The sequence below is a fragment of the Rhododendron vialii genome, chromosome 7a (assembly GCF_030253575.1).
Source record: "Rhododendron vialii isolate Sample 1 chromosome 7a, ASM3025357v1".
Classification (NCBI taxonomy): domain Eukaryota; kingdom Viridiplantae; phylum Streptophyta; class Magnoliopsida; order Ericales; family Ericaceae; genus Rhododendron; species Rhododendron vialii.
In genome coordinates, this window is record NC_080563.1 from 2,716,135 (window position 1) to 2,787,798 (window position 71,664).

The following is a 71,664-nucleotide window of genomic DNA, read 5'->3' on the forward strand; positions in this document are numbered from 1 at the left end:
TGGCACTACCACCATCACCTGTCGTCGATTGGTCACTAGAAACAGCAGAAGCTCTTGATAACCCTGATGTTTTCAGTATTGTCGATTGGGAATCGCTGTTGATATTGCCCCGACACATCGCGTTCAAGGGGGACAACAACCTATACCTCAGCGCCCGCTGGATCGAGGGACACCACACCAGTATCTACAGTTCGCGTCCAATGACTATGGAGATCCCACGGTCGGGAACGAGGTGTTCGTCACTAATGACGGAAGCATCCGCATCAAGAACAATCACTTTGGCAAATTCTGGAGGCGCAGTCCTAATTGGATATGGGCCGACTCAGATGACTCCACCAACAACAACTCAGACACGTTGTTCTCTCCAGTAAAAGTTGGCAACAACATCGTCGCTCTCCGCAATTTGGGTAATTTCTGCAAGAGGCTCACCGCCGAGGGCAAGATCAGTTGTCTCAATGCAGGAGTAACCACCATTTCCACGGAGGCACGCCTGGTGGTTGAAGAGCTTGTTATCTCAAGGGAAATTTATAATGTCAAATTTTGCCTCTCGGATGCGAGAATCTACAACCAAAACATCATCACATTTTCAAGTTCAAGTGCCGAAAACAATAAGCTAGTATCCGACACTAAAACACTGGGCTTCTCGCATAAAGACTCCAAGAGCAGTACTTGGAAGGGCAGCGTTTCGTTGAAGTTAGGCGTGACAACAAGTATCCAGACGGGCATTCCATTCGTAGCACAAGGAACGGTTGAAGTTTCAACTGAGTTTACCGGAGAATACCAATGGGGCGAAACTGTGACAACAGACAACGAAGTAAAGATTGAGTACACGACCACCGTGCCGCCAATGAGCAAGGTCACGATGAGTCTCTTAGCGACACAGGGTTCATGCGACGTTCCGTTCTCTTATACTCAACGCGACACGCTTGTGAACGGCAACACAGTTATCTACAACTGGGATGATGGCGTTTACACTGGCGTCAACAACTTCAACTTCTTCTACCAAACCAAACTGGAAGGGCTGTGATATGAGAAATGCTGTATCGAATAAATTTTTTAGTGTGGTAGCATGCTATTATCGTTGTTGTTGTTGTTGAGTCAATAAGTTTGATCAAGGGGTCTTGTATGTGTGTTGCATTATCTCTGTAATGTGGTACCGAATAGAGTGTCTGTCGCATGTTGTTGTTGTTGTTGTTGTTGAGTCAATACGTTTGTTGTTGAGTACTTTGTAATTTCTGTTTCTGGGCATAATAAAGAGTGTTTGAGTTTGTGTGTGTATACCTCTCCCACTTTTAAAGTGTGTTTGGAAAATAAACAGTGCTATTGATCTTCTCCCATGGTAATGGACTAACCTCAAGTAAACATCTTGTCTCTCCTCGATCTCTCTGTGTTTCACTGTTTCTATATCTTCATTCACGTATAAATTTGGAAATCCCTAACTTATCTTCTAAACTTTTCAACAGGCCTGGTTGAGGAATGGCGTAAACATTTCTTTGGGTATTTCTCCAAGTAATGAACAAGGGAAAGCACCACAAGCTACACCGCCGCCTTCACTTGCTGTTGACACATCTGAGTCCAAAGTTAAACAATCAAAGAAGAAGAACGAGAACAAGAAGCCGGATCGGTCCCCAAAAGAGCCTACCGCGCCTGTCTGAGCAGTCCTCTCTAGCTCTGTTGACTTTCAAGATACTTGCTATGATCAGTATGCTTAGATTTCGTAACAAATCCAGAAACTGGAACTGATAAACCTGCCCCTGCAATGCCTTTAGTTGCTTTTGAACTTTGTTTTAGCCGAGACATTATGATGCTTGGTGGTTGGTTTTTTTTTTTTGGGTGAAATTGGTGCTTTAAGTTTGAACTAGCTATATTGATAATCTGTCTGTCATTTTTTGGTTTTCTATTTTTTTTTGGGTGAAATTGGTGCTTTAAGTTTGAACTAGCTATATTGATAATCTGTCTGTCATTTCTGGTTTTCTACTCTGTTTTGTTTCAAATGTGGACTTTAATTCGTGACTCATCTGCCTGAATGGTGGACGGTGTCTATTAGATGACAGGGATAGTAGTTCGCACTAACGGTGAGTGTGGGAAGCTCGTGTCTGCCCGTGTTGTCTGCACAACACGAGCAGACTCGATTGATGCTTCAGTGCAGGATTTGTTTTGTATTACAACGTCATCTTCCATCAAATAAGTTGGGATTCGATGAGAATTTATGTTTTCGCGTTGCTAGCGTTTCCTAAAAAGTAGCTCTCATTTGCCGGTGAACACAAGTAGATCAGTTTTTTTTTAAAGAACAGAAGTTTTTTAGAGCCAGACAAGTAGTTTCTTTTGCTAGTAGTGTAAATAACGTGGCTAGCAGCAACATAGTGGAGTTCATGAATTTGGATAATTGTCACCCTCTTCTTCTTTTTTTCTTTTTTCTTTTTTCTTTTTTTTTTTTTTTGGGGGGGGGGGGGGGGGGGGTGGGGGGAAAGGGTGATGTTTTTCACCCTTTTTTTTTTTCAAAATAGGTTTTTTTTTTTTTTTTTAATCCAAAAACTATGCCTCAAATGCTTTCATTGAAACAGAAAACAGCCCAAAGCTGAACAAAAACCGAGTCTAGAGCCCTAAGTTGGGTAAAAACCTCAACAGACGGGGTATCAATGGGGACCGGATAGAAATCTTTGACATACAGTAGACCAAACCTTTAGCGGGCAAAGAACGGTCCACGCAGGGACCAACAAACAACACCAAACCAGTACACAACCTGTTAATACATTTAAAATTGAAAAAACAGCTAAAAGCCCGAGGGCCAACGGAGCACCGCCGTACACCAACTGCAAATCTCGATGACGGATTCCAGAGGTTTCCGAGGGCGGCAAAAGGCCCAGATTTGAAGAAGTGTGAGGAGGAGCGAGGAGGCTTACGAATAACAGGTCGGTGACTGGCAGGAGGTGAGAGGCGATCCAAGGCGGCGGCGGCGGAGAGGGTGACTGGTGGAGGAAGAGCGGACAGGCGGCGCGACGGGGATCGGTGACTGGGCTGGGTGAGGCGGCGTGGCAGTGAACGTTGACGGGGCTGAGCGAGGCGGATCTGGGGAAGGTGATGAAGGCGTCGGAGGGTGAGGTGAAGCATCTGATGCAGGCGACAAAGGCAGCGGCAGAACTGGGTTAGGTGGAAGAGTCCGTGGGTTCGGTGGTGGAAGAACAGATCACAAAACAAGAGGGAAAAGAGAGGAAAACCTAAAAAATAGGAAGAGAAAACCTCACTGAGAAGGGGGAGACTCACAGATCTCAGCTCCTCCCCTCTCTTGCCACCCCTGAAACCCTAAGCAAGAGAGGTTCTAGAGAGAGAAGAGAACGAGAGGAAAAAAGGGGCACTTGTGTTTTTATTAAGTTAATTTACAAGAATTCATCTTCTATTTCCAATTTCTAATTCACTTGTTCAAATGCATTAATTGCATAGAGGATGAAGAAGTGCAATTCAAGAAAATGTGACTTAAACGAGTGCCGAACTTAACTCCCATTAAGGTAATCTTTAAAAAGAGATCTTATTGGATGATTCAACTTTAGTTCACATCTTTTAAATACTCTAATTTGATATTTTTGCTCCGCCGCAGTTCTTAGGATCTCCAAGGACCCATCAAGGCTGTAATGCTAGTAATTAAGAGGCAATTGTTGACCGATACCTAGGAATAGGATTTCTTTTTCCCGTCATATATAGCAACCATGGTTTGAAAGTCCGAACATAGCTCCATTTACTTGAACCTGAAACCTCACCATTCTGCTGGGCCAAAAGCCTGTTGGCGTTTAGGCTACGCTTAGGCCCCTCTCCTTGCTGCTGGGCTGAAAGCCCGTTTGCAAATACGATGTACTGAGGAATTGCTTAGAGTGACAATTACAATCCAACAATAGTCCACTCAAAACCACCATCGCGGATCATTTCAGGCACAAAAACAAAGAATACCATCCATTTAATTACAGAAAAGTAGAAGAATATCGGCAGAAGAAAAAGATAACCCTTTATGCATATCCAATAAATGAACTCGGCAGATCACTGCCGAAAACAAGGAAACTTGCATTTCAAAGAAAACCTCAATTACTTTACGCTGGATATATAAGATATTTTTTTACATAAATTATTGCTGCTAAAGCAGCCGGGGGCAAAAACACGTAAAACAACATACAACATTGGAACACCTGCTACCAACTCTGTGCATTCTAAAGTCTAAAGAAGAAAACTAAAGTCCCCTGAATAAACTTGACGGTACAGAAGCACTTGGTAGTCAAAAACCAACGCTAACTCTTTGGACGCTATGAAACTGTTATTTTCCAGTAAGAAGTGAGAACCATTACAGAAGAAGAAAAATGCAAGTATTGAATAAAACTATCATACATCTCAAAACGTGAGGTCAAACCGTATGTGAGATCAACACGATCGTAGCAAAACGGGACCCACTGACGAGCTCAGCATTTCGCTAAGGGCTATTTGAACATCATTCGACCCGTGCTCACAGCATATCAAGCTTGAGAGTAGGGGAAAGAAGTGAGCCAAGTTTTTCACAAATGAAGAATCTCCTAAACTGCAAATAGCTTGCAGAGTCGTAACAATAAGAGGGGCCCGTGCAGCCAATTCTCTCCGCTTACCAGAACCTAAAGGAATCAACCACTGGGGGCCCCCACCAACAGATGACTGGGACACCTGTCCAGAACGCGCAATTTCTATATAGAATTGGAGGACTTCTTGACAAAGGTCAACCAGGAGAGATTCCACTTCTTCCTCATCATAACTCTCAGGCCTATCCAGAATTAGGTTCTGTAAAAATGTGAGGCAAATTTGGTAAGACTCATTCTCAAGCCGTAACAGTGGGGGATCTTGCATTTGGGTGATGGATCCCAGCTCCTGTAGCTTTGAACGTAATGTAAGGTCGCTGTTTATCTTGTGAGCGTGGAACCCTGCAGCACGCACAGCGTCGTATAGGACTATGGTATTTTTGGCTGAAAGCTGAGGTCTGTACATGCTGTAGATCTCCATCACGGCCTGCCAAAGTTTAATGCAACAAGGAAAACAAAAATCTCATGACAGGTTTGTAATTGCTTAAAATGAAAGATTAAACAAGAAGAAAACAGCCGGGCAACCAATTATGTAGATAACTCATGGTAGAAATATACAACCATATTCTCCAACACGAGTAATTACTTTTATCTGCTGGCTTCATCTATGAATTATGAACACTCGGCAAATCAACAAATAGTGTAGCAATGCCAGCAATCTAGATACTAAAATTCATTAAGGGAATCGATTTTGGCACTCCCCAAATTGATAACCACACTCACAAGGGGAGTGCCAAAATCCATTTCATATAGGAATTGATTTTGGCACTCCCCCATTGGGAGTGCGGTCATCAATTTGGGGAGTGCCAAAATCACTCCCCTTGATTAAAGACAAACCAAAAGAGTCAACAGAAAAACCTGTTCGATCATGTGAATGTGTGCGCTCGTAAAAGTACAGAAACATCAATATATGCTTCAAGTACTCCATTTGGCAGCTAAGTTTTGCAGATTATTTCCAGGTAAAAGACAAGTCTACTATACCAGCTAACTGAGCTTACCTCACAAATACGGTACACGACTTAGAAGCATATTTCACAGAACAATCAGAACTGAAAGGGAAGAATTTTCTACCTGAATCAGTAAAAGTTGGACAGCAGCTCGGCACTTGGCATCAGAAATAGCAGCATGAAGACGGTGTCTCTGAAAGTTCTCTGAATCATCATCAGGGGTACGAGACCCATTAGTGTCTTCATTATTCTGTCGAGAGAAAGCTTCTTCATTGCTCCAAACCTTAGCATCTCCATCAACAATGAAGGATAAATCGGGAAGTGTAGCATTGACTGCATCTTTCAGAGATGAAACCACTTCTAACCACTTGTCATCAGAAAAAAAATCCCCAGCATTGCTCATCAAACGATGAAATGCTGCAATCCCAATACCAGCAAGGCTTTGGTGAGGACGTTTGATAAAACTTACCAATAGCATCAACACTTTCCTCAAAAGTGGATTGACAGTGCCATAGAAGTTAACAAAAAGATCTACAACTAGTTGGAGGGCCAACGTGCATGTCTCATAGAGCCACGCATCTTGGTCAAGCTCATCCAAATTACTATCTGTCCCCTGACTAAGCGAGTCTCCACCAGATGGATCAATAGTATGCCGCACATAGTCAAAGATAGGAAATAGGACCGAGTCAAACACTCTTTCCCACAGCGGTAAAGAGAAATGATGACCATGGTTGCGCAAAGTATCAAAGAGTACTTGTAAGGCACTCTTTCTGATTTCAGGCCTTGGGTCAAAGCTAAGTTCTGACAATCCTGCGCAAAGAAAAGAGAAATGTTTCAAACTTTCAACGATTTACCAAGTGAGCATAGTTGACTTTCAGATTAACTATATGGAAACTATCAAAAAAGCTCTGAAAAGTAGATGACTTTGTAGGACAATAAACAAAAGCCAAACAATTTCCTTACCAGCTAATAAAGGGAACCAAAAATACAGATGGTCTTCCTTGTCTGGCAAGTCTCCGTTATCATGTTTTCTATCTTTACCATTTTGAGGTGAAGATGGAGAAATCTTTCCAGAACCTTCCTGCTCCTTATTCCTTGATGAGGACCCTAGATCTCCTTCAGCAAGTTTTGCCGCACAGAATCTAAGGAAAGCAATAGCATTGAGACTAATGTCTTTGTTGAACCTACTATTCGTGAATGCAATCAAGCAATTCACACAATCTGTAAAAGTGGTGGTTTCAGTCTCCGTGATGTATGGGAAGTAGTCGCGCACAATCTTCTCAATTATTTCGAAGGACAGCAGCACAATGTTTTTGTGATCGTCATAAGCTGCTGTTGTGAAGACCTGTAAAATGTTCACATCATAATGAAAACATGGTTCTAATAAATTGAATCGACAACAGATACTCCAACAGTGAGAGGGGGTGTGTGTGTGTGTGTGTGTGTGTGTGAGAGAGAGAGAGAGAGAGAGAGAGAGAGAGAGAGAGAGAGATCTCAATACCATAAACATGCTCTTCCACCCTGATTTGACATTATTTACACGAGATAAAACCATCTGAGAAACGCATCTGATGATTAATTCTCTAATTTCCACAGCGCTACTTTTCCGCATAACAATTACAAAAGGCTTCATAAACTCATTCTGAAAATTGTAATTAGCCAACTCTTCCCGCTCCAGAAATTTCATTGATAACTGGCGCAACGAATCCATGGCGAAAATTGCAATTGAAAGGTTTTCAGAACAGCCAATGGTTACAAAGAAGTCAGAGAGTACATGCCAGATGCTCGACCACACAAGTCGGATGCGGTTCATGTTGTAGTGCCTATTCATAAGAAAAGAAATCAACTAGATTTGTCACAATCGTTTGACAGCACTAAATCATCAGAAGTTAAAACAAAAGGTCAGGAAAAAGTGAAACTAATTCATACGCAATCTCAACTATCTTCGTAAGGCTGAAAACACGTGGATCAGATGTAGATCGCAATTCTTCCATAGAGACCTTGCAAAGAGCCTTGACAAAGTCAACAATTGCCTCACTATTTAAATTTTGACTCCGTGCAAATATGCGATTCATCTCACCAACTTGTTCCAACATATTTAAGTTCGACACTAGATTGTTCATCTGATCAGATGTAATTCCTCCAGAAGCATTGCCGCCAATGCCAGCACTGTCATATGAACCCCTTTTCCCAGATCCAGCTGCCAGTTGAATCCTCCCAGGCCCCTTCTTCTTTAGAACAGGAAGGATATTTGACTTGGATTGTTTTGATTTTTCCAAATCATTCTGAGGAATAGCAAAGAAAGTTGCATCTAGAGGAGCACCTTCTCCCAAGAGATGCAAATGCTCAAAACGTGATACACACGTCAATATGTGTTCCCAAGCTTCCTGTAAGTAGTTCCCATCTTCATCTGCAATTGCAACTAGTGCCTGTATCACAAACCAAAAATGCCAATTCATGTGCCAGTTCCATGAGCAAGGAAAAAAACTCAGAGTCCAACAACTTGTCAGCTGTCAAAATAATGTAGGAAACTAAATGCTGAAATCTGAATAGTCATAATCATTTGTTTTAAACAGGAACTTTTTAAACCATAGACAGGAACTTTTTCAACCTCCAAGAATGTCATCCCTTGACACAATAACCATCGTCAAAGGCTCATGTGCATTAATTTCGAAACAAATTGTAGCCCTTTATGGAGTTAGTGATGAACAATTTCAGTTTTGCTTGATGATTTGAATCGAGTATGCATATAACACATGACTAATGCATTAAATTCAGAAGCACGCAAAGTAAACAATAGAACCCCTTAACTTATATATTCAACTCAATGAACAAATTCCGAATGCTTTCCATAGAAGAAGCCAAAAACAATTTTTGTTTCCTAGAAATAGAAACCAAATAATAGTGGATTCCAAAAAGAAACATACTGAAACACACTGAACATACCATAGCATTGAGATATTTCTACACCTGTTGGAAATACCCAACAAAGACATTTCATGTGTTTCCAAATTCTTTAGCCATTTACCTAGTGTTGCATAAACATTTCGCTTCTTAGCTTACCGAAGCAACATGGGAAAATGAAATTTGGTCCTTGGTTCCATTACAGTAAGTACACCAGAGGAAACCAACCTTGATGGCATCTATATTTTTCTGTTTGATGTCCGCAGGCGAGTGGAGGGAAGTAAACTTTGCGAGCGAGGTTACAAAAGCATCTCTATGAGTCTTCATGGACATCACTGCAGTAACATGGATTGCATATCGGAAGCCTTCCAAACATTGGGATATTATTACTTCATCGTCACTTTGGTCAAGAGGAACACTAAAAGCAGCCAACATAGGAGCCCAGCATGCCTCAATCATGAATCTAAGGATGACAACATCTGTCGCTGCATAATATACAGACCTGCAATTGAGCAACACAATTCAACATCAAGAACAAACATCGATACTCATTTACTCCAGAAGATCATTTGCCAGGCTTTAGCCAAACAGGGAGGGGGCTACTGCCAAGTACTGATCCTTATTTTATAGTCCATCCCAGTCTACACTAAATTGTTTTTCTCTCTCGTGCTCTCTTCCTTTCCGCTTTTCCTATTTCGACTTTTGCTAAGTTTAACTCATTTTTTTATACCTGTGTCCTACATTAACTTCTCACTAATGATCTTTTACAGATTTACTTCTTAGGCCTTAAAATATCTTGAACTTCAATAACCAAAATCATTCTAAGAAAACCATGCTGAAAGAATGACCAGACACCGCACCAGAAGAAATTCAAATCATTCACTTTGAGAAGCCAGAACCACAAAGAAAAGACAAATATAAAATACATGGACTCAAAAGATAAGAATATATTGCGGTGTAAGATTAGACAAGGCCTAAAAGGAGGACAGCAGCAAATTGGATTTTATATATCCAACCTTGGGTATTCACAATAAGTAGAATTCTGTTGTAAGCCACGTAATACAACTGTCTAATGGTACCAAGAGAGTAGCAGTCATAAACCTAGAGGGTAAAAATAAATGGTCTTACTCTGATTTGCGAGCTTTTTCTTTAAATTGTTCTTGCATGTGTCTCATGAGATCATCACTGGTCTCCATATCCTTGTCTTCCCACCGTTTACGGATCACAATATTCAATATATTATCTAATCCCAAAATTCTGTTCGAATTTGTAGACTGCTTTTGTTGAGGAGCAAAACCATCGTCTTTCATTTTAATCTCACTTCTTGATATTCGCTCGAACAATGATCTCAAGTACTCCTCAGGTAAATCTTTACCATCGTCTATGCCACGATTGTTTCTAATAAAACCATCAGCTGACATCTGCAAAATTTATGACAAATTCCCAATGAGGAGAAGGTCTTCAAGATTTTAAGACACCCAATAACTCCAAACGACCATTTATAACCTTACCTTGTTCTTGACCATCGGATTATGAGCATCAGTGTTGAGCAATATGACTGAATAAGCAAGGACATACGCTGTGTCAGCACTGGTGAATGCCTTTGGATTACATTTGCAGTACCGCTCAGCAAACTTTTCCATGATACGGTCAATCTTCTGTGCCTCACCCGGCAATCTAAAACCCAGTAGAAAGGCTCTAATTGCCTCATCGAACTCCATACCTTGAAAATCAAAGGAATCCACATATGCATGCATCACTTTGAGAGAGAGATCTTCCCTTTCCCCCAAATAATCACCAATCAAAGACTTGTTCAACCCAGATGCATTTTTTAGGAAAGCTGCTATCTCTTCTGGTGAGTTACCCACTTTATTTGCATTTATCAGAAAATCAATACCTCTTTTAGGTTTTCGATTAAAGAGAGAGATACCTTCCTGCCATAAATATCACATTAGATTCCATTAGAGTAGTGAGTGGAATTCTAAGAAGATAAGACTGTCTAGCTATAGAACTCCAATACATTTACTTACCTGAAGTTCAAGCTTGTATGCTCGGCGCTGCTCGATTGCTGAAACATCAGAAACTTCACTGGAGGCTTCAGAATGAGAATCTGATGTTTCAACAGGCTCATCTACACTCCCATTCACCATGGGAAGACTCCCAAGCTCGGAGCTGCTGTTCTCAGATCCTTCAATATTCTTTAGAGAATGAGAATCTGGAATGCGCAATTGTTTATTCATCCAGTCTCCCATAGATTTCAAAATAGACCCTAAACACTTCATTGCTTCAAGTTTCATGGTTGCTTCCTGAGGTGGCAACAGTGTAGTGGCAGTGCCAGGAGGGACCCCTTGAGCAGTTTTAAGAAGTCCATTGACCATTCTGTAAATGATAAGATAATAGAATAAGCCTGCTACCATACTAAAGAGTAAAGACGCTCAATGTCGTCAATGGAATTTGCACCAATTGTCAAACAAAAACTGAACAATTAAGGCAGCACGAAACATACCTCTCAAATATATTTGACGAATTGACATCACAGTCGTAGTTAAGGAATATGTCAACCAAAATCTGTGAATCAAAACAGAGCTTCTCAAGAAACCGAAGCACTATCATCTTCTGCTGGAAATTAGGTTGAGCAACATTTTCTAAAACTCTGAGAACGATCATAGGGAAAAATACTCCAATCTCCGCCTTCAATCCGGCTCTAAATCTTGATACCAGACTAATGAAAATAGAGCAAGAAAGCTGGAAAACAATCATAAGTGTTGAAGCACTGTTCTTCAGCAGCGACAGACACAAGTATTGCTTAATGGCACCTAAAAATCTGTTCCACGAGAAGAAAGTTCAGAAGACCAATCAGTCAGCGTAGAGAGAATTTACAAGTACAATGAGATCATTTAATGTATAAAGAAAGAGGTAAGAGAATATTATGCAAACAAACAAGTACAAAGCAAGAGTTCTCAATTTATTGTGTAAATAAACCAGAGAATGCCACTATGCTTACTTTTTGATCAGCAAGAGCAAAAATATTGAGAACAAGATAATAATGTAGTAAAATACTAATGATGAGATGTCCACTGAAAGAAAATAAAGATAAAGGGCAATATTTCTCACACTCTACAAATAGCTTTCCAATGTCTAGTAATAAAAAGTAAGAGAGAGGACATTTAATGTATAACAATAGAGTTAAAGAATACTATGTACTCAAACAAGTATATAGCAAGAGTTCACGAATTATTACGCATTAAAAAGGAGAATCCCATTTTTCATCGCAGAAACCTGAAATTATGAAACCTGCTTACGGATTAATATATAAATTCTAGCCCAGAGAGAGAGATATCTAGCATCACAACAACAATGCAGAATTGTCGCAAAGCACTAAGCATAAAACAAAAGGGTCACAACGAAAAGGGGCAGATGGAAACCGCTGTGGTTTATGATACAGAGAATTAAATAACCAAGGGCACCAATCCTACAAAATCTATCTCCACTACAAAATCCCTTCGCAAGACTTCATCAATCTATAGAATTGAACTGCAATTAACTCAAGGATAAGAAATTTGATCATAGAAATTTTTCTGAAATAAAAGCCAAAACAAGTGCATGATTATTGATGGTGGACCAAACCAAGCCCAAAACAATCCAGGATAATGTCGTTCCACAAAATCATTCTCACTTTCAGATTCAAAAGCCACAACTTCTCAAAAGACTAACATGATGCCTAAAAACGACACACAACCAAAGAAAGAACAAATTAAGCAGGAATGATTAGCTTGCAAAACAGGAAGATTTACATCAAGTTAGCTTAAAATGTAACTTGAAAATAAGATTAGCAAAAACCATAAGCACCTGGAGGTCCTGGACTATGGTTGTTTAACTTGAAAACTGCTGGCTGACCTGGTGAAGTTGAATTGATGTTGCCTGAAGTGCTAAGCTGGTTGACTATTAACCATGGACATCAGCCCAAACTCACCTTAACGTATATAGTATATATATTGCTTTTATATAGCTACAGTAACCTTAAGAAAGTGGGAATGTAGAACTACGAAAACCTATACAACTAATAAAATACTACTTTTTAACCTCTAGTTAGCCTTTTTCATGATAGTCATTACGCAACTTCACCATTGTTCATCAAGCCAACGACCCAGAAGTGATGAGTTGCCTCCTTGTCCATTTTGTACAAACAACCCAAACCAAACTGAGCTTTTTCTCCAAAAAACAGGCCATGCAATTATACATCACACATGCAAATGTCCCAGTTAAAGGTCTAAACTAGAATTTCGTAATGCTTATCTGCAAAACTCCAATATCGAGAAAGGGCAAAGGCAATTTCAGCATTAACACCAGCTTTGAAATTAAAGTTACAAAATCCGGCGAAGGCCCCCATCACCCAACTGCCTAACTCGACGAGTTATTATAATGGTTACTCCAAATTGCATACAGCAAGTAACTATTTCACTCCATATCAGTTCGCTCTTCTTCTCATTATACTTGAAAAACTTGTTCCAGACTTCCATTTCCTCTCTCTTCTCTTGCTTCCAGTACAACACTACAGGCACTATATTCTTCCAACCTTACACAGCATAATCTACATGCTACACTACTTCCTATCTAGTTATCAACAAAACTCTCTATACTACTCCAGCATGTGTTTTACCACCGAAATGTTAATTGCAACAAGTGTCAAATGTCTGCCATCTGCTTTCCACAACAAATCAACCACTGCTGGAAAAAATCAAATCTCAAACCCCACTTCTGTCCTATACCATCTCACCATTCTGATCTCAACTCAAAATAGCCATACCTCGATAACTCAAGACCCTAAAATGATATCCTAACAAGTTTCACTTTAAAGCTTAGATTTCCACTTCCATATTCAGCAAAATTGTATGGAAAGGTGCATAAACTGAAGTTTGAAACCTTAAAAGTACACTACACATCCAATACAATCCCACAATCTTAATAGATAGACCTAGTGAAGAAGAAATGTAACTCAACGAGTTATTATAATGGTTACTCCAAACTTCATACAGCAAGTAATTATTTGATTCCACATCAGTTAGCACTTCTTCTTCTTGTTATACTTTAAAAACTTGTTCCAGACTTCCATGTCCTTTCTCTTCTATTGCTTCCAGTACAACATACACTACTTCCTATCTAGTTATCAACAAAATTCTCTATACTACCTTCTTTCCAATACTATCTCACCGTTCTGATCTCAAATCAAAAGCCATGTCTCGATGACTCAAGAACCAAACATGATATCCAAACAAGTTTCTCTTTAAAGCTTAGATTTCCACATTCCATTTCCTAAATCAGCACAATTGTATGGAGAGGTGTACAAACTGAAGTTTGAAACCTTAAAAGTACACTACACATCCAATAGAATCCAACAATCTACAACTATCATTCAGTGAACACCCCTTTGGTGTGACCGTCAATTTGGAGTCTGGCTCACAACTTTTTCCCCAGACTACCCCTTTAACTAACTACCTGCAAAAAACTGCCAAGAACAAAAATATTGCAATCCAAAATTTCTTCTCCCCTCTTTTCTATTTTCACATCCCAGATTTCAACCCAGGCTTATCTCAGTCCAAGATTTTCCTCTTTCCATCTTTTGCATGACAAGATTTGCACACCGGTGTGCCCGGGCATCTAGTTCAGCATAATGTAGGGAGATGTGCATAAATTGAAGTTTGAACCATTAGTAAAAATCTCTGCATTTACTAAAATCCAAGATACCTAAACATAAAGCAAAAACCATGAGAAGTGTTATACCACCTTTCACTAGTCCTGAAAACAGCACCAGCATTCTCCAACAAGATCTTAAGCAACTCCAACGCCACAATCTTCCCCCTCATCAACTGCGGATCTGCCAAAGCCTCCTTAGGAGGTGTCTTCATCGACAACTTACACAGCGCTCTGAACACCAAAAACGCGTCCCTCCTCAACTTATTCCCAATCTGCACGTCCAAATCGTCATCCCTCTCCGTCTCCCCATCCGCCAACTCCCCCTTCCTACCCTCCAACGCCGTCTTATACATGCTAATCTCCCAATACTTGGCATCCAACATGTCCTTATCCGTCGAATCCAACAAATCCGCTGGATTCGTTGACTCCACGGTGACCCTACTCTCAAACGCCCCGTCATGCACATGCACCCCCGCCCCACCACGCGGCGTCCCCACCGGATTCAAAACCCCGTCAATGTCCTGCATAATCCTAGTTATAAACCCTTGAACGAACATCGTCATGTTACTGTTATCCTCCCCTTTCTCCATCGGCTCCATCAGCTCCGCCACCACGATAGGCTGCACCGGCACCGTAGACGAGTCCGCCTCCATCCGCCTGAACACAATCACCAGCATCTGTATCAGCGAGGCCTTCGCCGTGGTCTGGTTCACCACGTTCTTGCTCCCTAGATACACATCGTAACAAGTCCTAACGATTTGCAACAAACAATCGCCATGAATCCGTAAACTAACGGAGGTGACGGCTGATAGTAAAGTCTTGAGCACTAACAACTCGATGGCCTCGTCGGCGAGTTCGCTGCATTTGCAGACGGATTCGACGAGCTTGGAGAGGATGTCAGCCTCGTCGGAGGCGCCGCGGAGGTAGCCGTGGGAGATGAGTTTCTGGATGCAGTCGAGGGCGGGATCGGCGATTTTGAGGTTACCCGAGGAGCAGGCGTGGATGATGGGGGAGAGGATGAGCTCGGATTCGGCGAGGGAGGGTTCGGAGGGGCCGCCGTCGTGGAGGACGCCGGGGGAGGTGTCGGGATCTGATTGGGGGGAGGTGGGGGTGGGGGGTTTTTCCGGTGAGGAGGTGAGGCGTTCGAGGACGGATTTGGACTCGTGGACGAGCTTGGAGTGCTTGCGCCAGGAGCCGTTTTTGATGATTTTTTCTAGGGCGGGGATGAGGACTTGGTTGAGGCGGGAATCGGCTTCCGAAGAAGCCATTCCCAGGGCGGGAGTGGGGTGGGGTGGGGTGGTTCAGATCTGGAGAGGGAATAGTGGTGGTGTTGACGGGTGTTTTGGTCTTAGCCAGGTGGTTAGCTGGCGGCGGCGGTTGGTGGTTGTTTCGTGATCGCGGCGTAGTGTGAAGGTCGTTGAGAGGGGAGGGAGAGAGAGTGAAGAGTGGGGAGCGGAGAGAGAGAGAGAGATGGGGAGGAAATTGAAGCTCTGGATCTTCTTCTTTTTTTTCTTTTTTTTTTTCTTTGTACTCTGCCAATTGAAGCTCTAGATCGGGTATGGGGTTTGGGAACCTTTTGACTTGTCATGGTTTGACTCTTTTGTGGATAAATTCCTCTGACGTTCCTGTTGTTTTGGAATGATACATCTGAGTCCATCAATATCGGGTAATTATAGAGAGACCATATCCAACTTTATTTGTCTCTGTTTACGGGGAACTTTAGTTAATTTCTCATAAGGAAATACTTCAATACACACCGCCTTCAATAACGTATTATATACACCTAACAAAGGGTTCAGATCGCACCACATCAACAAAATATGACCTGAAGAACTGGTCATCCAACTGGTAACTTTTTTAGCCACTAACATTCATAACTAGACCACAAAAATTCATAAAAGCTATTCATAACTAAATTAAATAAGCCATGACAAACTCATAATAAGGCAAAATCCACAATATCTCATAAGAAAAAGATAACGTACCACAAATTCTCATAAGCAGTAAATCAAGACTGAGCCCTGAGTATAAGTCCACCGGGCCACCGCCTAGAACCTCTAATTTGTGGCCCAATAATAGGGCCCTAAAATTGAGAACGTCTATATATATTATACTACTAGTCCTGTCTTATTATATAGATATGTCACATATTTGCAATTAGGATAACTTGGTTTAGTGGTTTGATGCGCGTGCACCTAAACCTAGGTCTCATGTTCGAGTCCTTCTTGTTAAGGCTTCTTAAAAGTTTATGGGAGACCATGAGCATTGAGAGAAATTGGAGTTTGGGACCCAAAACGAACACATTTTTAAGCATTTAAATGTCTAAATAATACTCAATACAAAATATAATTCTTAACATATAAAAAATAATTAATATTAAAATTAAAATTTGAAAAAAAAAACCCCCGAAAACGCCCCCATACGTCCACAAGTAGCTCCATCATTGGATGTAAGTTCATTTCGGATAGAACTCCGTCGGTAAATTTTAAAAGTGTCTTGAATTTGTTTTCAACAGAATAAGTATTTTAGGTTGACGTAAGTTCATTTCATGATTTATTCTTTGGGGTTTTTTTTTAATAAAAAAAACAGCTATAACTTAACCTTTTTAACGAAGAAAACAAATAGTACAACCCTTTTGTCCTCCATCCATATATCTATGGCCTAAACACATTCTATGACATTAGAGAGGCTCAAGCCACTCTAGATCTTGAAAACTGAAATTTTTTCCATTCTGTAGGTATAGAGTCTGAGTTTTCAACTTTTGACGTATCAACCCATAATCAGACACTGACAGCATTCTTCTTTCCAATGTTTTAAACTTGGCTCATATAGTGAAAAGCTTCTAGAACATCTGTTAATAGAGCAATGGAGGAGACATGTTGGTTCAGAAAGGCTACCATCCGTTCAGGGTCTCTCCTAAAGTCTGAAAGTAAAAGAGCATCAAATCTAAGCCTATTGTGATATCAAACAAATGGCGTTAATGATAAAGCAATGAGGGCACTTTTTCAATGCTAGAAACACAATTTTTGAGACAAAATATCAACCATGTTCATTTCTCTAAAACTTGTGTGTTACACGAAGGAAAATTAGCAGCATTTGTTTAACAATGCAATCATAAAATACCTTCCATATTTTTTCTTTAACTCCCATAATATAAGTTACAAATGTCCTACTTATAGATGAAGCAAATATTCAATAAAAATAGAATTATCAGCAATTTTTAAACTAGCAAATCAACACCACCAACATTTGGAATCGAAATGGATAGAATAGATGGCATTACAAAATTGAAAACAAATAACAATAACAAAGGTTGACGCCAAGAATGGCTACTATGCTTGGTAGAATGGATGCAAAGACTTGGGTATTTTCTGCATATTAATATGATCTTTCATTACCCATAACTAATTATGCATAAGGAGTCTTTCTACTAAAAACCAAAATAAAATCTTACCATTCTTATGGCTAGAGGAGCCCAACTAACACCACCATAAGACCATGCTAGCATATATAGCGTAAAAGAAAAACTTTTTCAGATCAAATAACGAAGATTCATAATCTTCTCTAGGAAACGTTTTTTTTCAACGAAGTCCATACCAATTCCTTCGCTGAGGTTGCCGAGCGGTAATATGGTTGAATCAACCTTGGTCTTACACCCACAATAGACCTCATCCAAGTTCTGAATTGTGTATATTTTTTCCACTCAAACACATCACCAAGATCAAATAAGGCGAAGTATTTCTTCACAAAAGTCCAATTAGCCCTATATTTTAAGTTATGGCCACCGCGTGAGACAAATTGTCCGACCTTTGTAAGTTTGCCATTGGAGTCCTTCAAGTAGTATTCAGCTCCACTTTCAGTTAAAATCCTACAACGGTGGATGCAAACACTGTCCATACAGTGCCGGCAAGTAAAGGCCAAACAATACTAACTTTTGCACAGGTATTAATGCTGCCAAAGATAGGTAATTCACAAAGACTTTAAAGATTACAAAACATGATCATAGCTTACCAAAGCTGGATATAAACACCGACTCCTGGGCTAAACTAAACTGGACCATACATAGATATCAACTTTAGGCCCTTAGGTACTATCCACATACCATCAAGCAAGTACAAAAACCACCTTATTCCGTAACTCATCCAGTACTAATTTATTATATATAACGTGACTACTGTAAGTTTTAATGCTGCACTTGCTATCGACATTTTAATGCTACACATGCTATCGACCTATACATATTGGTTAGAAAACAAGCAAATGGTTCTACCAACCCAGCAGATGCAATATAGGCATAACCAGCGCATGGCTTATATAATTTTTTTTTTTTTAAGGGAAATATTATAGCATAGTTGAGCCAAACTTCTTGATAAACAAGTTTCAAACTTCCTACATGTTTCAGTAATTTTTTCGAACATCTTGTTATTGTATTAGCAGATTGGACCGTATAGGGGATGTATACAAAGCATAGGAACATGAGAACATAGGAAATACACACCAACAATTCCAAAGCTCACATTAACTCTGCATCATTAAGCTTTTCCTCTCTTACACCCCCGAATAACGTCCAACACCTAACCTATCTTCCTTTCAGCACCGCGTTATATCATAAAGTTTAAACAATAATATACCCTAACACTATGACCACACAACAAAAACAAGGAAGTCCGTAGTCCAAAAGCATGAACATCGCAAATTGCTTTTTGGACCTTGGTTTATCAAAGCTAATTATAAGTATGCAACTAACTAAAAGTCATAATTTCCCTGAATCCATTCTATACAATATAATGTTTTTCACATTTGCAGTCCCATTTACTTCATCTTAGTAAGTTAGTCTGACCATTTACTCCATCTTAGTAGGTTTCTCTCACAAAATACGTAGTAGCAGCTCAGAAGCCAACTCCTCGGAGAGGAAAAGTTCGACATACCCCGCAAAAAACTCGAATCAGGGCAACTCCTTAGCTCACTATGCCTACATAAATATAAACAGATCCACGATCAGACAACAGAAACCCAAGCCATAATTCACAAGGTAAGGCACATAGCATAATTGATCAGCAATGGACACACATAATACAAAAATTTGGATCACGAGCTAAGCTCTCTAACCAAAATGTGGAGCACGGCATGACAAACCCAAACCAAGATCGTAAATCTACTTCTATATTTATTCCAACAATCCGCCGCTGATACAGTAAGTGATCACATCGAACAAGCTGAAAGTACCTACCAAATGCAATGGATGACGAGAGAGAGAGAGAGAGAGAGAGAGAGAGAGAGAGATTAAACGGATGATAGGAGGATTTGTGGGATTTGGCTTTCAAAGAAATCTTTGGAGTGTCCTTTTCACCAAAGATGGCTAACTCATAACAGGTTTGTAACTTCCACCCCACAATTGCTAAAAATCTCCATATGCCATTTCCAGGTAGGAGCTAACAATGCAACACATCAAAATCAGAAAGAATGCACATACACCTGGAAAGAAAGCCGCAATGACCTCACACATGATTATGAACTATAGTTTTTGGCTATTAAAATATATATCAAGACAAACAAAGCTTCATAGTTCCTCAATATGGGAGATAGAAACTCAATATTCAATAACCAATTACTTCTGTTGGATACCTTCCCGAATTAATTAACCTCCATGGGGATATCTATATCGTTATCATGAAGGAAGCCTTCAAAACAAATGCTAATTTACAAGAAGGATTTTATGAAATCAACCGACCTGCTCAACAACTTCCTCAAGTTCATGTCCCAGCTTATTCAGAGCATCATTATAAGCATCTCGAATCAATGCTCGTCCTTGGAAAAACTCCATGGACAAGTACTATGTTTGCTTCGGATCGGATGCGTGAGAACGAAGATAGTTTGCATTCCATTGCTGCAAAAGCAAGTGTCAGACAAAACACTTCCACCATTATAAGCTGCAGTATTTGAATCACTACACGCAATCTAGCTTTGGTACTAATTCTCCTCTTTTCCAAACTAAGACTCTGTTTAGATTTCACAAAGTTAAGAATCATATCTCTGCCTTCTTAAATATTTTCTTCTCCACCTCCCACATTCCGCATGACTGTGTAGTACGTGTAGCGTCAGTCCCCAAACTAAATTTTCTAGAATCAATTATTGTACTTATAGTAAGTTCTATAATCAATATTCCACATCTATTCAATCCACATATTTTTAAAAACCATGTATTCAGATGACCTCACATCCATATTAGCAAAGAAGTGAAATGCTAGGCTAGATACAGTTCATCAAACACAGGACATGACATTCATAGAACTACTAAATCTTACTTTTATCAAACTATCACGAAGACTCTCTGTTGTCGCATAGAATACTTGTTCAGGCTCAAACTTGAAAGGAGAAAAATGAGGACTGTATTGGGCATGGTAACTGATGTTGGAAGCTATCTCTGCCAGTTCTTCGGCCATCGAGTGCGCAACAGCCGGAATTTTGGCAGATTTACCAGAAAGACCAGACTTTGTATTACCATTAGCATCTTGCTTAATTTTTGTAGATTTGGAGTGCATTGGAACTACGCGCGACAAGTGACTGAAAAGGAAAGGAAAATCTCAAGTACACATTCTTTTAAGGTTTTAGCAGGACTAGTACCTTATCTACTGTAGTTGGTCATGCCTATCTACCTCCGGAATTCACCACCGAAGGAAGCCTCTGTGATGTTGACATCAGCAGAATGATTGAACTCCACATTTTTGGCCATGAGGTTAAACAGTATTTGACACGGTGAATAGCTTGTACTCGGGACTATCCATTCTCTGGCAATGATTTTAGTGAACTGTTTCTTTTTAATATTCCTTCTGTACTGTCAGTTCTTTGGCAAGGTTGCCATGGCCTCCAAAAGTGCGTATCTTAATTCCAGCTATATGGAACAGAGCAAACTACAAATGGTTGCATTAACATACATTGTTGATTTGGGAAAAGCATACGCATAGCACCCAAGTCTACATTCACCCAAATGTAGCAAGCATAAATAGGCACTTGATTTTCAAAATCAAATACCCAAAAGCAAAGAGTGCTAGAGGTGCATGGAGTATCTGAGCTTCTTCTTGCTTCTAAGTCAAAGTTATGTCTCACTGGTTGCAGTGAGGGTCATTTTAACGGTCATGGACTTGAGGCTGGATTAATTTCCGAAATTTAGACTTGATACTGATATTGTTGAACAAATTATAAGAAGAATAGTTGAAGTGTATATTCGTTGATAATATTGACCTTGGATTTGGAACTAAGAATCCCGGGTTTTCTATCTGATGTGTGTTAAGCACCTGCAGTTTGTGTATTCAAACTTTGCAATTAGTTTATTCCAGAGCAGTTTCATCTATGGTATAGCAGAGTTTATTAAGTCAGTTTAGATTACATGTGTGCAATGAAACAAGAAGAGGGATGAGAACTACGCCCAAAACCCAAACAAGTGTAATGAAGAAACCCACCTATTATAATGAAAATTATTACCAAGACACTGATTATAGAGATAATCCAATTCAAATACGATGTTCTCTTTGTACCAGTCATTGCTATAGTGTTAAGTTATAGTGTTACCAACTGGACTGGTACTTCCAAAATGGAAAAGGAAATTACAGTGAATCAACTGCAAAAGCCCCCGCAAACTGAATTTAAAAATTAGCCAAAAAACCCCAAAAACCAAAAAAACAATTTCAGCCATCCATGAAATCTTACCTAAACTCTGCAATTTGTTATGGGTTTCAGGAACTCTCAGGAATCCAGTATTTGTTTCATTTTGGAAGCCATTTGAAACAGGAACTTCAAAGCCCAAAGGAAAATATCAAAACACAATCGATGGTCAAGAATAAGAATATCAGAAAAAAAACCACAAATGCCACAACCATAATGAAACACAAGGCAAGGCAACACATTAGCAACAAATAAAAAGAACCAACATTGCAATTGTATTTAGTAAAACCCATTCTCAATAGATAACCACAAAGCCTCCAAAAACTTACAAATTTTTAGCAGATAAACCAAAACCCTTAAAACCAAAAAGCCCTATCGAAAAGAAGAGGAAATTAAACGAACGTTATAGAATAAAACCTGGGTAAATCCGTGTTTGGGCAGCCTTGGCGTCAATCTTTACGGAGGTTACGCCTCTTCTTTGGTGCTCAAAAGTGACACCATGGAAAAATAACTTCTGTAAAAAAAGGACAATCAATATGATTAGTAAACAAAGGGATGACTTTTTTTAAGACGAAGAACAAACAAATCCACCAATGAATTTTGAGACCATTGACGAGCGATCTAAGACGAAAACCCTAGAAAGAGAATAGTGGAGAGAGAGAAAAGAAAAGCAACAGAATTAGGGTTTTGAAATTGCATATAAAGATCCATACCAGTAAGATGAGAGAGGCTTTAGGCGCTCTGGTTTCACTGATCAAAGCTAGGTGCTTGCTACTACGGTATCCACCGATTCTCAAGTTTCTCAGTACCTTCAACAATGCTAACTGGTTCTACTCTGCCTAACATCGGTAGCGAGGGTGGATCCAATACGACATGCCGGCATGAACGGAATAGTCAGGCAAAATCGATTGAGAAAATAGTCTCCTCTGTGTGTGAGAGAAAGGGCTTCATCCCTCAAAGCAAAAGAAGAAATTGTGCCTTTTGCTTCATGAACGCCAATTGTACAAGAGAAGGTAGAAAAGAAGGAAAATTTTGGCTTTTGCTTCTTGAGTAAGGAAAGCCCTACATTACGTGGTGCCCTAAAATCTGGACTGTTATTGAAATGACAACAATATCCCTCAACAACAAAAACCAGACAACATCCTCAGAAGGGGTATTTTTGGTAGTCCAGCCCAAAAACAAGCGAAGGACAAGCCATGGCAAAAACTTGTCCAATTCTCTAATATATACTTCGAATGGATATAAGTACATTGTATTAGTGGTGTTGCTAGCTCTAAGAGGTGCATACTGCACTGTAGAAATGCTAGAATGCTACCTTTATAAAACTTATTACGTTGATAAACTACTCATTTCCATACTATGCATTTGTTAAGAAAAGCATTGGGTGGATTGCTATTCTATTCCAATTACAATCTGCAGTATTTGATGAAATATAATTGCAAGTTTACTTTCCAAGGGTATGAAGAGAAGTATGGAACTTATTACCTCGATCTCCTTCCCCTTGCTTGTATGTATCTCATGACTATGTTGTTCTGGCTGCCTTAGTTGAAGATGGATTGGCGCACATGATCGAATCCTCTCCAATGCTGAAATCAAACAACTGGTTGTTTCCATTCCATGCCATTACATCCCTTGTGCCGTTAACCTGAGGCAAGAGCATTGTTCCTGGTGAGGAAACTAATTTCACATTTTATGCACTAGCGATTGTAGCAATTATAGAACACGATTGTTGTCCAACCTGTTACCTTTCTATACAAACTAAAAAATTCTGTTAATCAAGGTTGGATGGGCAGATAACACTAGTACCCTATCTTGCTGTCTTCCCCTATACCCAGCTGAGAGGTTCCACCATATAGAAGAGAACTAAGAAACTATCCATTGTTTCTTCTTGAGAATTCATTCCACCTATATCTGTTCTATTGTTTGGCGTACTTGAAAAATTCAAAGGTATTCAGGTCTGATTTTGTTCATGCAAATGCAAGTAGCCGGCAGTCTTAACAGTTGGGCTTCATTGTATCTTGAAGACCATCACCCATTGTACCCAACGATCATGAAAATCCATTTTCTTCAAAAAAAGCCCTCAAATAAAAAATGAAAAGAAAAAAAAAACAGCATCTCCTCAACTGGGTCACCCTCTCGCACAATTACTTGTTTGCAGATGGTCGCAACATTGCATCTATTAGTTGTTCGTCCATCTTTACAAACATGGGCACCATGTGAACATTCCAGAATAATGGAAGAGATTCAATCCATGTGCTAGTAATAACCAAAATGCGGAAAGAATCACCCAAACCATTTGACCCCTCATATACACGAGAGAGAGAGAGAGAGAGACACAGAGAGGGAGAGAGAGCTCATAACCACAAATATCAAATAAGAAATAGGCAAAGAGAACTCACTTTCATGAGCAGGAGGGCCAAACAGAGATGCCGCTTTACATCACGAAAGATTGCAGATCAAATTTGTTCATCAATGCCTATAGTTTCCTGCCACTTGAACTGTTTGTAAGCTGCTCCCTCAGATTCCCAGGGAGCAAACTATGCGCCATCCACTGTTCTGGATCTCGCCTTTTGACTCTCTCTTCCTCCAATCTTATCTTATTGTCGTACTGCAGATATGTCAGTCTTGAAGAAAATGAACTATATCGGATTCAATCCTAAATACACGAGCCATAGTAGGCTAGTAGCATTTAGGCTGTGAAACTATGCCTGCCACAGCTTTTTTAACAAGCACTCAGTTAATCCCAAATGTAAATCAATTCGACTGTAGACAGTTACTTGACTGCTGTTTTTTGGTCTATGAAAAAAATGATACAGCTCCATGCATATAACATGAACAGAATCAGAAAGGGAGTAGTATTCAGTTATTTTGATACTGTTTACAAAATGCACATACTCTACCGAGCCATTGCCATTCCTATACAGCATGGTGGATAGAATATTTCTCTACGGCCAGGACAATGTTGATGGAAATTTCCTGGAGGCTGGAGCCAATCTAATAATCAATTGGCTTTGATAAATGATGCCAAAACAAAAGCACTTCATCAGCATTAGAAGAATAGGTGATTTGCATTGGAAGATTAGGTGATTGCGTAACGATCCGCGCTAGCTGACATGCTAACCCTTGGCCAAACCACATGCCTCAAAAGGTTAACCTCGAGTTATAGTGTTATACAATAGTTGCTCTCGCAGTCCCATATATATAACTGATGTTTCACATGAGTCACGGATGTCAGACAACTTGCCCCAAATGGGCTCTCACAATCTCCCCACCTTAAGATGCAACATCCTCGTTGCATTGGCCTAGCAACCTTTCCGTGGTAGCCATGGTGTGGCACTTAGTTCGTACCAGACCCTAGAGGTGGCCCCAACCATGTAGACCATGGTTATGCTCTGATACCAATTGTGACAACCTGACCCAATTGTCAATGGACTTGAACCCAAGATCTGTCAAAACCAAAGCTCTGATATCATATTAGAACACCAACTCTCCCAAAGGCTTAAGCTACTAGGAAATAGGACCAAGAACGTATATCAAGCTATCCAACAACACCAATGTACAAGATACAATTACATCTAGACCAAGAACACTAAAAACTTGACACTGGACAACAATGAATCTCTGAACCTTTACAATCCTGCAAAAGGTTAGTCCAACAACATCCAAAGCACAATCCAAATTCCTACATGAAGAAAGCTCCAAAAATGGTGCGGCAATAATATCAAGATAGACATGTACGCTCCAAAACATATGCCAACCACCAACTAATCAATCATGATATAGATGCAACCATAGATAAAACATAAGGATCCATGCAAAAGTCCCACAGCTTGCCAACAAAATATCTACATAACACATAAACAAAGAAATTGTTCCAACTACATAAACCTAAACTCTCTTACCAACGACAAACAAAAGACACACACTACGCTCTCCCCCTTTTTGTCGTGGGACGAAGACCGTCTTCTTGTAAAATTCTCTTGCATTGCATTGTCATCTGGCTTGAGGTCTATCTAGTAACTTTTTTTTAACAGAGTCAATCTAGTAACTCGGCTTTGTCTTCCTCATTTTCTTTCTGGATGCGTTGCTTCTGAGGAGGCTAAGTGAACTTCACTTAGCCTCTGTACGTGGACAGCATAGCCAGTGTCACCTATGCCAAAAGAACACATCCCGATGACCCTTCCCTTTCCATCAAATAAAGGTCCACCAGATGCGCCCGAAAGAATGTTTACATTATTAAGCTGAATCAGGTGCAGGTCGTCATCGAATTTTGCAGCTTGAATTTGTATGTCTCCAGCAGCCAAACTAGATAACGACACTTGTCCCATCAAGAAGCTAAATTCAAGACCAAGCGGGTTTGAGATGGAAAAAACTTCCATTCCCATGCTTATGTTCTCTTTCCTTCCAAACATGCAAAAATCGAATTCTCGATCCACTTTTTTGAGTTGCAGTACGGCTACATCTGAACCTGGTTCATCGTACAACACCGTAGCTTCCCTAAGCACATCTGGTTCTTCCGCATTGGCAATAAATAATAATCGTCCATCCTTGATAACACCCTGAACAAGATGAGAACAGGTCATGATATGACCATCCTTAGTGATTATGAACCCGGAACCCATATCTGCATCTTCGAGCTTCTCAAATTTGTTACCATCCCGTATACGATCGGCCTTAACAACATGTACCGAAACTGCAGCCCTCTTCATTTTCTCGTAGAAATGTTGCCTCTTTCGTTGCGGGAGGCAACTTTTTCCAGCCTCGATAAATTCATTCTCGAAATTGATTTCCATTTTTTGAGGTGATTTAGGGCGAGAAAGAAACGTTCAGCAGCAGCAGCAGTAGGATTAGAAAATCTATCAGGAATGCCCAAACTGACTAGAAAATCCAACAACTAATTATGCAACGCAAACTCGCGAGGGAAGAGAGAGAGAGAGAGAGAGAGAGAGAGAGAGAGAGACTCATCTTTCGTGTTTCCGGAAGTTGGGCGTTTGGCTTTCCCGGTGTAAACAATGTTCTCCTTGCATCTCAAAGTCTCACACAAGCTCAGGCTTTGGGATTGGGTAGAACAAATTAGGGTTTGGACTTTGGATTCTATTCCTCGTGCGGGCCCTACTGCGACAAAACGGCATTTACCCCCTAGCACTTTCGATTTATACAGTCGTACTCTTTCAATTTGAGTCAACTGGCAATCAACCCCCTACCATCATCTGCCGTTTAAAATAGGAGTAACAGAATTGAGGGCATTTGTGGGATTTCGCCTTCTCTCTTTTACCATGTGCACTTTGCGCCTATGCACTTTAAGAATTTTAATTACTATTTTGAATAATTTTAGCATTTGATATTAGTAATTATTAATAATTTATTATTTTTTATTGAGTATTTTAATGGAAACCCACTTTCTTTTTTCTTTTTTTGTCAATCGAAAGCGCTCCTCACGGGACCTGAACTCTTGCCTCCACTAAGAGAGTCTTTGGGCAATACAGAGCCTTTGGCAACACACTTCTTTACTAACCCAGCTAAAGAAAAAAACTTATTACGTTTTGTTTCTTTTTTTTTCCTCTATATGTTTTTTTTTTTTTTTGTTTCTCTCAATAAATTGCAAACATAATGTTGACTGTTGTTATGTCTTGATTTGTGGTCTGGAACAATAACATATAGTACCTTAGTGACCTTTTTTTTTTAGCGATCATTTTTTACCTTTTGGTGAACAATAGGTACTTTTCATATTGCTCCCGTCAAGACAAACCAAAAAAGTAAAAAAAATATTGACCAATTGCATGTTTCTGCTTGAAAGATGAAAATATGCAACTTAAGCGATGAATTTTTTAATTATTTTATCTTTAATGAAATTTATTTAGATTTTTTAGTGAAACCAAACATATCCAATTGTCATTGAATTAGGCAGTTTAAAAGTAAGCAGAAAAAATCTAAATTTTAAGAAGCACAATGAAAAAAAAAGTTTACAACAATTTTTCTTACTCCTTTTTCCCCTATATGTAATCTTCAACTAAAAAAAATGACAGTTATACAATTATAAATAAATATACTGTACACATGTATACGCACACAAATGGGTGACAGAATAAAATAGGAATATACGTAGGAATTAAAGTTATCATTTTAGGAAAATAGATTTAATACCATAAATGAATAAACTTAATTGCAACTAATTATTAAAATAATGTCAAAGGGTAATGTAGGTAAATACATACTACTTTTTTTTTATTAATTAATACAATAAAAAAGAGAGAAATGAGAGACACACATCATTCGACTTGAGCAATTTCTTGTGGGCTTATCAGGAAAGAGCAAGGGATATTTTAGGTGGACGTCATCTTTTACCATTAAACTACGCCAACGGCAGTTTTAGAGTTCACTCATATACCAAAGGATATCTTCTCAATCAAGTGAAATACTTTTGTAAAATCGGTCTCACCGCAACGGCCACGTCTATAATGCCAACCATGAACCACGTCCTCGAGTAACTGCCATAGCCTTCCTTTTCAAAATCGATAAATCAAACCAGACCAAACCTAGCCTTAAGTTTCAATCATTTAGGGTCGGCTACATGAATCATTTTCCTCCATTGAGCTCTGTCAAAAGCCATTTGTTCACACAAACCTACTATACTCATATCGTTGCGTACTACAGCATCTAATGTCAATTTAGGTCTACCCCTCTCTGCAGCATTGCTACCCAAAGCTATCATATCTGCTCTCTTAACTACTTCATCTCCTGGTCTACGGTAGACATGCTCAAACCATCTTAGCCTATTTTCCCTCAACTTCTCTTTTATGGGTTCTACACCTACCATCTCACGAACCGTTTTATTTCTAATCATGTCTCTTCTAGTCTTACCACACATCCACCTCACATATTCTCATTTCTGCTACACTCATCTTATTCACCTGTTGTTTCTTAATAGGCCAGCATTCTGTCCCGTAATGCGTCGCCGATCTAATGGCAGTTCCATAGAATTTTTCCTTCAATTTTATAGGTACCCTCTTGACACACAGTACACCAGTAGCGTTCCTCCACTTGAGCCACCCCACTTGAATCCTATGAGTCACATCATCGGCAATCTCTCCATCTCTACTAATGAGTGATCCTAAGTATCTAAAATGATCACTCTTAGGAATCTCCTGGTCTTGGATCATCACTCTTTCCTCGTGAGCACTGCTGGTACCACTAAACTTGCACACCATATACTCAGTTTTACTCCTACTTATTCGAAAACCCTTTGACTCTAATGCTTCCCTCCAAATTTCTAGTTTCGTATTAACACCTCTAGCGATTTCATCTACAAGGACAATGTCATCTGCAAATATCATACACCATGAGATATCCTCCTGAAATTGTCTAGTCAATTCATCCATAACTAAGGCAAAAAGGTACGGGCTCAGGGTTGACCCTTGATGTAATCCTACAGAGATTGGGAATTCACTCGTTTCCCCTACTGGTGATCGAATGGTAATGACGACACCTTCGTACATGTCTCTAATCACCTCGATACACCCTTTGGTCACTCCTTTTCTCTCCAGAACCCACCATATGATGTCTCTAGGCACCCTATCATAAGCCTTTTCTAAGTCTATGAAAATCATATGGAGATCCTTCTCCTTTGCTTTATGTTTTTCTACCATTCTCCTTAATAAGTAGATAGCTTCCATGATTGATCTTCTAGTCATGAACCCAAACTGTTTCTCTGACACCGTAGTCACCATCCTCAAGTGATGCTCAATAACTCTTTCCCACAACTTCATCGTATGACTCATCAATTTAATACCTCTATAGTTGTTGCAATTTTGGATATCTCTTTTATTCTTATAGATAGGTACTAGAGTGCTCCTTCTCCATTCGACGGACATCTTTCTTGTCATAATAATCTTGTTAAACAACTTCGTCAACCAAGTCACCCACAGGTCACCTAGACTTTTCCACACTTCAATAGGGATACCATCTGATCCTAAGGCCTTACCCCGTTTCATCTTTTTCAAAGCTTTGGCCACTTCGAACTTTTGTATTCTTAGATAAAATTCATATTCTATATTCTCGCCAGGTACATACTCTTCCTACCCACCAAAGCCTCCTTCATGTTTCTCATTTAACAACTTCTCAAAATACGACTTCCATCTATCCCTGATCGCCTCGTCTTTTACCAACACCACCGAATCAATATCTTTTATACACTTACCTTGAGAAACGTCTTTAGCTCTCCTTTCTCACAACTTGGCAAGTTTATAAATAATATTTTCTCCATCTTTACTATCGAGTCTAGCGTAGAAATTCTCATAGGCTTTCAACTTAGCATCCCTAACAACTTTCTTAGCTTCCTTGCTAGCTTGTTTATAACCCTGAAAATTTTTCTCATTCTGGTCCTTTTGCCACTTTTTAAAGCACTCCTTTTTGGCTTTTACCTTGGTTTGAACCTCGTCATTCCACCACCATGTCTCCTTAGAAATTGGACCTTTTCCCTTCGACTCCCTGAGAACTTCTCTCGATATTCTTCTAATACCGTCAGCTATGGTATTCCATATATTGTCACTATCTCCTTCCACTCTCCACTGTACTTCTTGAGACTTTCTTTCCTTGAATACCTCTAGTTTCTTCTCTCTTAGGCCCCACCATTTTAGTTTGTGGGCATCTAGTTTCCTTCCTCCTTCTAATATTTCCCTTAAGACTAATATCTAACACCAAAAGTCTATGTTGTGCCACTAAACACTCTCCGGGAATAACCTTACAATCCTTACATGTCAAGCGGTCCGCACCTCTAGCGAGAAAGTAGTCAATTTGGCTTCTATTGGCTCTGCTCTTAAAGGTAATTAAATGTTCTTCTCGCTTCCTATAGAGGGTATTTCCCACTATAATGTCAAAAGCTACTGCAAAATCTAAAATCCTCCGACCACCTTCGTTAAGGTCACCAAAACCAAAGCCACCATGCACCTTCTCATACCCTTGCCTATACACTCCCACATGGCCATTGAAATCGCCTCCTATAAATAGATTTTCCCCAAAAAGTATATTTTGAACCACGTCATCCATCTGCTCCCAGAATTGCTCTTTAGTGAGATCATCCAAACCTACTTGGGTTGCGCAAGCACTAATAATATTAACTATGCTCCCTCCGATCACAAGCTTAACTAAAATAATCCGATCTCATTTTCTCGTGACTGTAACTACCGAATCTTTTAGGTATTTATCTACTATGATACCTACTCCATTTCTATGTCTATTCTTACCCGTATAGTAGAGCTTATAACCTGTGTTCTTTATTTCCCTAGCTTTCTCCCCTACCCACTTAGTTTCCCGAAGACAAGCTATACTAATCTTCCTCATAAGCATGGTGTCAACTAGCTCCCTAGTCTTACCCGTTAATGACCCTATATTCCAAGTTACTAAACGAATCCTATAATTCTGGGCTAGCTTCTTTACCCGTGCTCGTCCAGGTACACACGGGAACCCTTGCTCATTTATCACCACACCCAGGTGCTGGTGTGGCGCCCCTTGCTCATTTTTCCAAGCACCCGAAGGCAGGCACAACACGTCACTTAAAGGGAACGCCCTAGCATGTTTCCTTTTCAAAATCAATGGTAAAACTAATTTCCAGACTTCTTCCTAATGGAGAAAAAGTTCTTCAATCTCCTAAAACTACACTATTCCCTCCCTCAGTCCTCCTTCTGGTTCCGTAGGAGAGTAACCGACCCTCTTCTCCTGCTAACCCTTTTGTTCTCCAGCAAATGAAGAATTCTCCGATGATTCTTTCTAAGTGATTATCAGTTATGCATTTGAAATTTTGAATTGTTCAATAATGAAAGGTGTTTTGATAGATTTTCTTCGATCACATGCACAAGCATTGTGTGTCCCCACCTCCCAAACTCTAAATTCCACACCGACTGTAAACACCATGGTACTTCAAGGAAGACGGGGAAAAGAAAGAAAAAATCTAAATTCCACACCGACAGACGACGGTAGAAAAAACACTATCAAAATTCGGCTTGCACAAGCATCGCGTATATCCCGACCTCTAGTTTACTGTAAAAGATCCCCAATAGCATTACGATGATCGTGTCATTTCCGTATCAAAAATAATTAATAAAACGAAACAATTACTACTACTCAAATGAACAGTGGTAAATATTCCGAGTATCGCTCCACAGGGATTATAAGGCTGAGTTACAGTTTTTTCAATTAATTTCTATCTTAATCCAAGAAAAATATAATTGATTGATAGTTTCCTAAAATTATTAAATAGTAATTAAAGTGTAGAAAAGAGTTGAAGGGAAAAAGCTCTAGGGTTTCGAATCCACTCTTCCCCCTCGTAACATAAATATGTTTCGATTACAGGTTAACTATTCGAATCAATTCGGATACCGTAGGATTGCAAGCCCTAGCGATATCTCCTAAAGATAATTTATGAATCACTAATCAGTATAGACTATCTCCGTCTAGCACGAATCGTCTTATTAGCACAAACCATCTCTAATCAGTCTCTAATCAAGTACGGATCGTCTCATCGGCACGACTCGTCTTACATAGTATAATCCATCTAACCAGTTATCACAAAACAATTAAAACCGTTGTACGAGCGTGCATAAAACCTAGGAATTCATACATAAGATTTGATGGAAAGAATTAATCTTATAAATAAATCTTTGTTCATACAACCATAATCCGAATAATAAAACCTAAATCAAAATATAAAAAGTGTTACTCAGAGTTTGAGCTTCATCTACACCCTAGAAAATGATTTAGCTAGCCATCGAAGTGGAAGAGATCAAAGTTCTTGTCTTCTGTTCTTTGGACATGACCGTCGTCGTCCTATTTCCAAACCCCGTTCCGCAGCTCTCTGCCGAAGTCAGTCAATTTCCATCATATAGGGTTTCAATTATTAATTACATATAGGCCCTTGAACTTCGTGCTTTAATAAATTAGCAATTCAACTTTGAAGCTCTTTACACTTTGACCCCAAACTTCCGTTAAACTCTTCGTTTTATCCAATATATTGGACAACGAGCTCGAACAACCTACTAATAAAATAAAAGCAAAATAAATATCAAGTAACAAATATAGATGACTAACAAGTGTAGTTTGAAGGGCCAAAATATGAATATTTCGGCACTTATCAAGGACATTTTTCGTCACTTACTAATCAACCATGTTGTTGGATTACAATTTTGTTTACGCATCTTAAAAGCAGAGACCACCTTTTTTTATATATAGTATAGTAAATTGGTGGAAAGAGTAATCAGTACATATTTTCGCATAGGTGGAATTTACTTTTTGATAGAATCCACACTATCTCCATTATTGAGAGGTGATTAATGTTCATAATTGCACTCGTTGTAATCGAGTGCTATGGACCGGTGATACTGCAATATATACCACAGGTGGAATTTACTTTTTGGTAGAATCCATGCCATCTCCACTATTGAGAGGTGATTAATGTTCATAACTGCACTCAATGTAATCGAGTGTTGTGAACCGGTGATACCGCAATATATACCATTACGCTCTGTTTGAATTTTAGATTGTGCAAAGAAAAATAAAAGGCATAAGAATTTGAAAAACCTTCTCACGTTTGAATGTTTGATTGCAAGAGATAATAGAGTTAAAAATAAACAATGAAAGGAAAAAGAGGACAGAAAAGTGCGATGAACAATCATTCATCATCAGGATTTCTGCTGTTCAAAAAATATATATATATATCATTCATTCTTCATCCTTATCTTGCTTCCTATCACAATATTTGAAAATCATTCACCTTTTCCTTCAGTTTCCTTTGCAAAATCTGAGATCCGAATTCCAAACAAAGGTTACCTTTTCAAGAAAACGAAGATTATCTCAAGTATCTCCTCCAATCTCCGTTTCCGTCACCAAAACTCTAATACTGCCTAAACCTATTTAATTCCGCAAATATAAATTTTGATGTGTGAAAACCTGTAATTGCAGTGTGTATTGTGATAGCCAGCTATCTGTACTTAAACAGATACAAACAGATTGAGAGCACTGCAGCCAAATCGGAATCGGTAGAGGTAGAGCATCTCCAATGACAAACGATTGAAGATCCTCATAGACGATAGTAATACGCATGCACTGCCAGATTTTTTTGGGACATTAGGAGGCCATAGCTTGGTGGAGGGGGATCTTGCTTATGGCAAGACTCGAACCCTTGACCTCTCAGCGAGGAACAAAAATTCTGGCCAACTGAGCTATCCCAATTGGTTACATGAACTGCCAGATGAACATCAAGAGTCTGAAATTATACACGACAAAGTGAAAGAAAGCCGAAAACTCTTGGAGAAAATAAATAGTACCGTACTTTAAATATCTCAACATAAGCGGAACAACTGGGCATTAGGCTACAAACATCATCCATCAGTCCGACCCTCAAAAGCTCGATTTTTGGGACCTCTAGCCAAATCTCCCAAACACAAAATCGTACTATCTAGCAAAACAAAGTTAAATGTGCCCGAAGCAGACATCACTTTCAACAGTGCCTAGGATTTATGTTCATACATTTCCAGTTCCAACAAAACACCATTCCAGGAAGAACATATTACCCACAGAGAAGCCATTTAATTTAGTATTTTAAGCCACATTGTCTTGGGGACCGGCCATCTGAGGAAACAAGTCAAAGTACAAAATCAAAGGAATGGAAGAAAAAACCTCCTACCAAAAACACCACCTCATGGAAGAGAAAAATGAAAACAACTTCTACAATAATGAAGGAATAAATCTGAGTTAAGTAAAAAACAGTTTAAAATCCCCCACTTACACATCACACTCAAGCTACATATTAAAATTTTAGTAAAATTTTCCTCCAAGATTAGAATACTAAGGGAAACTTTACAAGGACTAATGGGGAATACTTTTACACTTTAAATATGTCGAGGGATAATGCATGGATTAAAAGCATAAGAATGACGGAGACTTTACAAGCACTAATGGGGAATATTTTTTAAAAGCGTAAGAATGACATTCTAGCCTGCATTAAAATACAGGGAGATCAACGCAATTTAACCTCAATAACAAATACAGAGATAAAACAAACAAAAGAAGAATACAAATTGGTTTGACAAAAAAAATAAATACGAAATCATACCCATTTTAAAGATCCAAAAAAATATATGTAGATAAAACAATTCATGCAAGCAAAATATTTACCTATTTACTTTATCGCGGCTAGTCTTGTCAACGAACACTTTCAGATTCAGAGGAGCAGGACTTGATTCTCTTACCACAACCACCTCTACAGACTTCCCAACTTTTTTCCATATTATATCATAGAACTGATATCAAACCAACAACAAGAGAATAGTGAAGTGGGAAATGAGGAATTGGAGAGAAATAAATTAAACATACTAAAAGAAAAAATACAAGGTTCATACTGGATAAGCAAAACAGTTTTGGCAACAAGGAGACAGAGCGGCCACTCAAGCACTTCATGGGGCCCACAATCATCTACCTGACAACCTATTACCACACCAGGCACCTCATGTAGGAAGCCTTAAGCACCCAACCATTCGAAGGAAAGATAACTCATAGAAAATTTGTCATTTTCTTTTGATTGAAGTATGATAGTAGTGTGACCAGGCAATACCTAAAGCGTAATTGAAATCTACACTACGGGGACATGAACAAAATCCCCTGACCAGGATCAACTACCTAAAAAATTCATTTCAATTCGAAGTGGTCAATCTTGTACCGGAGAGCGTACCGTTTTTGTCACTGCTACGGTATTTCAGATTTATCGCTATAAGTAGTACATTGTTACGAAAATCAATCTACCTATATCAATAAGAGAGATTATATAAAAAATGAAACTGCATAATTCGAAATACTCCATATAGCTTGGGGTTTGGCAAATCTAAAAAGTAAAGGGTTACCTATGTGATAGAAATATACCTATGTGATAGAAATAAGTTGTACTTAATAATCTTTGAGATCCGTTTTCACATTCTCCAAGCTCTGACAAAAGATGCTTTCCTACCGCTTGATTTTCATCCAACAGTTACACTACAATCAATCTAAAGTCTTGATCTCGGCGGCCAACTTGCCCAACGATGCAACTTCCTCAGTCGTCGTCTCCTGTAGCTGCAGCTTAACTATAACCAATCTAGAGTCTAGATCTCGGCGGCCAACTTGCCCAATGTTGCAACTTACTCAGTCGTCTCCAGCACCTGCAGCCTTTTTTGGTATCTCTCTCTAACAAATCCACCTTCAGAAACTTCAAACCCTCTGTTAAATGGCTATAGCTGTACCGGAAGGAATCCAGCATAGGGGCAGTACAGACAAAACCAGCCAAAACAACCGGAAAACACCGAAATAGTCCGGTATAATAGCCGGAACGGAAGTGGACGTTGTGTGTACCGTTTTTGGGCCAAACCAGTACTTCTCGGCAGTACGGTACGAGACTCAAACTATGATTCAATTGTTATATTGTTCAAAAAAGTCATGCTAAACCAACCTAACCCAATTTTCCTCTTGATAACCACTGCGGGAAAGTTGGATGCGGGAAAGTTGGATGGGGTAACCAGAGTGGTCACTCTTGATGCCCAAGATCACAAGGAGGTGAATGATGAGGAACCAAACACCCTAGGGAGCTTAGAAGGAGGCAGGCCTGGGCGGCTGGGCAAGGAGGAGAGAGCTCTTCTTGAGAAATGTGCAATAATATTGTAATGAGTACTGAAGTCACCACCTCCTCAAATAGGTAATGGATGGAACGCTTGGTGTTCTTCCTTTGGCTTGTATATGAGGTGCTACTCCATATGGATGGAGTTGCCCTTTCCGATTTTTGTTTTGTTGCCTTTTACGATTAGGACTCTAGTATCTTATGTTAATTAGGGTTTCTAGCCTATAAATAAGGGGCTTTGGCATTGTATTTATAAGAGTTTTAAATCAAATTGTGAGTTAAGGCTGGCCTTGTGTTAGGACTAGAGGTCCGGCATGGTACGGCACGACATGACACGGTATATATAGGTGGGCCGAGCTGCAATTTGAGGCCCACAGAATGAGTAGGAGAAAGAACGAGCATGGGCACTGCACAAGCATAGGCACAACACGAGCACATCACGGGAATTGGAAATTTTTCTTGAACCGTGGAAAAAATGTTTTGTTCTATTAGTTATGTATATGTATTTAATTTAATAGGATAGCGCTAAGAAGTTGTGTGCCGGTTGTTCTTAGATCTAGGGATATGATGCCATCAAATCCTTGTTCCTTCGGTCTTTGTAACAATTTCAAAGATTCTAAAAAAACAAAATTGCCATTCAAAAACAAAGAAGAAGTTGCGTGCCGGTATGTAGTTTTAATGAAACCAAGTAAAGGAAAAAATGGTAAAATAAATTAGACCAAAGAAAAAATAAGGTAATTGCCTAATTGGTGAAGAAAATGTGTGAAGTTGCACTTGCTCACTGCCTAAGAGCATCTCCAATGGAAAAGCTAAAATTGAATGGCTAAAATGCACAATTTGGTAATAATAGAACCAATTTATTGATTGCTAAGTGTGTAATTTTAGTAAAAATAGTCATGACATGAAGGTTAAGCACGAAAATAAACGGGCCGGGCCAGCAGAGCACAGCCCATTTGACACTTCTAGTTTGGACTGTGACTCTTATATGCTACCTCCCTTCCCCCTAGTCAATTGTCACCCCTCAGCGTTCTCCATCACCCGCGAGTGGGACCAAGTAGATCCGATGAACTTTGTCCCCAGCTCCAAGCGACAAGTCCTCCACATGATCGCGATAGATTGCTGCGTTGTCCGAAGGCTTTGCGGCCTTCCTAGGGGCGATGCCACCAGATTGTTGCTTGCTTGAGAGAGAGGAGAAGTGTGATTCTTTCTAAGTAGAAGCCCCAGAAGATAGGGGACTCCCTTGGGGATCCCATGAGTAGGAAAGTCTTCCTTTGGATGGAGACCACTGAGAATGGGACAGGACCAATGAGTAGGAAGAATTCCTCCAGGCGGGTGTCCATGTAGTTGGGAGAGATCATAATTAAGGGTATGCTAACTAATTCGTACCTGCAAGCCCGGGTGTGCACTAATTAAATGGTTATAGCTACAACCACCATTGTACAACATCGTATAAAGTATAAACACCTTTTAGAAATCATGCTTTGACTTTACTAGTTAAAGGCTATCTGAATTACTTATCAAAAAAAGTTAAAGGGCAATCTGAATTAGTAAAATTCAGAATTGTTCATTCGTTAGGGACTCTTGTGAGTTACTGACAGTGACAGAGTTCAAAATGGTCAAATCTTTGACGGTTCCATCATCTAGGATTGAGTTTCGAAAACTTCTGGATACATATCCTGCATCTGAACCGAATTGAATCTGGTTTAAGATGAAGAATCTCTTTGGAGTTGCTCTAAAGTCTCAAACAATTGCGAAATCACCTCGCCGCCAAAGTATGATCCACAAAATTTGAGAGTTCATGCTAAATCATCAGATGAAGCCTTCTGGAATCAGCTATTTGAAAAAAGATTGTCACGGATCTGATATTATACAACCCCAAGACCATTTTCTTGTTGTTTTCCCTATACTGGTAATATTATACTTGTTACCCCTATAGTTATTATGATAGCTGCTACTACTACCACTATCACAAAAACAATGTTATTGCTAAACACAAATGTTACACTTAGTACTATTAAGATCATTATTGCTAAAGTGCTGCTGTTGCTACTACTACTGTGTTACGACTTTTTTACTATTCCTGTTGCTAGTTTTATAATTAGCACTCCTATATTACCAATGTTTTAAAAACCGGCCCGGACCGGCTGGTTCAACCGGTTGGCCGTCAACTGGCCCTTGGTCCGGTCCGGAATAACCCCAGAACCGCTTCATTTCAAAAACTGGCCTACAATGTGAAAACCGTTCCGGATTAGCGGTCAAACCGCTAACCCGTCTGAACCGGTTACGGGTTAATCAGCCCGGTGGCAATAAATTTGAACTATTTTTAATGTTGTACAGCTGTCACGCTGACGCGTGAAGCGGTAAAAGGGATCTGACCATCAATAGCCTTGTCAATCTTTTTATAGAACCAAAAAAGCACCACTTGTTCTACTTCCCACCGATGTGGGATTGAGCAAAAAAATGTCCGGAAATGCTCTCTAGGCCAACACCTTGTCTTTTCACTCCAAAAAAACAAAGGGCACTTTTGTTTTCTTAAGCTATCTATACATGTATTTTTTAATATGCTCATTTTAATTAGTTAATTATTTTTAATATTATTATTTTTATATAATTATGACATCACGGTTCGATTCCGGTTCGACCGCGGTTGAACTGGTGACCCATCCACCCGGTCCCTTTTCTGGTTTGCTTACCGGTCCGGTTTTTAAAACATTGTATATTACCACTAAAAGTTTGTGCACGCGTGTAATTTGATTTAGATGTAATCAATTGATACAAATTAGATAACTTAAGAAGTTTTCCGATAGTTCCTAATCCTAATCCGTAGGTGACATGGACAAAATGTTAAAGTATCACTTGCCGGTTTTCCCCTTCATGTCAATAGGTTATAAAGCATCAACTCAAAACCAATTGGCAATGAGTGGAGGCCACCCAAGCTCATATACTAGTATTGGAGGCGACAATTAATCGATTTCAGACAAGCTTTGACCAACCATCAATAGATATTCTGCACCTAATCTGTTGGGATGACATTTATATATGCTAGTTGCTGATGGCAATGATAATGTAAACAATAATGAGGATGAAGATAGTCATTCTGATATTTCATAGTCCAAAAGAATTGTAAGAGCAATGAATGCAAGAGAAAAAGGCAAACGAATCAAGGCATTTCTATCTTGAAGCTTTGAAAAACAATGAAAAAGGTGATGTACCTCCAAAAAACCTTGAACATACTTTTTCCCACATTGAACAATAATATCACCCCGGAGTATTCCAGCTTGTTCAGCAGGGGACCCTTTTATAACCTAGTCAATAGTTTTGAAAATTAGGTAGCGCAGTAAGCAATTATTAAGAAAATATCAATTAACAAGTATATTACACGCATGGATACATCCATCCACGCAACAGTAAGACACACTCTGCAATTTATCCTCATATTACAAATGCTCTCTCCGTCTCAAATTGCTGGTACTCCATTCCATTTCCGGATGTTCAAAATGCATGTCTCTTTTGAAAAGTCAAAGAATAATGTTTGCGATTTTTAAAACAATTCCAAATAAATAACTTTTACTACTATATTTCAAAGTGAGAAATAGAAACGGAGGGAGTACTATGCGACGAAGGGAGTACCAATTTAGACATTTATCATATCTATCAATCAAAAACTTCAAAACCATGAATGACATAAATTTTTTTATCAAACACCAAAGGCAACAAACCAAGCAATTAGCATGGAATTGCAAGGGGAAATATCAACATTAAACTGATAAATAATTGCTACATGTTATTTCATGCTTATCATTCTGCTAGACAAGTACTTAGGGTTGAACAACATATCAAAGTTGATATGGCCCAAAATAATAGGTTCAACAGCAACTCTGACACCAATACCCTCAATATTCTAGATGTGCAGTGAAATTTGATGTATTTTTTTCGTAATCCCATTGAACATCCAAAAATTAGAATTTGCCCCCAAGAAGCAGCATCCATCTAAAACAAGGTATCGCAGAGAACATACCTTTTCAACAAGTACACCTTTGGAGATATTGAACCTTGAGATAACTTTTTCCAACTTGCCTATGCGTGCCGCATAAAGATTAGTCAATTCCATGCCAAGCCAAGGTTGACGGGATGGCCTGTGCCATGACACAAACCATTGGACACTCAAAGACATATTCATAACAGTTTCCGTAAATCATTTATTAGGCAGCTAGTTCATAGGAGATCCTTCTCCAGTCAATTTCTCCTTCTAAGTTTTAAGGAGAGTACGGGGGAGGGAGAGGACAAATAATCAGTGACAGACCTACCTTAAGACAATAGGGAGCTATGCCCCCCTCCCACTCCATCTATTATGTGACGACCCGGTTCCACAACCACCTCCATAATCAAAGTTTTAACCAAGAGACAACAATCTGCCGCTAATTCAAAGGCTTAGAAAATAGTGTTTACATTTCTCTGAGAATAAATAAAATAAGTTAGGCCTAAACTCCACATGCCCGTCTCCTGCTACCACTCTCACGTCAGATGCCAACGTGCAACATAAACCCCTAGGAAGTATACAAAACGACGAGAATAGATATGCTCACAATAACGAGACATTAGGGACACGGAGTCAACAACAATTCACATAATACGACTTCATATTAGGTCCCCCTCAGTATATGACCAGTAACCGGCCTCACCTGCCACATCCAGCCTATTATGAGGCTTCTCGGGCTGTTAGCACAATAGGCAAATTCACTCGGTCACATACTAAACAGTACCACGGCACCCAGCCCCAATATATTCCACATAACTCGACTCCAACAATGAATTCAGATGATTCAATAAATAGCACAAGGTCACATACTCGGCTGCATACTTGGCTGCTTCCCCTGTTCGGACTTCTCTATTCCTATCCCCCCGCAACTTCAATCAAACCATCCTCTTTGTATAAAGAATAATGACACCAAGAAGAATTCTTGGGTGGACACATGTCCATAAGCTAACCTACTTTGTCTCTTATTAGCTCCATTTCCAGCCTACACATTGCCACACACATGCACATGTACTGCTAGTTTGAAATTTATCCTTATCTCAATAAAAGTATTCCAATCAAAGTAATTTGATTCAACTAAAATACAGAATGCATTTTTATGGGTGTTACATATTATGCAATGTGTATGGTATAAATCTTTGAATCTGAGAAACTTGGGCTGTCCACAGGAGAAATGGGCCCCCCAACTTCACTGGGTTACTTTAAATGCACCTACTTTATTGCTTATCACACTCATCTTTCCCATAAATCAAGTATGGAAAGAAACCAAACGTGTGCTTTTAGAACTACTCCGTGTGATATTGTTGTAGAAACTGCTCAATTTACAGGCATTAGAACAATCTAAAAACTGAGAATTGTGGCCTCTTAAATCCTCTTACAATCTCTTCTCCTCCTAAAATGAGAGGGATTTTATTTGAGGAAAAAAATGGTTTCATGAATTTGACAGGGTGTTTTCATATTCTGGGTTTTAAGATATTTTAGAAAAAACCATTGAAGTGATGTATAGCTTCTTTTGCTTTGAGTGGTATTATTACCCTTATTACAGCCAATTCCCTGCTTCTGTCCTTGCAAATAATTGAGGATATCTAGCAACATATAATAAGAAAAGGTACAGATGTGCCAGCAAAGTTGATTTGATTGATATGAAGCATACCGATTTTCTTGAAATCGCTTCAAGCATTTGGAAACTATGTTGATTGGCATAAAAGGGGTACAGTCAGCATCATAAAAATTGACTCCAATGACTTCTCCATGACGATTGACAAGGGGACCTCCAATACCACTCTAGCAAAAAAGAATCTTTAGTTGAAATTTTGTCATAAATACATACTTATTTCCCAAGATGATGGTTCCACACTCCACTCAAGGATGACCCCAAATATATGTCAATTATGAAAAGTCAAAGCAAAAAACTTCTAATTTTTTCCCAGCTTTATCACTTATAAATGGTAATGCACATATTTAAGTGGGAAAAAAATAGGAGTAATATTGAGAATCAGTGCTTTGAATTTGAATTTGGGTGCATTAACTGCATGTCCCCTCATAAATTTGGATTCCCATAAAGGACCAACAATATTAGACGGATGCATGGAGATATTAACTACTCAAATAAAACCAATATCACATGGACAGACTGCACCTCACCATGCATGATCTACATTCTATTCAATAACTCTTGCCTAAATGTAGACTATGAAATTATATAAATCATAGGACTTCGGGCGGGTTTTGATGGTAAATACCAACTCCAGGCCGAATACTAACGCGGTTAGAATGAATTACCAAATCCCTCCCTAACCCTATTGAACTATTGCCAACTCCATTCCAACAAAGGGCAAGGAGCGGGGAAGGTTTACCTCTACTCTACATCTACCCTTAAATGCAGAGCATGCCAACAAAATTTAAAAGACAAAAAGGCATATCATCATTTACCACAAACCAATCATTAACTACAATACAGACATGAGAGATGGCGGGAAATAGAGAGTAAAATTATTACTTTTAAAATAAGGCAGTTCGCCCTGAAAAGCTCTTTACAGTCAAACCCGCAACGATCAATACTACACAGCAACAAAAGAGAGCAAGGGTAAGTAATCATCAAGGCACTACAGGCACTGTGATCAACAGAAAAATAACGCAATATAGAGGTAATGGAAACGGTATACGATTTCATAGTTCGGAACTTTGTACAACTCTTACGTTCTGATTTTGGCAAAACTGTACATGCACTAAGATATGTCTTACATTCACTCAGTCGAGTAAGAAAACTGTAACTTTAAAGCAAGTCTATATTTTGTACCTGAATTTGCCAAGAGCAGTCCATAGGGAATGGGTTCCACCACAGTGTCGGCCAAGGGCTACAACCGTGTCTCCAGGACAAATTTTAAATGAATCTGAATGACGATGAAGCTGAAACGATTGGGAAGCTATCTCATTTTCTTCAGGACAAATGATCTCACTGGGGTGATTGGGATCTATGGAGATCGAATCATCCAAAGGTCTAAGACTGGCGGTAGGCAATGGTACATCAGATGTGATAGAGATAGTAGCAATGTTGAAATGAAAATCATGAGCGGACACACGACCCTTCATTGATTTACCGTCCGCTAGATACACATTAACCTACAATAATAGAGAGGCAATATCTTTAGGTCATTGAAAACCGATAAGTAATATCGTATGGTATCCAGTACTTCTATAACAAGAATAACAACCTCAATGTCTTCTTGTATATCATTTGATTCAGTAGACCTAAGGAGAGTAGCAGAAGTTAAAATTGTACTGGTGTACGTCCCATTAACATCCTCACATGCTATAATGGTCCCAGAACCCGCAAACATTGTCTCCCCACCTGGACCTGGATGTTGACATAAATATAAGTATTGTGTGTGTACGTTAACATGCGAGCACGCATATGAAAACTGGTATTGCAGTACTATCGATTGGTAGAGTTCACAAAATAAGCAAAGTCCAGATGACATATCAGTACAGCTGCATACACGAAGGGCAACATATAGAACAACCAAGCAAATCATAATAATGTGGTATATACCTACCAGCATCAGGTACAAGACTGACAACGGCAGCAGACGCATCCACAATAGCTCCTTTGAATTCGGTAGGTATATCTAAGACCATGTTAGCATATACATATGGGTCAAACTTCTCCCCAAAAGTCTGCCCGGTAGTGGTGTATTCAGAAATCACAAAACGATAAAAGTTTTTTTTACCTACCCTTTGATTCGGGGTGTCTCCCTTTCCATGGGCCCATATGAATTTTCATCTTTTGTATCGCCCGACGACCAGCAAGCCTTGTCCTTTTGGGAGCCATGTTGTAGTTTAAGGTTTAGGAATTGATTCTCTGTGAACCCACAAACAAATTGATCAAAAAAAACAACTGATTCCCCCACCAAACTTGTCAAGACGGCAATTTCTGGTAACTTAAATTGAAATCTACAGAACGCAAAGAACAGAAAGCAAACCTGCTTTGACAGTAAAAGAAAGAAGCTATTCAGCAGCTAAACGAAAACAAAAAACAAACTCCATCTCCCAAATCGTCGCTCAGGTAAATATTTCAATTATTTCTGCAATTTGAGTGTTTAATTTTTAGGAAATCCAAAACGGAAGGGATTGATGGAACTCAAAAAAAACATACCTCAGAAACTCCTTCTGCAGGTGGGATTCGATGGTCTACGATTACGATTTCTCTGTCTCTGCCCTGTGTCTTCTTCGATGGTGGATGAGTTTGGTGGTTTGAGCAGCCCAAGTCCGATCAGGGATTTTGATAGTAGCTAAAAGCCGAAAATGGTGAAGAAAGTGGGGGCCGAACGGTTTATAAGTGAAAGGAGGCTCTTTCTGCTGAACCGGGTCGGTTTACAAGGTATCATTTGGAATCCCTGATTCCAATTTCAGAATATATATAAATATTATTACTGTAAGAAAGTTAATGCTGGTTATCTCCATGTCGCATGCAAATCAGTCGTGTGATGTAAAATAAATTGGGTCCTCCATTTGACTCTCCCTCATACATTTTCTCAATATAAACTAAATTTTCCCATTTTGGCATTTTTATTTTCTCATCTTAACAAAATGTAATCAACAAGGTCCACTTTCATGAAAGGTAAAATTTCCCTTAAAGATAAATAATGTATGTCAATTTACAAGGTCTCCATCCTATTTGTCTCTCTATCTCTCTCCGCTCCAAAAAAAAAAATGGAAAAAAGAAAGAAAAGGGGGGGGATAGAAATCGACTCTGGAAATAGATCTAAAAAAAGACAGTAGTAAATTTTAGGAATGGATTATCCTCAAAACAGAAAAAGGGAAACAAATCGCTTATGCCTATTGGATAAAATTTTGTTCACTGTGTTTGAAGGTAATCGAGCACCATTATTCTCATCTTTTTAACAAAAATTAAGATTCACTAAATTTGAGTGACGCCTTTTTTTTTTTAATCATCCTAATTTGAGTGAGGTTAGGCTAGCTCAGTTGGCCACCTACACTTCCAAATGAGAGGTCAAGGAGTCAAATCTTGTCAAAGACAAGGCTTGATGATTTATTTCCCTCTATATATGAGGTTGTTTCCCTATTTGTTCTTTCTTCCCCAATATGAGGCTATTCCTAAGTTGGTTGTAGTTGGATTTGGTTTTGGTTTGGTTTGGTTGTAGTTGGGTTTTCTTGGTTTAGTTCTCGCAGACTCTCGCATAGTTGATGTTGGTGTCGCTGTAATTCTCATGATATTGGCTAAAAAATCAACGAGGGTTTTAGCCAATAAAAAATGAGAAATGAGGGTGACTTTCATCAACTTTATAGGTCGGACCGTCGGAGAATAAGTGGACCGTGGACAAAATTGATTTCTATAGTATTTCTCTATCAAATCTTTCTCTGTTTTTTCAATTGCCAATAACGTACAGTAAATTTTTTTAGCCAAGATCTTAGAGTATCCTATTGTGAAACAAATTAACTTGACAAAGCAATTTTTACTCACTCCAAAGAGGGGGGTACGAATTCATCACAATCCTAGTAAGCCCAAGTTCTCTTTAAAAAAAATGATATTCACATTATCTTTTTTATTATCCACACTCCCTTTTTTGTTTTTTTAGTGTTGAAAGTGTATGTATTTTTTTTTGCTAAAAGACAAAAAGGGGAGTGAGTATCAATTCCAAAAAAAAACATGGGACCAAAAGTTATGTCGTATAACTAATGACAAAATTTAAACATCCAACAAGAACGCAAAATTCCGAAAAAATAAGTGGGGCCATGGCAACCCCACTACCCTCCGCCTGTGATAATAAGTTACTACGACGAAAATTAAGGGTACAATATGAGTTCTAAATAGAATTTGTAAGGCTAAAAAACTTAGTTACAACATAACCATAAACAAAAAACAGTTAAAAACCTATCCACAAAACAAGTTCCATTCTCAGACCCTCTACTCAAATCTCCCCAAAATAGATACTCCTACTTCCTAAACTTAAAAGCAAAACCTAGTAGACATCACATGAATCATCATGCTGGCAAAAGCACAGGTGGATTTGGTTAGTTTTACGTCATACATTTCCAACTCGAACATAACACCACTGCAAAAGAGATATATTACCAACGTCGAATTCTTTTCACAGAAGCCTTTTTCTTTTTTTGATTAACACCGAAGCCTTGAATGTTTCAGGGACCGGCCATCTAAGAAGACAAGTTACATGGTAAGAAACAGAATAAATCACTTGTAAAGTATACAACCTCATGGCAGAGAAATTAAGCCTAAAAGTTAACAGAATACTGAGAAAATAAATATTTGGACTCAATGCGAGGTAAATCTCCCTTCTACGCTTTCTATATGAGCAGTTATGTAATTGAAGTTCGAAAATTTCCCGCTCCATGACTTGAAAATAAGAGTGAATTTCACACGGAACGAGGGGGCAAATTGTCAATATTTTAAATACGTAGAGAGGTATTGCTTTAACCAAACGTGAGAGCAGGACATTCTGACCAACATTAAAATGTAGAGGGGGCAGTGCAATTCTACCCTTCATCCCAAATACAAAGATAAAACAACGGAAAGAACAAATCAATTTGGTTTGACAAAAAAAATCACATGAATCCACACCAGGTTAAAGATTGATACAAATACATGTAGAATATTACCTGTTCACTTTATCTGGGCTGGTCTCATCAACAAACACTTTAAGATTCAAACGGGCAGCACTTGATTCTCTTAACACAACCACCTCCTCAGTTAACCGAACCTTTTCCCATATGATTTCATAGAACTAATACCAAGAGGAAAAAAGATTAAACCAACAATACGAGAATAGCGAAAGAGGTAAACGAGTAATTTTAGGAGAAAAACAAATCCAAAAGAAAAAAAAAATCACAAAGATTCATACTGGAAAAACAAAAAAGTTATTACTGGGTGCATAATTATTAAAAGCGCGTCTAGATGCACACCTAGGCGGAAGGTGAACTCGGGCAGGTCAGTCGCCAATAGGACTCTGTTGACCATCTACTTTGTTCGGTTTCTAATATCTTTTCTCGTTCTATGTTGTCAACTTCTATAAATATCTAGTACTACCGTTAGTCTCAGTTGTGATGTTCCCTCCAAGGATCACTTTGCAATCTTTACATATTCGGTGGTATGTGTTTCTAACAAGAAAGTATCTATTTGACTTCAATATTAATTAAGTGTTCTCTCATTTCAAAGTATTGGTTACTATAGAATCATAAGCTACCGTGTCCTCTAAAATGCCCTCTCCAACCACATTCTCATCACACAATCCAAATCCACCATGAACCCTTTTGTACCCCATGTTGATTGTTTCTTACTTGACCATCGAGATCTTCTCTTGTAATTACATTCACTCCGAAGCGTATAGCTTGCATTATGTAATCCATTCCATCCCAAAATTGCCTTTTGATATCGGCATCCAATCCTAATTGCAGTGTGTAGGGCACCAATCACCTTTATTTTATTTCCTTCATCCTCAAAACTATTACAACATTATCCTTGAGGTGTTTAGCTACTATGATTCCTACATTTCTTTCTATCCTGCCCAGCGCAACAAATATTATGTCCCATGTTATCTATTTCCAAAAAACTTGCCACTGACCTGATATTATATGCCCCTAAGACCATTTTCTTGCTGTTGGTACTAATATTACAATCAATGTTGTCAATTCCGTTCCGTACCGGCCAGTACATACTGTACCAGACATAAACTGGTACACATAAGTATTATGTACCGCCCCAAATACCGGTCTGTACTGGGCGTACCAGCTTATACCGGACGATACAGGGCTTGCACCGGGCGTACTGGCTGGAACAAAAAAAAAACTATGTATTTTTTTCTTTTGCTTAAAAAATGCTTGAATTTTAAGATAATTCAACAAAATTTGGAGTCTAGACACTCATGCTGATTTTTCATAGTCCAAACAAGGAAAACATTATAAACACCATTATAACAGCAACAAGAAAAAGGAAACCAAAACATGGTGACAGATTATCTTTTCTCCCTCATTTTTTAGGCTTTAGGGCACTTCTATATATTGAAGTATTACATAGGAGCCTTTATAAGCTATTTCAATAATGCAAATAGTTCCTCCCTAAGAATGACAATGATGAAAGTGATATACCTCCAAAGAACTTTGAACCTCCTTTTCCCCACATTGAACAATAATATCACCATGGAGTATTCCAGCTTGTTCAGCAGGGGACCCATTTATAACCTGGCCGACAATTTGAAATATTAGGTAGTGCAGTATGCAATAAGTAGGAATGTCTCAACTAAGAAAGACATTACATGCAAGCATACATCCATTCACTCTTGCATGTGTACACATTTGGCTTAATCCTCATTATATATACTAAACCACTTACAAGATATACTTATTGACCAATCACACACTTCAAAACCATGAATGACATACAAATCTTTATTTGATCACAGAGGCAACAAAGCAAGCAATTAGGCTGGAATTTTAAGGCCAAGAAACAAAAACTTTACTAAGAAATAGTTACTCCTTTTTTATTTAACGCAGGAAGGTTTATCTATTTTGATCAAATTACCTAAAATTGGAACTCTAGCCTAGCCAGCAATTGTAAGACAGCAATACACGCTTTAGCAAAAAAAGTAATTAAGCACCAAATAGTTCATCACTGCATTATACTGCTGGCAGAACCTGTATCATATAAACCATTCCAAAAGCTCTTAAAACTTCTATCATTACTGCTAAAACGAGTATGGCATGGCTCCACCTCTAGCAAGGACTAAACATCCACCGAGGAATGGGAGGATATTTGAAATGGTAACTTGGATAAGATAAGGTGACTGCAGAACAATGTACCCTAACATGTGAACCCAACCTAATGGTACATCAAACATACTTCACAGCCTTTGTGCCAACATCGTGGCATTCTCTCAACGAAGGAAACTGTTGAAACAAGAGACCTAAATTTCATATGGTCCTAGACTTTCCAGCTGCTCTGACGCCATTGAGATGGGCAGTCAAATTTTCTTGTATTTTCCTTCATTGCAAATTTGAAAATTCAAAAAATGAACTTGTCCTCAGAGAAGCAGGATCCATCTGAAACAAGGTGTAGCGCAGATAACATACCTTTTTCACAAGTAAGCCTCCGGAGATATTGAACTTTGAGAAAACTTTGTCCAATTTGCCTACAGTTGCTGTATAGAGATTAGTCAATTCCATGCCAAGCCAAGGTCGACAGGGTTTCCTATGCCATAATTCAAACTGTTAGACCAACTAAGAATGCTTCATAATCCTTTCTGTAAGACAATTTTTAGGTAGGTACTTCACAGATGTGGACATGGAATTGAGGACATTTAGAAACACATAATAAGCAAAATAAAGATGTGGAAGCTATTTTGATTTGGAACATACCGATTTTCTCTAAATCGCCTCAAGCATTTGGAAACTATGTTGACTGGAAGAAAAGGGGTACAGATCTTGTCATAAAAATTGACTCCAATTACTTCTCCATGACAATTTATAAGGGGCCCTCCGAAACCACTCTAGCAAAAAAACAACTTTTGGTTTAAAGATTGCAATAAATACATGTCTACTCAAATAAAACCAAGAGCACATAGCATTAACTCATAAATGGACGCAAGTATGCGTCAATTTTTTCTAACACACTTTAGGGATAGATTGCACTCCACCATGTAGACTAGCCAAAGTATCTATTTGGTGCAGCAATTAGAACCAACTAAAAGACTCTAGCTGTAACGATTATAGATTATGACTTGTAACGGAAGGTATAAACCAGTTTGTCACAGCAGTGGGATTGCTTGTTAATCAGCAGCGAAGTGTTAGTTACGACACGCAAAAAATCTGCTTAATGCTACCAAAATGTCCACTTAATCTACATTTCCCCACCTAATCTACAAGTTCTGAACAGTTTCTAATGAGTACCGGTGCCAAAAAGAATTGCACAAGTACAAGTTAATAGTAGTTTTCAATAGTTTCTAACATTTATAGAGGCAAATGTGTGTGCGTGTATATAATATATAAAGGTATATTCCACAAGACCTATCCAATAACGTCATAGAGAGGGGGATAGCAGAGATATGCATACACAAAGAGATATGTAGATACATACATTGAGTAAAGCGTGTAATTATTTTGGAGGTTAGGGATATCTGAGCTTTTCCATCTTTAAGAATCACAACATACAATCTAAAAGCTTGGATTTGGCAAATTCCCAATAATCTGCAAATTATAGCTTCTAATAATCACATCTTCCAAAGTGATTTTGATAATCTGAGCAACAAACATCCCACAACTGCTTTCTAGAAGTTATAATTCGATATTCAGTCTCCATAATCTGACTAAACACCCCCTGAATGTTCACTACATCAAGCATGCATATCAACAAAAAAATTGTTGTTTGGTAATATATTATAACAAATGTATTATGACCTGAGACTTCTTCCTGGACTTTTCTTACCTGCTCTTGTATGTATTTCTTGGTCTTAATACTCTAAACATTAAAGGGATTTCCCAAAGAATAAAACAGAAATACAATACTTGATTTCCTCATCTCCTGGATGAAAATAGTGAATTTGGAATTTCCATAGAGAGATGAACAAGAATAATCAGAATCAGAAACTAATGCAATCAGAATCAGAAACTAATGCATTAAGTCTTGTAATCATTCACCGCTAATCTAGAACCAAAAAACAATATGGATATAAGAGAAGGAAAACGAAGGAAACAGAGTAGAATTATTACTTTCGAAATAATGCAAGTCGACTTCAAAAGCTCTACACAATCCAACTTGCAAGATTTAGGCCTACACAAAGAGAAGAGAGCGAGTGTAAGTTATCATCAAGGCAGTTACAAGCACTATGATTAAAAGAAAATAAACCAATATTTTGGTACACAATTTTTCATAAAGTCAAGACCTGTTTGTGCAAACTGTAAGAAACGTCTAAATACTCGCAGTTGAGAAAGAAAATTGCAGTGTGCAAAGTATAATTATTCCGTGTACCTGAATTTTCCTGGAGCAGCCATGAGCTCATGTGTTTTACCACAAAAGCGGCCAATGGCAACCACCATGTCTCCACTACCAAGTCTAAATGAGTTTGAATTACAGTCACTTGGATATATGGGGATGGAAACATCCAAAGGTCTAAGACAGGCGGTAGGCAATGCTACATCAGATGTAATACAGATGGTCGCAATGTTGAAATGAAAATCATAAGCGGACACACAACCAGTAAATGATTTACCATCCGCTAGAAACACATTAACCTACAATGATAGAGAGGCAATTCTTTTAGCTAATTGAAAAACATTAAGCAATATCATATGGAAACCAGTTCTTTTATAACAAGAGAAAATAACCACCTTTATGTCATCTTGTAAAGTATTTGATTCGGGAGATGACCCAAGGAGCGTAGTAGAAGTCAAAATGGTACTGGTATATGTTCCATTGACTTCCTCACAATCTATGATAGTCCCAGAACCCGGAAACATCATCTTCCCACCTGAACATCACAATAAATATGTGTATATAACTATATGCTACATGTTACGGTGCATGTTCGCGAGTACAAACATGCAGAAACAAGTAATAATGAAATGAAATCGTGTCTTGCAATAACATCTATTAGTAATGTTAACAAAATAAGGAGGGTGAGAGAGGGGACGGGAAGGGTTTCATGCTACAGCTGGGCTAGGATTAACCCTAGCCCGTAGGTCCTTAGTTATAAGTGCTTTGGTTCGGTCTATTTCGGCCTATTGAATTAAATATCCGAAGCGAACCGAAAAACCAAAAATTTCCAAAATTAAAAACCGTACAGGCCAGTTTACCTCACAAAACCGACTGTAAACTGAAAAATTCGGTCAGTTTTTCCAGCCAGGTCGGTCCACTCGGTTTTTCTTACACCCTTAGTATATGATGACATGCAAATTTAAAGGCAAAATAATAAAAATAAATTGATGGAGCGATGTGATATTTTAAATTTACAAGAGGGGCGTTTGAGCAAGTGTGTAGTTTATGGTTTAAGAGTTTACTTCGTTACAGTGTAATCCCTCCGTCCCTATTTAAATGTCCACCATTGGGAATCCAACTTTTTAAGTAGACAACATTATTACACCCTAAAAACATTTGTTTTCCAAAAATGCCCCTCAATTAAAGTCTCGTGAGTTTGACAAATCTAGTGCAATTAAATTCAAAAAACTTGGCGGCATAATTTGTGGCGTGTGGTGACTTCTCTTCTCCAGATCCTTCCAAAAACTTGTCGGCAGAATTTGTTTGAAGCAAACTTAAATTGAAAAAACTAAAAAAAAGGCGGGTAATACACTAATACTCCTAGTTCAATTTTCAAAAGAAGGGCAAAAAAGGAATTTTGCCAAGTTTTACCCATTCATTCTTAGAAGTGGACATTTATTTTGGGACAATTCAAAATGGAAAGGTGGAAATTTAATTAGGGACAAAGAGAGTATAAATAAGACTTACTAGTATCATTGTGCAAAGCATCAATTCTTTGTGGAGGCCTGTGGCCATGTTTTCTCTTCCTTCTCCCCATTTTTCCTGCTTTCCTAAGGATCTAAAGTTTTCTTGTTTTCTTTCCTCTTTCACCTTGGGTGAAGAAGGCCCCTTGGTGAAAGCTTAAGGTTCCCCCCTTTCCTTTCTCTCTCCCAATCTTCTATCCGATGTACCCAAATTATATCCATTTTTTAAATATAACACAACAGTTTTTTCTCTAGTTTCTGCGTTTTCTCAAGTTACATGAACATGGTATCAGAGCCGAAGCCCCATAGGCTCAAATCTAGGCATTAGATCTAAAAGGCTGCTATCCGATGTACCCAAAATATATCCATTTATTAAATAGGAGTATAACACAACAGTTTTTTCTCTAGTTTCTGCGATTTCTCAAGTTACATCAACCTGGTATCAGAGACGAAGCCCCATAGGCTCAAATCTAGGCATTAGATCTAAAAGGAAAAGGCGATGGAAATTTCACATCAGATTTTGCTACGAAGAGAAAGCCCGATCATGGTGTTCTAATGATGTGACACGGTGACAATATGAACAGATGTGTGTTTTTTTTTTGGATCCGTTGGACAGATGTGTTCAAGACCACTTAAACTTGAGGACGAATATTTTACACTTGAGGACGAATATTTTACAACAAGAAGGAACTGATGTGATGAAATTTTATTGGAAAATAAAATAACTTGATGGCGCAAGGCATTACCTTCACTTGAGAGTTGTTTGAGTGATTATGCAGTTTCTGATTTTGAGACTACATAGAAGAGTTATCAGTGTCGCAATTGTGAGGAGGGCGAAAAGATGTAGAGCATCGGTCTATGATGCACCGACACCTCTAGAGGTTGCCGTATCGCTGTGTTGGTTATGGGACACGGGGACATGGCTAAAAATGTGTTGGGGCACTTGGGGGACACAATGGGACACAATGGGGGTGTAAATGTATTTTTTGAAATTGCTTGGGGGTAATTATGTTATTACTCAAAAGTTTCTGGTTCAAGTGTAATTAAACCTATGAAAAACAAGTCCTCAATAGGTATAAATATGTACGTTTGATGTATCATTTATACAAAAAAAAGGATCAGTTTATATGTTATGTATGTTATGTATAATACTGATAGTTTTATGGTAGTAATGTACATGAACTTGTAGTTTATATATATTGTATATCTTAGTATTTTGTGGTACAGCTTGTATATGTCAATTTAATTAACTCACTCATATAGAACATGTCTTCCTTTTGTTTGAATGCTATTGGTATTTCGTAGTCATCCATTTCGTTTTGTTTACATTTTGCAATTTAAACTTTGACAAAAATATATATACATATACATCTATATATACGTGGCGTATCCCCGCTGTGTCTATGCTACATAGGCATCGGTTCTCTGTGGAGGCCTGTCGCCATGATTTCTCTTATTCTCCCCCTCAATTTTATTCAGAAGAATAAAAATAACTCAATGGCGCGAGGCATTATTTTCACTTGAGAGTTGTTTTGAGTGATCAAGCAGTTTCTGACAATGAGACTACATATACGAGTTATCAGTGTCACAACTGTGAGGAGGGCGGAAAAGATGTAGAGCATCGGTTCTTTGTGGAGGCCTATTGCCATGTTTTCTCTTGTTCTCCGCCTTCCACTGTTCTTACACTTCACTGGGGATCTAGAGTTTTTCTCTTCTTTTCTCTTTCCTAGTGTCATCAAGGGTTTCTCCCCTTCCTTTTCTCTTTAGTCTTTCCTAGTGTCATCAAGGGTTTCTCCTCTTTCTTTTCTCTCTCAATCATTAATCTATTAATGAGAGTCATGAGACAAGTACAATTCTTTTACTTTATTTTCTGTGATTTCGAATATCATGTACCTTTATACGACACAACACTGACAACGGAAGGAGAAGCTCTCAATGCAGCTCGTTTGGTATCAATATCCAGTTTCATATCAGAATGCCGCCTAATTGTGAATGCACCTGTTCATATCATTATAAAATCAACAAGAGCAAATACAACCATAAAGAACTGATGCTCATGAGTTTTACCAACCGTCCTACCCTGAGATACTCATGAACTCATGAAGTTAGCAAATCATACTTTAATACGGAGATGCATACATAGCAAATCGTACCATATACATAACCATACAAATTGAAAGGAAAGAAAAAAAATCTGGGCACCACTTTTTTACCTACCCTGAGATTCAGAGCATTAACGTTTCCACGGGCTAACGCTATTAAAATTCCGGCAATCAATCTCCATATCTTTTCTGAGTAATATCATATAAGAATTGCGTTATCTTTGCCGAGATTACCATGGAACGGAATTCCGCTACTATATTTTTAAAACCCTAATTTTCAAAAGCTTTGAGGCTCTGTTTGGAACTTACAGAAAAGAAAAGGAAGGAAAAAAAAAAGAAAGAAGGAAAATAATTGAAAAAATTTATTATTCATTAAACTTAAAACTTTTATTTTCTTTTCTTTTTCTCTCATCTAACCAAACAAACAATGGAAGAGAAAAAATTTTAAATTTTTTCCTCCTTTCCTTTCCTGGCTTTCCATAAGTTGCAAAAGCCTTAATTGAGACACAAATTAGGGACTAATTTTTGAAAGCCCTAATCTCGAGAAGGTTTAGAAAACCCTCATTGAAGAAAAACTAACGATACATGAAAAACTGTAAAAGATGAGTATTAGGGAGCACCACTTTGGTGTCTCCCTTTTTTCAAGCTATGTTATGTTTTTTTCTTCTTCATAAATGTCCTCTAAAAAAAACAAACACAATAGTACCAAACAGTTGACTATGAGAATATATTGGACATTTTAACACCCCAAAAAACTATAAAAACCGTTACCACCCACTACATATCCCCTACTCCACAAACTACACACCTTTCTCTGCGATGCGATTATTCAAACTTGACTTGCAACCGCATCACGTGTCCCAAACAATAAACCGGGAGCACCACTTTGGTGTCTCCCTTTTTCAAGCTATGTTATGTTTTTTTCTTCTCCATAAATGCCCTCTAAAAAAACAAACACAATCGTACCAAGCAGTTGACTATGAGAATATATTGGACATTTTAACACCCAAAAAAACCTTAAAAACCGTTACCACCCACTACATATCCCCTACTCCACAAACTACACACCTTTCTCTGCGATGCGATTATTCAAACTCGACTTGCAACCGCATCACGTGTCCCAAACAATAAACCGGGAGCTGGTCGGTAGCACTGATGTTTAATTTCTCTATTCTTTACTGTAATAAATTTGTTTTTTCTAACTGCCCCAAAAAAGGGTGGAGGAGGGGGAAACGTAAGGGACTATGTCCGTAACAATTACCGCCCCCCAATGTCTTCAATATTGACATTCTTAAAATTTTTATTTTTTTAAACTTGGATACCATGGAGTTTGTATTCTTCTATTTTGTGTTCTTCACCATCTTCTTATATTTGTATGTGTTGTAACATAAGAATTGAAAAGCTAATCTCCCATTCTCTTTTAATTTTTCCACCTTTTTCCTTTTCTTTTCTTTTTTTTTTTAATAAGAACTGGATTAGGCAGAATATTTGATACTCTGGAGTGAAATATTTGATTATTCGGTTGTTTGTTATAGATTTAAAAAAAAAAAGAGAGAGAGAGAGAGAGACCAATAACCGAGGTTACATTAGTTGTCGTGAAAATTAATGAAGAGGTGAGACAAGATAAAATAGGTCAACTTGCACATGCTTATCATGTTAATTTACTATAATACTATGAGTACTGCTATTGGTAATATGCATGTTAACTTCATAGGGATTTGTATGAGTTTGGTTCCGTTTGTGGGTATCTAATTTACTTTCTAATTTTTTATTTTTTTATTTTTTGGAATGATGCACAAGTACTGGATTGGGAAGGACATAACATAAAACTTGGGGTTGAGCATACACGATGCGTGTGCAAGTTGAATTTTGTCAAAATATGTACAATATTTTTATTGGTTGATCAAATTTTATCAAAATTCGACTTGCATACTGTGGGGGCGTGATTCCTTCGTGCTCCTTCTGGTGTGGCCGCCTCCGAATGTGGGACCGTGTATGCTAACGCCGATCTTGATGTACCTGCAGAACCGGAGGGGGGCTGTTCCTCCGGGAAGAAGCTCCGATGATTAAATTAGTAGGTGAAGAGAGGAAGTTTAGTAAGAACAATATGTTGGAGAAAAAGAAGTGTTCTTTTAGATCAGATTTTTTGGATCCCCCTCTCAATGGTCATGCTTCTCTATATATAGGCAAAGAGGTAAAATGCTGAGCAAGTTGGCCATACTTTCCACGTGTCACGTTCTGCTCGGTTGGCGCCTTCTAGCAGGGCCAGTTAATGAACACCACTTCCCTAGTCTTTCAGAACCACATGGGTTGATGTCAGAATGGTCACATCGTTCAGAGACGTCACTTCGAATGTCTGAGAGGACAGCTTTCTTATCAGTAGATATTTATGGAAGGTTCCACAATCGTCTAGGTTCGGCGGGACCCACTTCCGGCATGCGAATTATCCGAGCGTAGGATATCCCGGCCGAAGCATACCCTAGCCGAACAAACGGAAGTTCGTACCCGTGCGCCCGATAAGACCCCGAGCGACTTTATGTGTCGTACGTTCGGATATAGCCTATAATTGTTCGGTGAAGTACTCGTGGTTCTGTCTATCCTTCGGTCCAACCGAGGTGAACTGTGATAGCTTTGATGATGGGTCAAACAGCATGTGAACCCTCATCCCCCCTTTTGGACCTTGTGAACCTTCGGATATTTCGGCCCCCTACACATACGCCCCAGCCTGTAGTCACAGATTAACTGTGAACAGAAAATCAAACTAACGACCACTAATCGAGTAATTGAACGTTGAAACCAAGATGAAGAAGAACGCTTTCGACCTACCTTTACGTGTGACTGGTGAAGGAATTGAACCAGCGATAGAGAGGCGTCATGTGTTCGGATCCCTTGTGTTGAGAGAGAGAGAGAGAGAGAGAGGGGGGTTCTTAGGGTTTTACACTAATTTTTCCCGGGACCTTAATGGGTATAGAGGCTGGGGTGCAAGTTAGACTTTGACCAAAAAAAAAAATGAAGTAATTTTGTCTAAATCCGATTTGCACATGTATCGCGTGTGCCCCGGCCTCTAGTAAGCCAGTTATGCAAAACCCAAATGAATAGAAACTTTATATGCGGATCAAAAAAAGAATAGAAACTTCATATTACCATGGGTTTGAGTTTCTATTCAGTTCTGCTGCAATTTAATGTCAAACATTTGTTCAGATTTTGTGTCAAAAATCAAGAAATTGTGAAAGGAAACAGAATTGCAATTGAGTAGGGAGAGAGAGGGAGAGAGAGAGATTTTAATGTGATTTGAGGGGGTTGGTGATAAGGGTGGGTAGTTACCAATTCAGTTTTTTGCAAATTTGTTTTTTGGTTAAAATGTCCAATATATCCTCATAGTTAATTATTTTGTATTGTGTTGGTTTTTTTTTAGAGGAAATTTTTGGAAAAGGAAAATACATAACAGAAGAGAAACACCAAAGTGGTGCTCTCCCTTTATATATTAGAGAATAGATATTAGAATAGATGTGAACCGGTTCGGTTCGATATGTTTTGGGGCTGAACTTGAAAAACCGAACTGACATAAACCGAAGTCTCAGCCCGAAGGCCCCAAACAGAAGTCAATTTTAGTGAATGGTTCAGATTGATTTCCATCCAAGGGTTGTGTGATTTGTAGGTTTGATTTTGAGAGAGATTTTTGGATAATTAGTGAAAAGAGATAGATAGAAAATGAGAGTAATAATTTGAGAGAAAATTTATTGGGAATCCCTGAAATGATTGGGTTTAGAGACCCAAAGAATCTATGCCGTTTCGATTTCGAGAAAAGTTTTTGAGATTAATGAATGGAGAGAGATAAAAAAAAAAAAAGATTGGTGATTGGCCATATTTCATCTCGGCACCATTTAGCATATGATCGTTCATTGTCAAGATGAAATCTGGACCATTAAATTGCCTAACAGACAGTTTAGATGACACACAATACGCCCCCGTTTCCCTCATTGGATTACCAATCCCATACTAGCTGCCAAACCCTGTTTTTTATTGCCAGATGTAGTGTTAGTTGGGTTAGAGCATATCTACTAGAGGTAATTTTAGTTTTGGGAGAGATTTTTGGGGTAAGGAGTGGAGAGAAAGAGATGGAGAAATGAGAGTAGCGTAAAACAACGATCATGTGCGTGTAGATGGGTGAGGGTCGTTAGAGGTTGATATTTAGGCTGAAACTTTCAGATTTGAAATTTGTAGGGTTTTGCTATATTATGTAATCAAAATATGTATTGAGGGCTTATCACGAGCTTTCAATAAACGAGGTGTAAATGTCCTTTTCCTTGGTTCTTGGCAAAATGGTTGATGGATAGAACATATAATGTAAATTTTACATAAATTGGTATCAAAGGATGAAGGTTTTAATTTATTTTCAAGCTATATAAAATATGGATGATTTATGCTTGTCGTGGGATGTTTTCTAGGAGCAATTTGCATTTGAGTTTGAGTTTGCCCTCTTTGGTAACAATTTGTGTTGGAGTTTGACACCCTTTTTTGTGTAAAAATGTGTATTGCACAATTCTTCGACTCGTATTTTGTTAGCTGTTATTCAAATTGGTCCTTGGGCTTGCAAGATATTTTCATTTTAAGTGTGCGCGTCCCTTCTTTTTTAAAAAAAATTGAGGATAAAGGCCATGAAAGCTTTAAAGAAACAGGCACAAGACTCTCATATCGAATCGTTCTCCCTCACTCACTCACGTATAACCCAAAGGAGTAGCTGTCTCTCTCTTTGTGCGTATGTGTGAGCGCGTGAGCAAATTCAAAATTGTAACCGGGAAAGAAAAAATTGGTTTCTCCCTCATATTAGATTTCAAACCTTTCAAAATTCAAATACACGCTTCTCATCCAAGAAAAAAATTACACAGCTCTTGATAATTTTATTTTGATCGTGTTCAAAAACATGTTGTATCATGCCTTTAGGCACATGCAATTTATAGTATGTTTCATGTGGTTGGGCACATGGAAGTAGTTTAGTGTACAAATTAGGATTTGGGTTCTATGTCTGCGTTCTTATGAACTTAACTTAAATATGAGAATTTTGTTCTTATTTGATTTTTTTTGCATTTGTTAGTTTTGCGTCAAACTTTTGTAGGTAATTGATTCGTTTCGACAAGAGGAATCGGAAAAGTAAATTTTTATTACTTTTACCCAAGTATTTTGATAAATAACCATTTTTTAGTAAAAAAAAAATGTCACTTTTTAGACAAAACTGCATTTACCCCCTCACGCTTTAGGCTCACTTGCACTTTCGATCTGTACAGTCATAATCTTGCAATTTGAGTCAACTAGCAATCAACCCCCTACCATCATCTGTCGTTTAAAACAGGAGTTACAGAATTGAGGCCATTTGTGGGATTTCACCTTCTCACTTTACCATGTGCACTTTAAGAAATTTAATTAATACTATATTCGCAATAATTTTAACATTTGATGTTACTTACTACGTATTGTTAATGTTTTTTCAATGAATTCTTAAATAGAAACACATTTTCTGAACTTTTTTTTTCTTTTTTTACCATTCTATAGAACCTACTCTAGAGGAAAGGGAAGAGACATCACAATCAAAGCGCCCCTTGGGAGTTGGGGCTTGAATCCTAGTCTCTACTAAGAGAGCCTTTGGCCAATACCATTGAGCATTAGGCGACACACCTTCTTTGCCGTTGTGCATTTGACAAAGCCTGGATCTGTGGTCTAGAACAGTAGAGGAGTGCTAGGTACCCCGAAAGAATACACAGAAATGACCCCGAATTTGAAAATCAATTACACAGTACCGTAGTGACCTTTTTGTTTAGTGACCGTTTTTTAAGAGCTTTTTCCGGTAAGATTTGCTATTAGTGATCATTATTTAGCTGTGGTTAGCATTTTTTTTAATGTAATCTTACATAAGAAATGTAAATATTATTAACTTTTTTTCCGAAATAATTTTGGCACTCTACATTTTGATAACTACATTTCAAATTGGGAAATGATTTTGCAACTGTTTTTTTGTTAACGCCACCAAAAATACACTTGCAGGAGAATGACGCTAACAAAAAAGAGAATAACAAAATCACATCATTCAAATTTTGTTTTTAGTGTAAAATTTACACCAGCACAATTTTCAAAGCACACTAAAAGACAAGTGGAAATCAATTCCCTTAGTATTTCTCCAACATGAATATGACTTCTCTGCCGTTGTCCCATTTGAATGCAGTGTGCCATCTAAACTGTGTGGGCCCCACCCCTATCTTATTTTGATTATCAAAACTGTTCACTTTGTAAAGTAAAACAGACATGTGAAAAAAAATGTAAAAAATCAACTTGATCGGATACAAATAAGTATTTGATCGAATCATATTTTCCTTGAAAACAATGAGTTTGGCACACGGGATAAAACCTCTTTAAACCCCTTTTTAAAATAAATGTATTTCAATAAAGCATTTATTGGCATTCGATCAAGCTAACTTTTCATGTGCTTGTTCTACTAGATGATTTCTATAAAGTGAATGATTCATAGATGATTTTTGCGGGGTCCATTACAAACATCAAGTTATTCTTAAAATATTTTTTTATGAATTTCTGAAAGAAATTACTAGTTTAATCCGATATTGGTAATGGTTGTTTCAGAATTCGTAATACGAATTTTAAAACTATCCTTACTGATATCAGATTGAGCTAGTAGTTTTTTTTTTCAGAAACCCATAAAAAATATTTTCAAAATAATTAGCGATTTAAGTCATATAGGACGCGTAATGGGCCCCGATAAAATAAAAAAAATAGCAACAGGAGAGCCTATTTTAACTACATCAAATAGGGCCCTTGTACAACAAATGAACTCCCCCTTGACACCCCAAAACAGAGTTGTTTTGGGGCACAACACCTTCTGCTCAGCACCATTCCCGAGTCCATTTGATGAGCAGGTTTCTATTTGGATTTCAAGAACAATGCTACATTCACAACTTTAAAACAAAAACCGCAGATACAATCTTATCCGGAATCGTTGGATCCAGTGGTGTCCGAAGTTATGTTTTAAATTTGTGTTCTTAGACTTTTTGGACTTTTAACTTAGCCCCATGAATTGGCCCGGTAGTAAATCATAGGTTAGTTTGTTTCTTTAAGTGTTATCAACTTTCATAGGTGAGATCGTACCCTGTACAAATCCTCAACTCAATTTTAATTTTTATAGGTGAGTTCGTACGAGACCTCATCTCAATTTTAGTTTAGTGAATGATGAGATTCATCCTTTAGTCAATATCTACCTAAATTAATCCAAATATACACGTAAATTAATCCGGGCACACTGGGTTATTAACAACAAAATATACGATGGGGTTAATATTAGAATATTAACATTATGATATACTAGGTTATACCAATGCAGTCAACTCAATTAAAAGCGTTATTAACATTATGGATTATGATGGTTATACCAATGCAGTCAACTCAATTAAAAACAAAAGGATATTGCTGGCCTCAATCAGTTTCGAGGAATGCTACATACACTACATCATTCACAACACCATCCACTACCTCTCCAAAACGACGTCGTTTTGGGGAGTAAAAAAAAAAAAACCCAAAATCTCAAAATCAGACCGCGGTCCCCAATTCCCAAACCAATCATTCTTTAGAGGGGAGAGAGAGAGGGAGAGGGAGAGGGAGAGAGAACTGGGAATCACCACATTCGACCACCGCCACCGCCAACCACCACCGGACCCTCTTTATCCACCTCTGGCGACACCACTCCTGGCAAGAGAGAGGACCTGAATAATTCAAAATCGTCGGGTTTTCACGACTCACGACCACCAGTGCGTACCAAGGTCTCTCTCTCTCTCTCTCTCACACACACACACACACACAATGCTCGCTCTCTATCTCTCTCATGCCGGATTGGAGATTTTTTGAAAAAAATTAGGGTTCCAAATAGATTAAGTAAAGAATATGCTCAGGATATTTTAACATTACCTCATGTTGGTTCGGCTTTAACAGGAGATCGGACATGATCAATAGTAGATAGAATAAGGTGGTGTTCCACTTTGGGTCTTTCTACCGTACGCCCACTGGGCTGATGGAGAGGAAAGAATAAAGTAAGGAACTTAAATTGAATGGATGACACATGTCTATACTCTGACATTTTCTATGACTACTTTTCACAGTCAGTCGAACATTTGATTTTTGTACTGTCATAGCTCTTAGAATTCCCATTTTAGCCTTCCTGTCCTTTAAGGCTTTAACCCATTCCTACCGAAATCGTACCGACGGCTGCGTCAGGTAGTTTTTGGCTACTGGAAGGCCGATCCAAGCCGTCTAAAATTTAAAAAAAAAAAACGAGAGGCCCTCGTGGGAATCAACAGCATCCGATATGTGTAGAGTGTTTGATCTAAACACTCTATTTTTCGTGTATATATGTATACAAAAAATAGAGCTTTTAGATCAAGCACTCTACACACATCGGATGCCGTTGATTCCCAAATAGACCCCTCTTTTTTATTTTTTAGAATTTTTAGACGGCTCGAATCGACCGTCTGGTGGCCGAAGACGGCCCAGTGCGACCGTCGGTACGATTTCAGTGGGGAGGCTATCGGTAATAATAGCAGGACTCCAGGCCCCGTTCCGGAACGTAAAATAAGTACTTGTTTTTTAAGAAGGTAATTTCAAGTTCAAAAATAATGTGTTTACGCAAATAATTTTCCTACGAATATGGATCTTGTTTAATAGATCTCATCAAGATCTTTAATACGGTGCAAAAAAAATTAAAAAATTATTTTTCATTTACATTATTTTTAAATTTGAAAATATGAAATAAGCTGCTTATTTTTTAAGAAGGTTTCTGGAACGGAGCCTGTTCCCTATCTCTTGAGTTATCTCTGCAAGCACCCAGCTCTGACGGCCAGATCTACTTTCCCAATTTTCTCTCTATTCACAAACCAATGCATGTATATTTGCTGAGGATGAAAACAATATTCCGAGAACTCTAATAAAATTGATTCCCAAATTTGTCGACTGCTTGTCTCTCCCAAATTCTAATATTACTTGATTCAGCACGAATTGCATGAAATAGTTGATTAATGCATCTCTCTAGCCTCTGTCTGCCATGTCCCATATTCCCCAAATGTACTCTTTTTTTCTTTTTTTTGAATCAGTCAATTCATTTCAAGCCTAAAGGCAAAGATTACATCGCAAAATATTAGAATGCACCAAACTATCTACTCCGGGATTACAGAACACCTTGCAAAAGCAAATCAGCACTAGGTGCCAATATGAGAATCCCATCCGGGACTAGGCAGAGAGAAATCAAACAAAATCCCAGTACAAACAAGTAAACAATAATAACGGATGTAATCAAAAAAACAAATAGATCACAACCGAAAGAAGAAATCTAATCCCGTGCCGGAGACCAAACACTGCTTCACGCCTGAAACTGCAATTGACGGCCTAGAACAAGGAAATAACGCCGGCGAACAAATAGGCCTGAGCTGCTACCGGAAAACCCCCAACAACGGCGTCACTGCTGCCACTGCCGGAAACCCCCAAAAAGCACCACCGACACCGCCGTCGACCACCGCTGACCTCACTCCGAACACCCACCAAAACCCTAACTAAAATTATTTGCCCAACACCCACCGAATCTAGAGCGCTAGACCGGTACAAACCGGACTGGGGGAGACCCAACTAAATTGATTGCCCGACTAATGTACTTCAAAATAAGGAATCAAAGGTCTAAATTGATTGTCCGACTAAAAAACAAGAACACTACAATTAGATCTTATGACATTTGAAATGGGAACTTTTAATTTTGACTACGACGGCAACAATGGAAGAACCAGAAGGCCATTACTAAAGAATTCCTCGCTCAAAACAGTACAAGCCAATCACCGACCCAATTGAAACAACATCTGTCCTTCCGCTAACTTCGTAAAAAAATACACTGAAAATCAGATCTAGATCTATAAAAGAAGAGATTTATAAAGAGAAGAAAACCATGAGTGATGGAGAAAAACAAACCATGAGTAAAACCAATGTCTATTGTCGATAAAAAAAAAGTACCCATGTCTGTTGAGTAATGTGAGAAAGAGCACGGGCGGTGTGAGAGAACCATATTCTCCCTGTTCCACGTCCACACGTTCAACTGAGTTAAGTTTTAAACCCATAAATTATAGAGCTCAATCAAAAAGAAGGTAAAAATGAAGTGCTATTTTTCGAGGTGAATATGCGTACACGATGGGAAATATTGAAAATGGCCAAAGAAAAAGTAAACAAAGGGCTACCAGAAAAAGTCCAATTTAGGAACACCTTAGCTGTTGGGGTTCGTCAATGGCAAGAAGAGAGAGAGACAGAGAGAGAGAGAGTTGGGTGATGTAGAATTATTAAAAGTGTGGGGTTATTTTTGTCATTTGCTTCAGTAATCTTCAAATATTCTGTCAGTGCATTGAAAAAAGCAATAAATAAGCGTGCGTGATGCTCACTATGGTACGCCCTTAGGGCTGACAATAGCTTTTGCCAATCGTATAATAAGAGAAAGGCTGCACATAAAAAGAAAAGGGGAGCACGGTTCCACTTTTTTGTAAAGAAAGAGGAATAGCCCTAGGTTTGGTCCCTATTAAGGAGCTCATTTCCTGGATGGAAGAATGCAGTAATCGGGCAAGACCTATAAGTCTATCTGCCTTGTTTTTTTCACAATTCAAAAAGAATTTTTCAAAAAATTTCTCCTAGATTCTTCCTACTTCCAATATTTCTCTCTCCACTTATTACTCCTACTATTTTTCAAAAAAAATTTCAAACTCCAATCCAAACAAAGCAGAAGTCACTTAAGAAAGACACCCTTTTTCGCCAGCTTTTGAGCCCACCGGAAGTCTAGGAATTGTTCATCGCAGCTCCATACTATGAATGCTAGAGGACTATTTCTATTTTGATTTTTGGCAACATGTCAAGTTGTATACTTACACTACAATAGAAAGGGCAAGGTTAAATCTGACGTGCAAAATGATTTATATCCAATGTCAAGAAGCCTCCTAAATTTTCCAATTTTTTCTCAATCTGTTAACTAGAGATGAAATGGTATCAAAGAAACGTGTAAGGCATTAGACAATACGTAATTTGTTACGATATCATTGCTGGAGTTTTGTTAACATTTGCTTCAAAAGTTGGTATTAATTAGTTAATTTTTGTACTTGTGTTGTATTTTTTTTTCCTAAGCCTATCAGTTTCTGTAATTGACATACAAAGCAAGATGCTTTAGATGTGCTTTTAATTATTAGACACGCTTTATCTGGTAATTTGTTTCTTATTTGTTTCCTTTGTTTCTGAACCAGGATGTCACCAGAGTCTGTTCCGTTGGCAATGCCTCCAAAGAATGAGTGTGGAGAACAAGAAGAGGTGTGGGGACATTGAACACGAAGAAGAGGTATGGAGTGGTCCTTCAAGCAAAGATTGTGATGAGATAGAAACTACTAAGGTTAGGAAGGAGGAAATAGAAAATTGTGAAGATAAAGTTGAAGAACCAAAGGAAGGAATGACATTTGACACATCAGAGGACGCATATCGTTATTACTTAAGACATGCAAGAGAAAAAGGATTTGCTATTGCGAAAAAGGATCCGTTATTACTTAAGGATTTACTTAACAAGCTTGAACCAATTTAGGCCTTCTTTTCCAAGTTCACAAAGCTTCTTCATTGGTCAAGTTTGGAGAGGTCAATCAATTCTTGTGAGCAGCCAAGGTTGGGGAGGACAATCAAGTTTTATGGAAGACCAAGGTCAATATTGGGGGGGGGGGGGGGACTACAACCAAATCTACTACAAACTCAAGGGTATGGCTGTGAAGGACAACCAAGTTTCATTGATATGATGAATGCAGCGAATAATAATGGAGAATAGTTCACTTGGTTGTTCTATGAAATGATGAATATGTATTGTTATTTTGATTGGTCATGACATTGATGAATCTGTAATAGTATTAGTATTATGATTGCTTTATTGAACCTGTGAATGTTGCAAGGTTGCAATGTGTTGGATTATATTGGATGAATGCAATTTATATTAGTCAAAAGTATTGTGTCATATCCGTATCGTATCTTAAAAGATGTATTATGTCATATCTATATCCGTATTTCTGAAAAATTCGATAGAGTTTCCCTTGTTTTTAGTCTAGCCCGACGTCAAAGCATCTTAGTTAGCAACCGTAGCAACAAAAAAAAGAGCAAAACAGCAGTTCATGGCAAAAACCCATTCCCATTGTTTCAGAAATGTTCAAGGTAGATAGAACCTCTGAAGAAAAAAAAAAAGAATCAGGCCTTGCCTTAAGAGCTTCAAGACAATAACTAATAAAGAAAACCTATGTAGAGAAGTTCCAAGAAGTTGACACCATAGTGATATTTGAATTTCATAATGTACCACTTTGAAACTAATACAACAAAAATGGAGTACAAACTTGTATCTTTTTAAATAAGCCATGAAACATTGTCAAATTGAAGCAAAGGCCATGAGCCGAACATCATCATCATCGTCTACCATAAGTTATATTACAAGTAAAATGAAAAAGAAAAATCCTAAGTGTAGCTAGCATCTCTCCCTCTTGCATAGCATCATCAGAACTGAATTTTGGAGTTGTGGAACTATTTTGTGCTCTCCCTCTTGCATAGCACAATTCAAAGTAGTGTCGTGGTACTCCTTGTTCTTGATCTTGGTAGGATTCTTCTAAAAATCTGAAAGTAGGTCAACTAGTGAACAACACAAGATCATGTTATAGTTTCTAGAAGCAGATTTTGAAGTTTGGATAATGTGCACCAATAATAGAGAAACATAATCAAATGAAAATAGCTACAAACAAAGAAACTTGAACCCATGACCTTCATCTTGCAGAAAAATAGAACACAACTTGCAAACAATGAGATTCTGTCCTTATTGGCGATCTAAATACATAACAAGAAAATTCAAACCATGACAAGAATGGCAAGAAAATTGTGCTTAAAATATTTCGGTTATCAAACAGTTGAACACTCACTATGTAAAAGTGGGTTAGTGTGGAATGAGCCAAAGTCTTGTGGATTTGTAGCCAATGTATCATATAAAATTGCATATGCTTTGCTTTGAAATGGGCAAGAAATGGACACTGATCCACAAGACAGCTTTGGGGATTTGGCAACAAGACACTGATTATGATTAGCCTTTAGGGGTCGTTTGGATGCAGTAAAAGAAGAGGGATAAGTAATACCCCTCATTTTAGACCTGGGGCCCATCTCTTGCCCTCGTTTGGGAAGGCAACTCGCAGGGGTATTCCATAATCCGGCACCTTCAGTAAGACCGGAGAAGAGGGGATTTGCCGGTCTTATTTTGATAGGGTTTGAGGTGTTATTAAGTTATCCCCCCAATATCCTGCAAATTGGACGATTTTACCCCTCTTTATCCCCCTCCCTCAACTCGCCTGAATTTTTGAGATGAACAACCAAACAAGAACAGGAAGAAAATAAGAACAGTAGATCGGAGAGAGGGAGGACTAATCAGGTGGTGACGTTCACCAGGAATCGGAGAGAGGGAGTGTGGTAGCCGTTCTCTCTTCTTTTTCTCCTCCTCCTTCTGATGTTGCTGTTACTGTTGCCGCCATTCTCTTTCTTTCTCTCTCTCTTTTGGTGATAAGAACAAAAAGAAGGACAAAGGAAAGTGCTTGTTTCTTACCACCCTACCACTAATCAATTAAAATGAACACTTTGACCCATCTTAAAAAAAGAAAAAACATCTCAAAAAAGAACATTTTGACCGGAAAAAAATTAATATGAACACTGTAAGGCTTGGTGTGGGAGAAAGCCGAGAAAAAAATTAAATGTTTCAAATTTCAATTCATTTGAATCGATGGAAAGATTTTAGTTTCTGATCATTTTATCATAAATGGTCATAACTAAATTTTGGCTCTATGGCTCTTGTTAGTTAGCTCTAAGAGATTTGGTTCTACGATTTTCTTAGGGATAATTAACGAGAGCCCTATAGTCAAAATTTAATTATAACCCTTTAGAATAAAATGATTAGAAAATAAAATTTTCTCACCGATTCAAACGGACTAAAATTTGGAACACTTAATTTTTACATCATCCACACTTAAAAACATAGGAAATTATTTTTAAAAACTTTAAAAAAATGAATTTTAATTGTTTTTACTTATTAAATTAATTAAATTATTATTGAATTAAATTATTAATGCTCAATTATGAAAAAGTAATTAATTTTTACAATTTTATATTAATCATAATGAATAATCTAACTTAAAACTGCATAAGGGTAAAAAAGTCATTTGACAGCTTTTTACATCATCCACCATTCCTTATACCCCCAATTTATCACTTATCCAAACAAATTATTATTTAATCCTCCTTCTCTATTACCTCATCCAAACAACATACTATTTAATTCCCCCTCCATAAATCTCACATCAATGTGGGACATCCCTTATTAACTAATACCCCATACTATCTTATCCTCATTTATTAACTAATACCCCAAATTCTTTCCCGTATCCAAACAAGCCGTTAAACATAGTCTATCTACTTTTATGATGCACCTGTTCACTCAATTTTGAACAGGATTATTACTAAAATGGTGATTATTACTTACAGAATTGGATCTAAATCTATTGTTTCCGAGTCCGACAATAATAAAGCAGAATTTGCTCTTGCTACACTGTCTACGGCCTTAAACCTTGTCTGATGGCATGTTACGGGAGTAAACTCATTTTCTTCTCGTTGTAAATTTCCCAACTTGCGCATTATGGCCTAAGTGTAACTGCAGCAGGACATTAAATAGTTGCAGAAAACTGAAGACCAAGAGAATCTGGCCGTAGAAACTCACTCTTGTACACTATACCCACGGATTGTTGATTGAGCAATCGATTTACAATAGATAATTGACCAGAGTCCCCATTCAACACAATGAGGTGAGAATGTAGGTGGGTTGCAGTATTTTGCTCCATTTAACCTCAGTCTTTTAGTAAAATTGGAACCCTATATATTTTTTTTGCAAAAATCCCCGATATTTATGAATTGAAATTGGAACCCTAGATCAATTGATACCAGCATTCGAGATTGAGAGATACCTTCGTCGACGTATGGCGGCGGCGGCGGCGGCGGTCGAGACCTGCTTGAGCCGTTTGAAATCGATACCAGGGATTATGGTTCGAAGCTTGTCGGCGTACGTTGGTGCATGGTGGTGGTTGGCGATCGTGGAGGCATCTTCTTCGTTGGTTTCTTTGGCAGTGGTTTGGGTTGGTTGTGGTGTCCCCTCCCTCCTCCTCCTTCTTCTTCTCTCTCGTAGTCGTAGGCCGACTGATTTAGGGAAAAGCAGGTTTGGGGTTTTTTTTTTTTTTTTGACTCTCCAAAACGACGTCATTTTGGGGTGTGTAGTGGATGGTGTTGTGGATCATGTTCTGTACGTAGCATTCCTGATATGTTTCAGGGTATAAAGACCAAGAATGTTACGTACACTACATCACTTACTACACCATCCACTACATGCACCAAATCAACGTCGTTTTGGGGCGTCCTTAAAAAAAATCAAATAAAAGAATCAAATCTCAAAATCAAAACGTGTTCCCCGTTTCTCCTCTCAGTCGTGCAGAGGAACGGAGAGATAGAGAAGATGGGGCACCACACCCAACCCAACCCAACCCACCGCTAAGCACCACCACTGCCGATCGACGACAACGACGGAGAGGACGCCTCCACGACTGCCGACCACCACCGCCGTACGCCGACGAGCTTCGAATCACAATTACTAGTATTGATCTCAAAGGTCTCGACGGCCACCGCCGCCATACACCGACAAAGGTCAGTCTATCAATCATTCTCGAACGCTGGTATTGATCGAACTAGGGTTCCAATTTCAATTTGTAAAAATTGGAGATTTTTGCACAAAAAATTAGGGTTCTAATTAGTGTTCTAATTTCAATCAGTTTTGGGGCATTTAATGCATTGTGAAATTTCTTGGGTTGTTGTTGGAACCAAATCACAAGGCTGCTTATGTACAATTACATGCCTAATGGGAGTTTAGAAAGTTTAGGTATGGCTTTGTTCTTGGTGTGGTTGAATATATGTCGAAGTGCCTAAAGGGAGGTCGTAAATAGATGAATTTGACATGGATACCATCACATGACCTGTGAAATGGAAGGGAGCAGGGCACAATGCATTGAATAGAATTTTGCTTTTGTAGTGTATGTTAGTCTGTTTGCTTGGATTCTTTTGGAAGAAAGTATAGATATCTTTGTTTTTTTTGGCTATAAGGGTGCAAACAAAAAATGCTAACATGTACTTGCTTGCTATACATCATTGGGTTGAAATGTCCTCTGTTATGAAGCTGTGAAAAAACGAGGAAATTACGTGCTGAAAATCATTTGGTTGGCATAATGGTGTTGGTCTTGAGAGGACTTCCTGGATTGGAAAAACTATTGTGTTATTTAAAGATGTAGCATAACATAGAATTAGAAAATCTTTAGACCCTTCTGCAATATTTCTCTTCCTACTTAGTTTTGCACATTGAGATTGTTAATGCATCAGCTGTCATGTATTGGAGTTTAGATTCAACGTGTAGATTCTTGCTACAACTTTTGAAGTGTGTTATTGATTAACTTATTGATCTTATATGGTT

At 38.4% G+C, this 71,664-nt stretch overlaps 4 protein-coding genes, 1 long non-coding RNA gene and 1 pseudogene across 10 annotated transcripts; all 6 read right to left on the reverse strand.

The window, feature by feature from the left end:
* Positions 1-4,056: 4,056 nt before the first annotated feature.
* On the reverse strand, positions 4,057-15,677 carry LOC131333468 (brefeldin A-inhibited guanine nucleotide-exchange protein 2). The gene is made up of 11 exons (XM_058368003.1): positions 14,225-15,677; positions 10,947-11,264; positions 10,471-10,819; positions 9,952-10,374; positions 9,569-9,861; positions 8,669-8,942; positions 7,466-7,965; positions 7,038-7,359; positions 6,500-6,881; positions 5,661-6,346; positions 4,057-5,016 (listed from the first exon to the last, which is right to left on the reverse strand). The coding sequence occupies exons 1-11, from the start codon at positions 15,400-15,402 to the stop codon at positions 4,405-4,407; spliced, it is 5,337 nt and encodes a 1,778-aa protein (XP_058223986.1). The 5' UTR covers positions 15,403-15,677; the 3' UTR covers positions 4,057-4,404.
* Positions 15,678-18,628: 2,951 nt separating this feature from the next.
* LOC131333469 (uncharacterized) lies at positions 18,629-23,889 on the reverse strand. Of its 3 annotated transcripts, XR_009201805.1 has the most exons (5): positions 22,510-23,889; positions 22,214-22,310; positions 21,842-21,925; positions 19,866-20,021; positions 18,629-19,106 (listed from the first exon to the last, which is right to left on the reverse strand). It is a non-coding gene; the product is annotated as an uncharacterized LOC131333469 (long non-coding RNA). The 3 variants fall into 3 exon arrangements; XR_009201804.1 differs by lacking the exon at positions 19,866-20,021 and having other exon boundaries at positions 22,510-23,885; XR_009201803.1 differs by lacking the exons at positions 19,866-20,021; positions 21,842-21,925 and having other exon boundaries at positions 22,510-23,876.
* A 1,679-nt stretch (positions 23,890-25,568) lies between these two features.
* LOC131331936 (uncharacterized) lies at positions 25,569-26,589 on the reverse strand. Its single transcript, XM_058365906.1, has 3 exons — positions 25,924-26,589; positions 25,757-25,809; positions 25,569-25,641 (listed from the first exon to the last, which is right to left on the reverse strand). Exons 1-3 carry the CDS (start codon positions 26,587-26,589, stop codon positions 25,569-25,571), a joined length of 792 nt encoding a protein of 263 aa, XP_058221889.1.
* Positions 26,590-28,176: 1,587 nt separating this feature from the next.
* On the reverse strand, positions 28,177-33,870 carry LOC131331937 (uncharacterized; annotated as a pseudogene).
* A 203-nt stretch (positions 33,871-34,073) lies between these two features.
* LOC131333470 (putative protease Do-like 14) lies at positions 34,074-55,588 on the reverse strand. Of its 2 annotated transcripts, none has more exons than XM_058368006.1 (11): positions 55,582-55,588; positions 44,203-44,307; positions 44,025-44,096; positions 43,683-43,825; positions 43,268-43,590; positions 42,968-43,028; positions 42,122-42,252; positions 40,450-40,567; positions 39,644-39,736; positions 34,964-35,088; positions 34,074-34,417 (listed from the first exon to the last, which is right to left on the reverse strand). In XM_058368006.1, the coding sequence occupies exons 2-11, from the start codon at positions 44,297-44,299 to the stop codon at positions 34,375-34,377; spliced, it is 1,206 nt and encodes a 401-aa protein (XP_058223989.1). In that variant the 5' UTR covers positions 44,300-44,307; positions 55,582-55,588; the 3' UTR covers positions 34,074-34,374. The 2 variants fall into 2 exon arrangements, with proteins under 2 accessions (XP_058223989.1, XP_058223988.1); XM_058368005.1 differs by lacking the exon at positions 55,582-55,588 and adding an exon at positions 44,624-44,774 and having other exon boundaries at positions 44,203-44,329.
* Positions 46,208-57,992, reverse strand: LOC131333471 (putative protease Do-like 14). 3 transcript variants are annotated; one of them, XM_058368008.1, is made up of 10 exons: positions 57,864-57,992; positions 54,829-54,933; positions 51,826-51,965; positions 51,467-51,729; positions 51,208-51,268; positions 49,858-49,988; positions 49,573-49,690; positions 48,592-48,684; positions 47,107-47,231; positions 46,208-46,644 (listed from the first exon to the last, which is right to left on the reverse strand). In XM_058368008.1, exons 2-10 carry the CDS (start codon positions 54,902-54,904, stop codon positions 46,581-46,583), a joined length of 1,071 nt encoding a protein of 356 aa, XP_058223991.1. In that variant the 5' UTR covers positions 54,905-54,933; positions 57,864-57,992; the 3' UTR covers positions 46,208-46,580. The 3 variants fall into 3 exon arrangements, with proteins under 3 accessions (XP_058223991.1, XP_058223990.1, XP_058223992.1); XM_058368007.1 differs by lacking the exon at positions 57,864-57,992 and adding an exon at positions 55,153-55,336; XM_058368009.1 differs by lacking the exons at positions 49,573-49,690; positions 49,858-49,988.
* Between the last annotated feature and the right edge of the window lie 13,672 nt (positions 57,993-71,664).

Excerpts from the sequence above, each read along its gene's own strand:
- LOC131333468 (XM_058368003.1), bottom strand. The coding sequence starts at position 15,402 with ATGGCTTCTTCGGAAGCCGATTCCCGCCTCAACCAAGTCCTCATCCCC. Across the intron at positions 10,820-10,946 it reads TCGTCAAATATATTTGAGAG|AATGGTCAATGGACTTCTTA; the intron begins GTATGTTTCGTG and ends TATCATTTACAG. Across the intron at positions 7,360-7,465 it reads ACGAAGATAGTTGAGATTGC|GCACTACAACATGAACCGCA; the intron begins GTATGAATTAGT and ends TCTTATGAATAG.
- LOC131331936 (XM_058365906.1), bottom strand. The coding sequence starts at position 26,589 with ATGGAAATCAATTTCGAGAATGAATTTATCGAGGCTGGAAAAAGTTGC. Across the intron at positions 25,810-25,923 it reads ACACTGGCTATGCTGTCCAC|ATAGACCTCAAGCCAGATGA; the intron begins GTACAGAGGCTA and ends AAAAGTTACTAG. Across the intron at positions 25,642-25,756 it reads GAGAATTTTACAAGAAGACG|ATATTTTGTTGGCAAGCTGT; the intron begins GTCTTCGTCCCA and ends TGTGTTATGTAG.
- LOC131333470 (XM_058368006.1), bottom strand. The coding sequence starts at position 44,299 with ATGGCTCCCAAAAGGACAAGGCTTGCTGGTCGTCGGGCGATACAAAAG. Across the intron at positions 44,097-44,202 it reads GAGACACCCCGAATCAAAGG|ATATACCTACCGAATTCAAA; the intron begins GTAGGTAAAAAA and ends ACATGGTCTTAG. Across the intron at positions 43,029-43,267 it reads ACTGCTCTTGGCAAATTCAG|TATTGATCGTTGCGGGTTTG; the intron begins GTACAAAATATA and ends GTTGCTGTGTAG.
- LOC131333471 (XM_058368008.1), bottom strand. The coding sequence starts at position 54,904 with ATGAAACTGGATATTGATACCAAACGAGCTGCATTGAGAGCTTCTCCT. Across the intron at positions 49,691-49,857 it reads AGGCGATTTAGAGAAAATCG|GAAACCCTGTCGACCTTGGC; the intron begins GTATGTTCCAAA and ends ATTATGGCATAG. Across the intron at positions 48,685-49,572 it reads GAGGCTTACTTGTGAAAAAG|GTTATAAATGGGTCCCCTGC; the intron begins GTATGTTATCTG and ends ATTGTCGGCCAG.